This window comes from Salmo trutta, chromosome 3 (assembly GCF_901001165.1).
Source record: "Salmo trutta chromosome 3, fSalTru1.1, whole genome shotgun sequence".
NCBI classification, from domain to species: Eukaryota; Metazoa; Chordata; class Actinopteri; order Salmoniformes; family Salmonidae; genus Salmo; species Salmo trutta.
The window spans coordinates 73,216,931-73,280,390 of NC_042959.1; the positions used below are offsets into that span (position 1 = coordinate 73,216,931).

General features: G+C 44.0%; 4 protein-coding genes across 8 annotated transcripts; 3 read left to right on the forward strand and 1 right to left on the reverse strand.

The window, feature by feature from the left end:
• Positions 1-754: 754 nt before the first annotated feature.
• LOC115188694 (coiled-coil domain-containing protein 106-like) lies at positions 755-14,166 on the forward strand. Of its 2 annotated transcripts, none has more exons than XM_029747428.1 (9): positions 755-1,197; positions 1,449-1,528; positions 1,652-1,750; positions 1,940-2,170; positions 2,994-3,050; positions 3,210-3,458; positions 9,139-9,309; positions 11,773-12,076; positions 12,919-14,166. In XM_029747428.1, the coding sequence occupies exons 2-9, from the start codon at positions 1,459-1,461 to the stop codon at positions 12,974-12,976; spliced, it is 1,239 nt and encodes a 412-aa protein (XP_029603288.1). In that variant the 5' UTR covers positions 755-1,197; positions 1,449-1,458; the 3' UTR covers positions 12,977-14,166. The 2 variants fall into 2 exon arrangements, with proteins under 2 accessions (XP_029603288.1, XP_029603282.1); XM_029747422.1 differs by having other exon boundaries at positions 755-883.
• A 290-nt stretch (positions 14,167-14,456) lies between these two features.
• Positions 14,457-24,955, forward strand: LOC115188668 (splicing factor U2AF 65 kDa subunit). 4 transcript variants are annotated; one of them, XM_029747388.1, is made up of 13 exons: positions 14,458-15,046; positions 15,463-15,525; positions 15,706-15,847; positions 16,496-16,534; positions 17,058-17,167; positions 17,351-17,502; positions 18,154-18,270; positions 20,729-20,867; positions 21,075-21,154; positions 21,486-21,626; positions 22,122-22,208; positions 22,483-22,734; positions 22,844-23,171. In XM_029747388.1, exons 1-13 carry the CDS (start codon positions 14,998-15,000, stop codon positions 22,976-22,978), a joined length of 1,506 nt encoding a protein of 501 aa, XP_029603248.1. In that variant the 5' UTR covers positions 14,458-14,997; the 3' UTR covers positions 22,979-23,171. The 4 variants fall into 4 exon arrangements, with proteins under 4 accessions (XP_029603253.1, XP_029603269.1, XP_029603248.1 ...); XM_029747393.1 differs by lacking the exon at positions 16,496-16,534 and having other exon boundaries at positions 14,457-15,046; positions 22,844-24,955; XM_029747399.1 differs by lacking the exon at positions 15,463-15,525 and having other exon boundaries at positions 14,459-15,046.
• A 5,182-nt stretch (positions 24,956-30,137) lies between these two features.
• On the forward strand, positions 30,138-47,076 carry LOC115188709 (voltage-dependent calcium channel gamma-6 subunit-like). The gene is made up of 5 exons (XM_029747439.1): positions 30,138-30,234; positions 35,704-36,442; positions 43,346-43,420; positions 43,736-43,873; positions 46,108-47,076. Exons 2-5 carry the CDS (start codon positions 36,067-36,069, stop codon positions 46,329-46,331), a joined length of 813 nt encoding a protein of 270 aa, XP_029603299.1. The 5' UTR covers positions 30,138-30,234; positions 35,704-36,066; the 3' UTR covers positions 46,332-47,076.
• A 1,087-nt stretch (positions 47,077-48,163) lies between these two features.
• Positions 48,164-54,221, reverse strand: LOC115188716 (voltage-dependent calcium channel gamma-8 subunit). The gene is made up of 4 exons (XM_029747453.1): positions 54,090-54,221; positions 53,157-53,240; positions 51,317-51,457; positions 48,164-50,924 (listed from the first exon to the last, which is right to left on the reverse strand). Exons 3-4 carry the CDS (start codon positions 51,453-51,455, stop codon positions 50,110-50,112), a joined length of 954 nt encoding a protein of 317 aa, XP_029603313.1. The 5' UTR covers positions 51,456-51,457; positions 53,157-53,240; positions 54,090-54,221; the 3' UTR covers positions 48,164-50,109.
• Between the last annotated feature and the right edge of the window lie 9,239 nt (positions 54,222-63,460).

Below are 63,460 nucleotides of genomic sequence, written 5' to 3' on the forward strand. Positions count from 1 at the left end.
ATCTGAGACCAGCCAATCAGAATGAGTTTTTCCCCACATCAGCTGTCCGGGTGGCTGGTCTCACATGATCCTGCAGGTGACGAAGCCAGATGTGGAGTTCCTGGGCTGGCGTGGTTACATGTGTTCTGCGGTTGTGAGGCAAATTGGGCGTACTGCCAAATTCTCTAAATACGAAGTTGGAGATGGCTTATGGTAGAGAAATGACAATTAAATTCTCTGGCAACAGCTCTGGTGGACATTCCTGCAGTCAGCATGCCAATTGCACGCTTGCTCAAAACTTGAAACATCTGTTGCATTGTGTTATGTGACAAAACTGCACATTTTAGAGTGGCCTGCACCTGTGTAATGATCATGCTGTTTAATCAGCTTCTTGATATGCCACACCTGTCAGATGGATGGATAATCTTGGCAAAGGAGAAATGTTCACTAACATGGATGTAAACAAATTTGTCCACAAAATTTGAGAGAAATAAGATTTTCGTGCTTATGGAACATTAGCTGGAATATTTTATTTCAGCTCATGAAACAACACTTTATACGTTATATTTTTGTTCAGTATATAATTTGTGTTCTTATTTAATAATTAACAATTAATACAATACACAAGAACTTTCCATTGATAAAGATATGGATTTACAGTGCGAAAGCTGGGTTGACACCGACAACTGGGACGGGATCCTGACTGTACAGCAGCGCCTTTTCGTTACAAACTACATTTCGGTAAATTATAGACTCTCCCTTAGGTAACCGGAAATGACGGCAACGGACGTAAACAAGATTTGTAAAATTAACGCTATATTGTTATTGTTCTAGCTAGGTACGAAAGTGGACAGAATGAACGGGATTTACATATGAAATACATTGTTATAACGACTGAATAACGGTTCGTATATCATTGATTTGTGGAGAACTCCACCAGAAAATAGTTTGTGCGTAAAAGAAGCTGCTAGCTTGATACTAGTAAAATAGATAGCTGCTGATTATCTAGCTAGCCTGTGTAAGATTAGCAGAGTCCTTAAGGCAATTTGATATGTAGCTAGCTAACGTGTCCATTTTTTTTATTATAACGCTACATCTTGCAAACTAGCATATGTCAGCAACGAACATCATGTATAATGTGCTAATATAACTTGCTAGTACGCTCGCAAGTGTAACGTTAGACAAAGAGGAATAAAGCGATCTGTGAGAAATAAGTAGGTAAGTTATTCTGCATCTCAGCTGAGAACTGTCATACAGTAACTACTAGTAATTACATTTCTAGTGGCATAATTGCATCCACAAATGCTTAGTTAGCAAGCTGAAGGCAACACTTCGAAGTTATTACTAAACTGACTGCATACTGTTACATTTGCAACGAAACATCGTCAGTGGGAGTTGTTATCCATCATTGGATGTTGTGTGCCAAATGTAATAAATTAATAAACCTGTATTGTTTCTGTACAATGAAGGGTGCACGAGATGCAGGAGGGAAATATTAATGACGCTTTGCCTACCTCCAAGAGCCACACAGGCTCCCACCCCATGCAGAGTAAGATTATGAAACCTTCTAAAATCTGCATCATTGATATAGCTGTGTATTTACCTCTTCATGACAAAGTGATAACAGTTATTTATCCATAATAATGCCTACTGTATATTTCTCCCTCTGTAGCTCCGAAGAACGAGGATGCCTATGAAATCTCCATTCCCTTTGAGGAGAACAACTTTGAGCAGCAAGGCTTCTTCAACCAGAATGAGCAGAGTTTTGACGGTTCATATCAAAGCTTTTATTTCCTACTAGATCAGAACCCATACCATAGATTAATGTAGTTGAATGACCATCTGGAAGGACAGTCCAGTGAGTCCACTCACCTGGTTTCTCCGGTGTGAATCGGTTAGTGATTAAGATTTATCCTAATATTGATTCCCTGACCCTTAACTTCCTGTGTGTGTTTCTCAGAGTCGCCCCCTCCCTCGGGCGCCCCCCCACCAGGCAGCTCGTACCTGCTGATCACCAACCTGCGGACGCAGCTGCAGATCTCCCTGGAGAAGAACTCGTGGCTGCACAAACGCATAGAGGACCTGGAGGAGGAGAGGGACTTCCTGCGTTGCCAGCTGGACCGCTTCATCTTCTCTACCAAGACCCAAGGCCATCAGAACCAGGGCCCCAGCGAGAGCCAGTACAGCAACGGTGAGCGAGGGGCATGGAGAGGGTTTGGGAAGCAGGATGGACGCTGGGGGGACACAACCATGATGGAGAAAGATGTATTGTGATTAGAGAAGTTCTACCATGCTAACCACACCACCCACGTTGTGTGCACGAGTGTTGCTCAATAAATGTACACATGTCATTCAATAATTTCATCCCAACTGCTTGTGCGCTTCAACCAGCGCCTGCGTAGCCAGAACTTGGTTCTATTTTAGACGCTTGATGTGCTGCAAGACGCGCCTCTCCCATCTTCTCTTCTTGGTTTTTTGGAGCATATACCCATGTGGGTGATTGAAAGATGGAGGTCCACACTCCAATCTATTTGGTAGTGGTAATGTACCTTAAATATGGTTGCCAACCGCCATATAAAACTCCACAGAAGAAGAACAATGAACAAGGAGAAAAACTAACTAGGTTTCCCCTTTTTATCTGTGGATTAATTGTCGGAGTAGAGAACACACAATTTTGTATTACTCAACCTGGGTAAAAATTCTTAAAAGGACCATATGCATTTCAGGTAAAATAACAACCCAATGTTTATTTTCCAGGACAAATTAGCTAGCAACAGCAAGCTAGCTAAATGTCCATGAAAATTTCATGTGTGTTTCGACCTGTCCCCAAATTAATATAGTCAATCCACAGTTGGTTTTGGTATTTTAACCTGCATGTCGTGAACGTGTCTGGTGGGGATAGACAAAATCAGCATGCAGACGCACGCGTGGAGCTGGTTTGGTCAGCATGTAAGAGAACATACTTTTTACAGGCATAGATTTATTCTCGGGAACCGTTGTTTTTCCTCCTGCAGGCTATGACTCTAGACGTTTTGAATGGAAGCCGAGGAGAGAGGGGGAACGGCCAGCTGGTAAGGACTGCTTTATGACCTCACTAGTCCCTTGTTGTTCATGATGTATCTAGATCCAGAGCATATTCTATACATTCTCATCACCTCTCACCACTACTGGCCTCAGTTCACTGATCACCCTCATTGATCTTCTCCTGTTCCGTTCGTTAACCCTTTCAGAGCAGAAGTCCGAGCCACAGCGTTTCACATCTCGTCAGATATTCCAGCGAAGACCCTCCCCCACTGCCATGGCCCCACCCAAAAACCACACTTCCAGCACGATAGCCAATCAGATGGCCGCGATGAGCTCCATGTTCAGCTCCGGGGCCTCCCAGACCCTCTTGCAGGGGCACAGCAGTGGCAGTGGCAGTAGCAGCGCTAACAGAGCCACCATGAGTGACATGAATGCACACGGGAGCATAGGGCCAGGTAAGGGGATCCAGACTAGAGGTTGACATGGGAACAGGACTCTTGCACGTGCCAAGGAATTCCGGCAGAGGCCTCCCGAGTAGTGCAGTGGTCTAAGGCCCTGCATCGCAATGCTAGCTGTGCCACTAGAGATTCTGGGTTTGAGTCCAGGCTCTGTCGCAGCCGGCCACGACCGGGAGACCCATGGTTCGGCGCACAATTGGCCCAGCATCGTCCGGGTTAGGGGAGGGTTTGGCCGGCAGGGATGTCCTTGTCCCATCGCGCACTAGTGACTCCTGTGGCGGGCGGTGCGCAGTACACGCTGACACGGTCGCCAGGTGTTTCCTCCGACACATTGGTGCGGCTGGCTTCTGGGTTATGTGGGCATTGTGCCAAGAATCAGTGCGGCTTGGTTGGGTTGTGTTTCGGTGAACGCAGAGCTCTCGGCCTTCGCCTCTCCCGAGTCTGTACGGGAGTTGCAGCGATGAGACAAGACTGTAACTACCAATTGCATACCACGAAATTGGGGAGAAAAGGGAGTAAAAAAAAAATAAACGGAATTGGAGGGAAGTTCCAGGGTCAAATTCAGGACAGGACTGGACAGGATCGACAGTCCACAGGAACGGTCGCAGTACAGGAATAGTTATACAAATATTTTTTGGGGGGAGGGTTAGGCTTACTCTCGCTCCTTGCTCCAGTTTTAGCCAGTCCCTACTTTACCTCAGATGCCAACGTACATCAGTGAGTGATGAAGCCTTCAAGAGAGGAATTGCAATATCTTGTTGCAGCCAATGCCCCATTACTAACATTAGAACCATTAAAAGGAATGAGCGATGTTTTAGCTAAATGTGATGGAGTTGTCTTTGACAACGAAGGAACCGAGTACACAGAACCAACCGGAGAGCGGGACAAGCGGCATGAAGCGGCATAGCTGCTCCACCAACAATATTACCGGCCAATTGTTTGCATATTTAACTAAACCCGTGCCATCTGAAGTAAAGAGTAGGATGGCCAGAGGGTGGCAGATACGGCCTCCGGCCATTTAATCTGGTTGAGGGCCAAAATCGGGATATGGGGTTGCTATCAGCTGTGTGTGAACTGCAGGCAACTGTCTCATGAGCGCTGAGCAGCAGCCAAACAAACCAGTTGCTATGGCTAACATATACAGTGAGGGAAAAAAGTATTTGATCCCCTGCTGATTTTGTACGTTTGCCCACTGACAAAGAAATGATCAGTCTATAATTTTAATGGTAGGTTTATTTGAACAGTGAGAGACAGAATAACAACAAAAAAATCCAGAAAAACGCATGTCAAAAATGTTATAAATTGATTTGCATTTTAATGTAAGTCGCTCTGGATAAGAGCGTCTGCTAAATGACTAAAATGTAAAATGTAAAAATGTAATGAGGGAAATAAGTATTTGACCCCCTCTCAATCAGAAAGATTTCTGGATTTCTGACACTCTTAAAGGGAGTGCTCCTAATCTGAGTTTGTTACCTGTATAAAAGACACATGTCCACAGAAGCAATCAATCAATCAGATTCCAAACTCTCCACCATGGCCAAGACCAAAGAGCTCTCCAAGGATGTCAGGGACAAGATTGTAGATCTACACAAGGCTGGAATGGGCTACAAGACCATCGCCAAGCAGCTTGGTGAGAAGGTGACAACAGTTTGTGCAATTATTCGCAAATGGAAGAAACACAAAAGAACTGTCAATCTCCCTCGGCCTGGGGCTCCATGCAAGATCTCACCTCGTGGAGTTGCAATGATCATGAGAACGGTGAGGAATCAGCCCAGAACTACACGGGAGGATCTTGTTAATGATCTCAAGGCAGCTGGGACCATAGTCACCAACAAAACAATTGGTAACACACTACACCGTGAAGGACTGAAATCCTGCAGCGCCCGCAAGGTCCCCCTGCTCAAGAAAGCACATATACATGCCCGTCTGAAGTTTGCCAATGAACATCTGAATGATTCAGAGGACAACTGGGTGAAAGTGTTGTGGTCAGATGAGACCAAAATGGAGCTCTTTGGCGTCAACTCAACTCGCCGTGTTTGGAGGAGGAGGAATGCTGCCTATGACCCCAAGGACACCATCCCCACCATCAAACATGGAGGTGGAAACATTATGCTTTGGGGGTGTTTTTCTGCTAAGGGGACAGGACAACTTCACCGCATCAAAGGGACGATGGACGGGGCCATGTACCGTCAAATCTTGGGTGAGAACCTCCTTCCCTCAGCCAGGGCATTGAAAATGGGTCGTGGATGGGTATTCCAGCATGATAATGACCCAAAACACACGGCCAAGGCAACAAAGGAGTGGCTCAAGGAGATACACATTAAGGTCCTGGAGTGGCCTAACCAGTCTCCAGACCTTAATCCCATACAAAATCTGTGGAGGGAGCTGAAGGTTCGAGTTGCCAAACGTCAGCCTCGAAACCTTAATGACTTGGAGAAGATCTGCAAAGAGGAGTGGGACAAAATCCCTCCTGAGATGTGTGCAAACCTGGTGGCCAACTACAAGAAACGTCTGTCCTCTGTGATTGCCAACAAGGGTTTTGCCACCAAGTACTAAGTCATGTTTTGCAGAGGGGTCAAATACTTATTTCCCTCATTAAAATGCAAATCATTTTATAACATTTTTGACATGCGTTTTTCTGGATTTTTTGTTGTTGTTATTTTGTCTCTCACTGTTCAAATAAACCTACCATTAAAATGATAGACTGATCATTTCTTTGTCAGTGGGAAAACGTACAAAATCAGCAGGGGATCAAATACTTTTTTCCCTCACTGTATACAGTCATTGATGATGGCTACTCACACGCAGAGTGGGGGACAGAGATGAGCAGCTAATGGAGGAAGTTATTTCTCATTTCTGTGCGTAAAAATGTGGGATTTTTATCTGGATGGGACAGGAAAGTACCCGGGGTTATAGAACTATTTTGGGATCAGGACCAGTGATGTACAGTACTTAAGTAAAAATACTTTAAAGTACTACTTAAGTATTTTTGGGGGGTATCTCTACTTACCTGTACTATTTATATTTTTGACAATTTTTAATTTACTACATTCCTAAAGAAAATAATGTACTTTTTACTCCATTCATTTTCCCCGACACTCAAAAGTACTCCTTACATTTTGAATGCTTAGCAGGACAGAAAATGGTCCAATTCACACACTTATCAAGAAAACATCCCTGCTCATCCCTACTGCCTCTGATATTGTGGACTCACTAAGCACAAATGCTTTGTTTGTAAATGTTGTGTTAGAGTGTGCCCCTGGCTGTCCGTAAAATTAAAATAAAAAACAAGACAATTGTGCATGCTGGTTTGCTTAATATAAGGAATTTGAAATTATTCATACTTTTACTTTTGATACTTATGTATATTTGAGCAATTCCATTTACTTTTGATACTTAAGTAGATTTCAAACCAAATACTTTTAGACTTTTACTCAAGTAGGATTTTACTGGGTGACTTTCACTTTTACTGTCATTTTCTAATAAGGTATCTTTAATTTTACACAAGTATGACAATTGGGTACTTTTCACACCACTAATCAGGACAGTACAGGGGGGAAAATGGACAGTACCAGATGGGACAGGAAAAGTGAAAGACCTCTAGTCTAGCACCTCTAGTCTAGCACCTCTAGTCTAGCACCTATAGTCTAACACCTCTAGTCTATCACCTCTAGTCTATCACCTCTAGTCTAGCACCTCTAGTCTAGCACCTCTAGTCTAGCACCTCTAGTCTAGCACCTCTAGTCTAGCACCTATAGTCTAACACCTCTAGTCTAGCACCTCTAGTCTAGCACCTCTAGTCTATCAACTCTAGTCTAGCACCTCTAGTCTATCACCTCTAGTCTATCACCTCTAGTCTAGCACCTCTAGTCTAGCACCTCTATCACCTCTAGTCTATCACCTCTAGTCTAGCACCTCTAGTCTATCACCTCTAGTCTATCACCTCTAGTCTATCACCTCTAGTCTAGCACCTCTAGTCTATCACCTCTAGTCTAGCACCTCTAGTCTATCACCTCTAGTCTAGCACCTCTAGTCTAGCACCTCTAGTCTAGCACCTCTAGTCTATCACCTCTAGTCTAGCACCTCTAGTCTAGCACCTCTAGTCTATCACCTCTAGTCTATCACCTCTAGTCTAGCACCTCTATCACCTCTAGTCTAGCACCTCTATCACCTCTAGTCTAGCACCTCTATCACCTCTAGTCTAGCACCTCTATCACCTCTAGTCTAGCACCTCTAGTCTAACACCTCTAGTCTAACACCTCTAGTCTATCACCTCTAGTCTATCACCTCCTGTCTAGCACCTCTAGTCTAGCACCTCTAGTCTAGCACCTCTAGTCTAGCACCTCTATCACCTCTAGTCTAGCACCTCTAGTCTAGCACCTCTAGTCTAGCAACTCTATCACCTCTAGTCTAGCACCTCTAGTCTAGCAACTCTATCAGCTCTAGTCTAGCACCTCTAGTCTAGCAACTCTATCAGCTCTAGTCTAGCACCTCTAGTCTAGCACCTATAGTCTAGCACCTCTAGTCTAGCACCTCTAGTCTAGCACCTCTAGTCTATAACCTCTAGTCTAGCACCTCTAGTCTATCACCTCTAGTCTAGCACCTCTATCACCTCTAGTCTATCACCTCTAGTCTAGCACCTCTAGTCTATCACCTCTAGTCTAGCACCTCTAGTCTAGCACCTCTAGTCTATCACCTCTAGTCTATCACCTCTAGTCTAGCACCTCTATCACCTCTAGTCTAGCACCTCTATCACCTCTAGTCTAGCACCTCTAGTCTAACACCTCTAGTCTAACACCTCTAGTCTATCACCTCTAGTCTATCACCTCCTGTCTAGCACCTCTAGTCTAGCACCTCTAGTCTAGCACCTCTAGTCTAGCACCTCTATCACCTCTAGTCTAGCACCTCTAGTCTAGCAACTCTATCAGCTCTAGTCTAGCACCTCTAGTCTAGCAACTCTATCAGCTCTAGTCTAGCACCTCTAGTCTAGCACCTATAGTCTAACACCTCTAGTCTAGCACCTCTAGTCTAGCACCTCTAGTCTAGCACCTCTAGTCTAGCACCTCTAGTCTATCACCTCTAGTCTAGCACCTCTAGTCTATCACCTCTAGTCTATCACCTCTAGTCTAGCACCTCTAGTCTAGCACCTCTAGTCTATCACCTCTAGTCTAGCATCTCTAGTCTAGCACCTCTAGTCTAGCACCTCTATCACCTCTAGTCTATCACCTCTAGTCTAGCACCTCTAGTCTAGCACCTCTAGTCTAGCACCTCTAGTCTAGCACCTCTAGTCTATCACCTCTAGTCTAGCACCTCTATCACCTCTAGTCTAGCACCTCTATCACCTCTAGTCTAGCACCTCTATCACCTCTAGTCTAGCACCTCTAGTCTAACACCTCTAGTCTAACACCTCTAGTCTATCACCTCTAGTCTATCACCTCTAGTCTATCACCTCCTGTCTAGCACCTCTAGTCTAGCACCTCTAGTCTAGCACCTCTAGTCTAGCACCTCTATCACCTCTAGTCTAGCACCTCTAGTCTAGCACCTCTAGTCTAGCAACTCTATCAGCTCTAGTCTAGCACCTCTAGTCTAGCAACTCTATCAGCTCTAGTCTAGCACCTCTAGTCTAGCACCTCTAGTCTAAAGTTGTTTTTTTATCAGGTCTTGTTTGTCTGTTCAGATTCCCTGTCCCTCCTGGGGGAGGCCGAGGAGTTCCTGGAGCAGGATGGCTACATGAACGAGGAGGAAATGATTTCAGGAGAGGACGTGATGTCAGAGGGCATGAGCAGCGGTGGGCACCCTGGGATGAAGAGGAGGCGGGTCTTCCAAATCACCAGGGAGAGGCAGAGAGGTGAGGGACAATGGTAGCCATGTTACTCATTTCATGTTCCACCAAAGATTCTGAGATTTCCATCCCCAACTACAACATTTTCCATCAAGATAGAACTGCCAAAGGGGGAGGAGTTGCAATCTACTGCAGAGTTCTGTCATACTTTCCAGGTCTATGCCCAAACAGTACAAGCTTCTAATTTTAAAAATGAATCTCTCCAGAAATAAGTCTCTTACTGTTATAGACCCCACTCAGCTCCCAGCTGTGCCCTGGACACCATATGTGAATTGATTGCCCCACATCTATCTTCAAAGTTTGTTCTGTTAGGTGACCTAAACTGGGATATGCTTAACACCCCGGCCGTCCTACAATCTAAGCTAGATGCCTTCAATCTCACACAAGGGAACCACCAGGTACAACCCTGAATCCGTAAACATGGGCACCCTCATAGATATTATCCTGACCAACAAGCCTCCCAGCTTCTCCTTCATCCAAATCCAGATAGCAGATGTTCTGAAAGAGCTGCAAAACCTGGACCTGTACAAATCAGCTGGGCTAGACAAGCTGGACCCACTCTTTGTAAAATTATCTGCCACCATTGTTGCAACCCCTATTACTAGTCTGTTCAACCTCTCTTTCGTATCGTCCGAGATTCCTAAAGATTGGAAAGCTGCCGTGGTCATCCCTCTCTTCAAAGGGGAAGACACTCTTGACCCAAACTGTTACAGACCTATATCCATCCTGCCCTGCCTTTCCAAAGTCTTCATAAGCCAAGTTAACAAACAGATCACTGACCATTTCAAATCCCACCGTACCTTCTCCACTGTGCAATCCGGTTTCCGAGCTGGTCACAGGTGCACCTCAGCCACGCTCAAGGTACTAAACGATATCATAACCGCCATCGATAAAAGACGGTACTGTGCAGCCGTCTTCATCAACCTGGCCAAGGCTTTCGACTTTGTCAATCACCATATTCTTATCGGCAGACTCAACAGCCTTGGTTTCTCAAATGACTGCCTCACCTGGTTCACCAACTACTTCTCTGATAGAGTTCAGTGTGTCAAATCGGAGGGTCTGTTGTCCGGACCTCTGGCAGTCTCTATGGAGGTACCACAGGGTTCAATTCTCGGGCCGACCCTTTTCTCTGTATATATCAATGATGTTGCTCTTGCTGCGGGTGATTCCTTGATCCACCTCTAGGCAGACGACACCATTCTGTATACATCTGGCCCTTCTTTGGACACAAACCTCCAAATGAGCTTCAATGCCATACAACACTCCTTCCATGGCCTCCAACTGCTCTTAAACACTAGTAAAACTAAATGTATACTCTTCAACCAATCGCTGCCCACCCGCCCGCCCACTATCATCACTACTCTGGACGGTTCTGTGGACAACTACAAATACCTAGGTGTCTGGCTAGACTGTAAACTCTCCTTCCAGACTCATATTAAGCATCTCCAATCCAAAATTAAATCTAGAATCGGCTTCCTATTTCGCAACAAAGCCTCCTTCACTCACGCTGCCAAACATACCCTCGTAAAACTGACTATCCTACCGATCTTCGACTTCGGCGATGTCATTTACAAAATAGCCTCCAACACTCTACTCAGTGAACTGGATGCAGTCTATCACAGTGCCTTCCGTTTTGTCACCAAAGCCCCATATACCACCCACCACTGCGACCTGTATGCTCTCGTTGGCTGGCCCTCGCTACTTATTCGTCTCCAGACCCACTGGCTCCAGGTCATCTATAAGTCTTTTCTAGGTAAAGCTCCGCCTTATCTCAGCTCACTGGTCACCATAACAACACCCACCCATGGTACGCGCTACAGCAGGTATATCTCACTGGTCATCCTCAAAGCCAACACCTCCTTTGGTCGCCTTTCCTTCCAGTTTTCTGCTGCCAATGACTGGAACGATTTGCAAAAATCGCTGAAGTTGGAGACTTATATCTCCCTCACTAACTTTAAGCATCAGCTATCTGAGCAGCTCACCGATCGCTGCAGCTGTACACAGCCCATCTGTAAATAGCCCATCCAACAACCTACCTCATCCCCATATTGTTTTTATTAACTTTTTTTTGCTCTTTTGCACACTAGTATTTCTACTTGCCCATCATCATCTGCACATCTATCACTCCAGTGTTAATTTGCTAAATTGTAATTACTTCGCTACTATGGCCTATTTATTGCCTTACCTCCTTACTCCATTTGCACACACTGTATATAGATTTTTCTATTGTTATTGACTGTACTTTTGTTTATCCCATGTGTAACTGTGTTGTTGTTTTTTTGTCTCACTGCTTTGCTTTATCTTAGCCAGGTCGCAGTTGTAAATGAGAACTTGTTCTCAACTGGCCACCTGGTTAAATAAAGGTGAAATAAAAAAACAATAGATAAAAAAATGCTTTGGAAATGCTTCTTTCCTTCCTTGAAGTAGGCCTAATCAATCCCCACCTCCCTCCATCTCCTCCCCCTCTAGTCAAAGACGCTGCAGGGGTTCTGTTTCGCTACAAGAAGATCCTGCTGACCTACCAGCGGCTGAAGAACATGTCTAAGGCCTTCCAGATCCACGGCGTAGACCGCAACACGGTGGCCTCCACCACGCCCATCGCTGAGATGCTGCTGGTGGCCCCGGAGAAGGTGGCGGAGGTGGGCGAGTTTGACCCGTCCAAGGAGAAGCTGCTGGATTACGCACGGCGCTGCTACGTCGCCCTGGACGAGGAGACGCTCAGCAGGGTGCAGGCCCTGAAGAAGAACAACCTGCTACTACCCATCTCCTACAGGTTCAGACACTGAAGGGGGGAGGGACGCTGGGGCCAAGGGGATGAGGGGAATCTAGGGGCCAAGGGGATGGGGGGGTGCTCTGGGGGAGGAGGGCTTCATTTTGTCATGGAGAAGAGCAGGGTGGGAATTCTGGAGAAGGTTGTCACTCAACCATCTCCCTAAGATTCAGACATTTATGGAAAGTTAAGATTTGTGTATGGGAGCGCTGGATATGTAGGGGAGGTTGTTGCCCATCCCGTACAGAGTTTGTTTTCTATTCTTAACTATTTGTTCAGAATCCTTTTAAAGCAGAGGTCATGAACTATGGCATTCCTTATTTCTGACCAGAGTACTATTGAACTTTGTAGTACTGTATTTCAGTGCAATTTTGACACGTAGGGCCCCATTTTGCCAATGCCAAGAAGTGGTGCTATTGTCTGAAGAGGCCGTGCTTCTCCCAATTACTTACAGTAGCAGCATGAAGGTACAGTGATCAAATCATAGATTTGTAGCATTCCAAACTGGCTCTTTATTTTCATTATACTTGAAATAAGTGCCATGCTGACTATTTGAGGTAATACGGTCTTTTTTGACGATCATCTATTTTGAGCTGTCAGCATTTCACCTTTTAGTGTCTTCATGTAAAAGTGGTGTCATATTCTGCACACTCACAAAAGCAATGCCAGTACTATAAATACATCTTTATTTACAGATAAATGTTTGTTGTTTGGATAACATTCCCTCCTCTTTTTCCTAGCACTTCAAAAACAAGTGTATTATTTGTGCACTTAAATGATGACTTTATTTAGATATAAAAAAAGCCCACACCTAGTGATTTTGGATCTGTCTCTCATTTCTCCAGGTTGAAAGGAGGAGAGGATTCTCTTAAAGAGAAGGAAACTCACGCGACCACAAACTGAACAAAGCAAAGAGTAGTTGCACACTCTATTGCTCAGATTCAATCCTTTAGTAGAATCATTCCAGTGTTCTGTCAGAAAGCTTCCAGGTTCTGAAACAAAGGAAGTTAGCTAGCTGACTGACCACTGGTGTTGTGTCTGCACCAGAACAACAGAATAAGCAGATACTCTTTGCTTTGGAAGGAGGATGGGGACAGTTTTGGGAAAAGTGCTACTGTGAGGCTAAGCTGTTGTACCACAAATACATCACTTTTTTTGTTGCACCAGAATATTTTCTGTCACTGTAAAGTGCCGCTGTAGCATACAGTTGTGAGATGTGTAATTTGACTGAAGTGTGGTGTAGTGTAACATCACGTACCCTTTGTACTGTGCTACGAAGATTTGTTTTTTACTATAATAGTAGTATGATTCACTGTGCTATTTCACCATCAGTTGAGATTTGTGCTTTCTTTTTTCAGTCCTCTACTGCAATACTTTGTTTGCTTGAGAATAATTTATCGCAATTAGATTGCATACTATTACGCTTCTCTTTTTTTATGTTCCAATAAGCTCAGTGATTTCCACAAAAGGGACAAAATACAAATGTTGATTTTTATTTGAACATGTCTATGTAAATCAATATCAATCACCAGTTCCCCATTACAATTGCATGTGAAATGAACTCTTGTTGGTCAGTTGTTTAGACAGAGCTGTTGTTGAACTTAATAATGATGTTAAAAAACAATAGCAGTAGTATTGGCGATGGTGTAATATAGTGGTATATTGTGTGTTTATTATACTGGTACAAGGAATTGCTGAGACCCCAGGTTGTCTGAGTGTGTGAAAGGGTACCTCTCACTTTAAACTTCATGTCTTACTTATTCACAACACAAACACACCCACTGACAGGTATCAGTGTGTACAACTGCTGAAATTATGTTATGTTACAACACCTTTTATACGGGTCAGAGATGTCATTTTGACTTTAATAAGGAACCAATAATTTACTGAACGGTGCAGTACAACCTGTATCATTTAAGATACCGGTATCTGTGTGTGCAGCATTTAAAAAATGTTTAATATTGTATTTCTCTTCAAGAATAATGAGGAGTAGCCTGTATTCAAAAACTGAAAATGTTTGGTTGATTATACAAATTGTATGGACTGTAAAAACAGAAATGCCATTAAAGCATTTTGATTTCTTAAAAAAATCATGATTTGACTTGTGTTTCTCTATGAGTGTGTAAATAGGGAGATGCTAGGAAAAACAAACGCTGCTCCCCTGGGTCAAACGCCTTTCTGTTGTAATCACAGATCTGAGAGGTTGTTTCTGAAATCAATAAAGGGATATCTAGCTTTCATGTATCCAATGCATACTATAATGTCCAATGTTAGAAAATACCATGCATTTTGTAAGAACTTCCTGTTTGGTGCTAGGGCAAAGAGAATATACTGTATTTACATGTTTTGTAGGTTGAATTACAGGCCCAAAGGGGGCGCTAAAAGTAAAATGTGTATATCAACTTCCGGTGTCAAGGGGGGTCTGGGAGACGAAACGCAAAAAGCGGGCATACCGAACATATCCCGTATTTTCTCCTTGTATACATTTAATTGAAAAACATATATTGGGACGATGCCAAACACCGTTGCAACATCAACAGGACGAACAGCATAACATTGGATGTGCAATTGTACCAGCATATCCTTATTCACTCGACTTGCTAGTTAGCATTAGCTCGCTACCACGACTCCTTCAAGAACAGGCCCCAGCCTGGACTTTGCTTTATCTAACTAGCACATGATAACACGTTTTCTTCGTCAATGTTATTTTCAGTTCTTAGTGTAAACTAGAACCACATCTTTAACTCACCTGGAGTTGTTTATTTTGATATTTCTAAACCGTTGCATTAGTGGTGTGTATTTAGCTAGCGTTTTACCAAGTGTGTTGTGCACTTTTTTTCGCAAGCTAGCGACCGCTCAGCATTCCCGTCCATTTTACAGTCACAACTAACTACCTAGCTAGGACTAGCAAATAAGAAACGGCCATGTCGGATTTCGACGAATTCGAGAGACAACTGTCTGAAAACAAACAAGGTAAGCTAGCTAGTTAATCACTTATATTTTATAACCAGTTTCTAAACTAGCTAGTTAGCAATCGCTTATCATCACAACACAAGATCGCGAGCTGGATAACTAGCTGGTAGTAACGTTGTCTGCTAGAGTCCACACTGTCGCAGCTGTCGTCCCAGGCACATTCGTGTGGCTATAACTAGCAAACCCATTGTTTAAAAGTAACGATATTTCTGTCACTAATCGGCCCTGTTTTGAGCCAGCTGACGTTTTCCAGTTCTGAATGTGTTGAAGTTGCCAGTGCCAATATTAATCCATGAAAAGTTAACATCTCTTGGCCATACAGTAGCTATATCATATGACAGTAAACACGTAACGGTGTCAATCCTCTTGCCCCCTGTACCATCTTCTCTCCTCCCCATCTCTATGGTCCTCTGTAGCTCAGTTGGTAGAGCATGGCGCTTGCAACGCCAGGATAGTGCGCTCGATTCCCGGGAACACCCGTACGTAAAATGTATGCACGCATGACTGTAAGTCGCTTTGGATAAAAGCGTCTGTTTTAATGGCATAGCTATATTATTTTAACTCAACCGTTTTCTCTCCTCCCCCTCTGTTTTCTTTCCTCCCATCCTCTCTCTTTCTATTGCTTCACCGTTCCTTCCCTTTTCTTTCCCTTCCTCCAGCGGAGAAGGACAAGGAGAACCGCCACCACCGTCGCTCCCCCTCTCGCAGCCGCAGCAGAGAGAGGAAGAGGAGGAGCAGAGACAAGGACAGACGCAGCAGGGATCGCCGTGGAGACAGCAAGGAGCGCAGACCGAGACGCAGGTAACTACAGCATTGTCATACTGCACACTCTCAGGTGTGTAAGAGACCTAGTTACGTGCAGGTACTGGTTAGAGTGGGGCTGTCAGCACACCTGATGAGTGAACAGTATCAGGACACTTGAAAATAAGCAACCCAGGCAACACTGACTGTACCTCGTAAAAAGTTTGCATCTGAAATAGAAAGCTCTCAAGCATATTGATACACAGCATTATTCCTCTGTATGAGGTAGCCTACCTATTGTCCTGACAGTGAGATGCAACTTTGTGGCGGAAGACCCACATCTAACAGTGTTCACACACATTGAACATTCAACACCTGGTCCCTGAAGTTGTTTTAGGATGCATTTGTTTTAGTGGAAAGAGCCATAGCGTACACTTACTAGACCTCAGTGTTCTGTAGAAGATTCCAAATCGGTCCCTATCCCTAGGCCCTACTAGTAGATCTGAAAGGAGTGGATGTGGTGAGCGCTCCAGCAGAAGACCATATTGCTTATGCCTATCCAATCCTTTAGGATCTATGTGAAGTTCATACAAACAGTGGCTTGGGGCTAATTTCGAATTGCACTCTAGTTCCACTTCCTGCAGTGGAACTACCTGTGACCAGGGTTGGAGTGAAATGAAATGTGAACTCCTTCCAATGTCATTTCAGCTCACCATCCCAACAACAACCCCAAGAGATTGCTGTAAGGTAATACAGCAAACTAACACAGAGCTTGTTTCTGCATTATTACAATATCACTCCAGTCACTCTAGCAAGTGATCTTTCCTCTGATTGTGTACTATCCACTAATGTTTACGACAGCGTATTATATCCTGTGTATACCATTGTGTGGGAAGGTTTCGGTAAGGGGTTTCTATGGAGAGAGAAAAATGAAACTGTAGGGTCAACTCTGTAATAATGGGTTAGATTTGTAGGCCTCTGTGACATCATCCACTGTAAATGTCATTTAAAAGTAGTATGTCATTTGAAATCACTTGTATTTGTAAAAGGTATAATACTGTAAAACATGAATTCAGAAGTGTAAACCTGGTGTTTGTCATAGATGGGTTAAAGAGAAGCTGTAGGTTTCTCTAAAGGTCTGTATAAGGCTTGACTCAGAGGACATCACAAGTAATGACTTCTATTTGTCATTTTACTTCATCTGTTTCTCCCTGCACTCCTCTGTTGGTTTTTCTGTCCTCACCTCTCCTGTCCTATTTCTCTCCATCAGTCGTTCCCCGCACCGTGAAACGAAGAAGAAGAACAAAGTGAAGAAGTACTGGGACGTCCCTCCTCCTGGCTTTGAACACATCAGTGTGATGCAGTACAAAGCCATGCAGGGTAAGAGAGGAGGCCTCACTTCATCATCCTCTTCCTCTCTCCCTTGTTCTCTCTCCTATTTTCATCTACTCTATTCAACTCTTTGACCCTCGTTTGGCCTCATATTTAACTGAGGTCTTACTAATACTATCTTGTTCTGGAAGCTGTATGAATGTTGTTTTAAATGTGTGACTTCTCCTCAAGCTGCGGGTCAGATCCCAGCCACGGCCCTGCTGCCCACCATGACCCCAGACGGCCTGGCCGTGACCCCCACTCCTGTCCCTGTGGTGGGAAGCCAGATGACCAGACAGGCCCGTCGGCTTTATGTGGGGAACATCCCCTTCGGCATCACAGAGGTCAGTTAGCTCCTGGATGGATGTAGGGACAGAGATCAGAGAGATGTAGTAGGTAAAAGTTGATACATGTTAACAGGATTCTACAGTGCCGCCATTTTACTCGTGTATGTGCCTGAATATGTAGCTGTGCGACCTGGAATTTTTATTTAGGAGGACCATTGTGCCTAGAGAAATTAAGTATTCTAGCTTTTATTTCCTCAAATCTTTTTCATTGTGTTTTTAAATGTCTTTGTTTGTGCCTACATTTTTCACGTGATCCTTGTACGGGGCCATCTGATTCTGTCAGGTTAAGGCTAGGAGGCCGGGGTCATCTGATTCTGTCAGGTTAACATTTACATTTTAGTCATTTAGCAGACGCTCTTATCCAGAGCGACTTACAGTAGTGAATGCATACATTTCATTTTAATTTTTTGTACTGGCCCCCCGTGGGAATCGAACCCACAACCCTGGCGTTGCACACACCATGCTGGCGTTGCAAACACCGTGCTCTACTAACTGAGCCACAGGGAAGGCTGTGGGGGGCCGGGGCCATCTGATTCTGTCAACTAGTATTTCAAGCTCAGGGGATCAGAGTGCATAATAAATACTGTTGTTGTTGGGGTGAGTCTTTTCCAGAGTATTGCCTCAATGTCTCTCCCTCTCCCTGTGTAGGAGTCCATGATGGATTTCTTCAATGCTCAGATGCGTCTGGGCGGTCTCACTCAGGCTCCAGGAAACCCCGTCCTCGCTGTTCAGATCAACCAGGACAAGAACTTTGCCTTCCTCGAGGTGGGTCTCAACACCCACTTGACAATACTCAATACTGGAGAAGAAATGTGACCTTCCTCAATAGTCAAAACAGACTTCTCAAATCAAATCCAACTTTATTTGTCACATGCGCCGAATATAACAAGTGTGGACTTTACCGTGAAATTCTTACTTACAAGCCCTTAACCAACAGTGCAGTTCAAGAAGAAGAAAATATTTACCAAGTAGGCTAAAATAAAAGTTCTAATATAAAGTAACACAATAAGAAGAATAATAACGAGGCTATATACAGGGGGCACCGATACCGAGTCAGTGTGCAGGGGTACAGGCTAGTTGAGGTAATCTGTACATGCAGGTGGGGGCGAAGTGACTGTGCATAGGTAACAAACACAGCGAGTAGCAGCCGTGTACAAGGGGGGGGTCAATGTAAATTGTCCGGTGGTGAATTTTATTAATTGTTCAGCAGTCTTATGGCTTGGGGGTAGAAGCTGTTAAGGAGCCTTTTGGTCCCAGACTTGGCGCTCCGGTAACGCTTGCCGTGCGGTAGCAGAGAAAACAGTCTATAACTGGAGTCTGACAATTTTATGGGCTTTCCTCTGACACCGCCTATTATATAGGTCCTGGGTGGCAGGAACCTTGGTCCCAGCGATGTACTGGGCTGTTCGCACTACCCTCTGTAGCACCTTATGGTCAGATGCCGAGCAGTTGCCATACCAGGCTGTGATGCAACCAGTCAGGATGCTCTTGATGGTGCAGCTGTAAAACCTTTAGAGAATCTGGGGGCCCATGCCAAATCTTTTTAGTCTCCTGAGGGGGGAAAAGGTTTTGTCGTGCCCTCTTGATGACTGTCTTGGTATGTTTGGACCATGATAGTTTGTTGGTGATGTGGACACCAAGGAACTTGAAACTCTCGACCCGCTCCACTACAGCCCCGTTGATGTTAATGGGGGCCTGTTCGGCCCTTTTATCTGAGCTTTATGAAATAATCTGACAGGTGAAAGTTAACCTCTATGGGCTAGGTGGGACGTGACCGTCCCACTCTATTCAACAGCCAGTGGAACAGCGTGGCGTGAAATACAAAAACCTCAAATGCAATCATTTCAATTTTTCAAACATATGACTATTTTACACCATTTTAAAGATAAGACTCTCGCTAATCTAACCACATTGTCTGATTTCAAAAAGGCTTTACAGCGAAAGCAAAACATTAGATTATGTTAGGAGAGTACATAGCCAAAAATAATCGCACAGCCATTTTCCAAGCAAGCATATATGTCACAAAAACCCAAAACACAGCTAAATGAAGCACTAACCTTTGATGATCTTCATCAGATGACACTCCTAGGACATTATGTTATACAATAGATGCATGTTTTGTTCAATCAAGTTCATATTTATATCAAAAAACAGCTTTTTACATTGGCGTGTGATCAGAAAATGTATTCCCACCGAAAACTTCCGGTGAATTTACTAAATTACTCACACGTTGACAAAATGCATAACAATTATTTTAATAATTATAGATACAGAACTCCTTTATGCAATCGCTATGTCAGATTTTAAAATAGCTTTTCGGCGAAAGCACAATATTTTGCAATATTCTGAGTACATAGCTCAGCCATCACAGTGAGCTATTCAGACACCCGCCAAGTTCGAGCACACTAAACTCAGAATTAGTATTAGAAAAATTGTATTACCTTTGCTGATCTTCGTTAAAATGCACTCCCAGGACTGCTACTTCCACAGGAAATGTTGTTTTTGTTCCAAATAATCCATAGTTATGTCCAAATACCTCTGTTTTGTTTGTGCGTTCAGGTCACTATCCAAAGGGTAACGGGCAAGCGCATTTTGAGACAAAAAAATTCAAAATGTTCCATTACCGTACTTAGAAGCATGTCAAACGCTGTTTAAAATACATTTTTTATGGTATTTTTCTCGTAAAATGGCGATAATATTCCAACCGGACAATAGTGTATTCATTCAAAGAGGAAAATAAAAAACAGCGCCGTCGCGTGAATGCGCATATCCAATCTCTTTGTCACCAGGCAGACCACTGAGAAACTGGGCTACTATACTCTGCCCAGAGACAGGAGACGCCTCAATCCGCTTTCTGAAGGCTTTAGAGAACCAATGGAAGCCTTAGAAAGTGCTACGTAACCCCACAGATACTGTAGTTTCGATAGAGAATCAAAAGAACTACAAATTCTCAGACAGGCCACTTCCTGCTTGGAATTTTCTCAGGTTTTTGCCTGCCATATGAGTTCTGTTATACTCACAGACACCATTCAAACAGTTTTAGAAACTTCAGTGTTTTCTTTCCAAATCTACTAATAATATGCATATTCTAATTTCTGGGCAAGAGTAATAACCAGTTTAAATCGGGTACGTTTTTTATCCGGCCGGGAAAATACTGCCCCCTAGCCCAGACAGGTTAACCCTCTACCTTTGTAAAACCTGGTCTGTGTTTGTTGTCCCATAGTTCCGCTCAGTGGATGAGACAACCCAGGCCATGGCGTTCGATGGCATCATCTTCCAGGGACAGAGTCTGAAGATCCGCCGTCCCCATGACTACCAGCCTCTGCCCGGCATGAGCGAGAACCCCAGCGTCTACGTGCCTGGTCTGTCCGCCTGTCTGTCTCTGTCTGTCGGTTTACTGTCCAAACGTCTCTGGCTGCTTCACTCTCCATTTAGTCCATCTTTAAACCTTTCTTAGTCTGGCCTACTTAAACTATTTACCCGTCTCTATAGGATCAGACTGGATGTAGGCTGTTAATATCAACGTTTGGTTGACTTTAAATAACTTTTCTCCTTCTCTGTCTGTGTAGGCGTGGTGTCCACAGTGGTGCCTGACTCGGCCCACAAGCTGTTCATCGGGGGCCTGCCCAACTACCTGAATGATGACCAGGTCAGTGAGCTAACCTTAACCAGCTTAGCCTTCTAACCAGGTCACCTGGAGCCACATACTGGGGTGGGGTGTGCTGGCTGCTCACCTCCCGTGACGTCTGTCTGGCCCAGTGAAAACCTGTTTCCTCACATGCCTAGTCAATGCTGGACGCGGTTAGCAGTGTACTGGAGTAACACTGTTGATGGAAGCCAGACAGCTTGAAAGACCTCCAATAGTCTGAGATGTTAAGTGTCCAACAATGTCTCCTCGTCTGACTGTTCTCCCCTGTCCCTCCCATCTTTTCCCCTCTGATCTCTATGGTAATCTCACCCCTTCTCTCTGTGTTCTCCAGGTGAAGGAGCTCCTGACATCGTTTGGGCCTCTCAAGGCCTTTAACTTGGTCAAGGATAGTGCCACAGGTTTGTCTAAGGGTTATGCGTTCTGTGAGTATGTAGATGTCAACCTGAACGACCAGATCACCATGGAGAATCAGGTAGCTAACCAACCCCTTCACTTTACTTCTTCACACACCATGTCATGGGTTTGGATTTGATCCAGTTTTTTATTTTTCACATTTTTGCAGTATCTCTTCACATTTTTAATTACTTGCATATCAATAAAAATGTGAATGAATGTTAAAGGGGAACTATATTGCTCTTGAGATATTATTAATAAAATGTATGTGTTTCATATATAATACTTCAGCCCCCACAGCAAGAGATGTAACTCTTGACAAAATGATTTAATATGGTTACACTCCCAATAATTCAGGGTAATCTGTTATGATTGAACTGAATTGCAGTAAGAATTTAATAAAACCTTATAAATGACCATCTTTAGAAAGGTAAAAATTCTAAATTCAGCCTTTGATTGGCTTCTTGAAAGGGAGAATTTTAATATATAGTGTAGAAGTGCATAGACCCTGGGGATTGTCCCTGCTGATGATTGACAGCTGTATTAACCACTTGGAGATGCCCTGTCCCCACAGGCCATAGCAGGACTCAATGGCATGCAGCTGGGAGATAAAAAGCTTCTGGTGCAGAGAGCCAGCGTGGGATCCAAGAACGCCACTCTGGTGAGACTGAGATCTGGGCAGGCTGGGAATAGAGTGCTACTGTAGAGAGGGAAGTAGAAGGTAGAGGGGAAACGCTTGGTCCAGGAAGCCTTCAGGACATCTGAGAAAGATACACTTGTGCAGAGGATCTTAGATAGAGCAGAGAGAGGCGAGGGGGAGCATATGTTGTGCCCTTGGGGCGGCCTGTGCTGTGTCTGTTTTACTTTTCCAATCCCTCACGGCATGTTCTGTATCCACCAACACTCCTTCTCCAACCCTCCTCTCTCCCCTCCAGACAAGTATAAACCAGACCCCGGTGACGCTGCAGGTGCCGGGCCTGATGAACAGCTCAATGACCCAGATGGCCGGCCTGCCCACTGAGGTGCTGTGTCTGATGAATATGGTGGCTGTGGAGGAGCTGGTGGATGAAGAGGAATACGAGGAGATCGTGGAGGATGTGAGGGACGAGTGCAGCAAGTACGGCCAGGTCAAGAGCATCGAGATCCCCAGACCTGTGGATGGGCTGGAGGTCCCTGGCACTGGCAAGGTGAGAGAGAGAGGCTTCTGTCTGTCTTCAGCTTCATGGCTTTGCCTTTTTGAATGATCTCCATTGAACCTCCTTACATTTCCTCTCTCTATCCCCCTCTGTCCTATAGATCTTTGTGGAGTTCATGTCAGTGTTTGACTCCCAGAAGGCCATGCAGGGTCTGACGGGCAGGAAGTTTGCCAACCGGGTGGTGGTGACCAAATACTGCGACCCTGATGCCTACCACCGCCGAGACTTCTGGTAGAGGATGGCGACAGACGAGGATAGTGAGGGGGGGTGGATTGCCATATTTCAAATCGACCCCTAACCCCCCACCACCTAGGCACTTGTTTTGACCTGAAAAGGTGTGAGCGACATAATGTTTCACCTAGTCCATCAGAAGGCCAGGTGAAGTACCCAGGGGTAGGGGCTGGGGATCCATTTGGTATTGGGCAAAAGAGAAGGGAGAGATGAAGGGTTTGTATTCTGATGAAAACCAAGAGGGTCATGGGAGGGAGGGAGGGGTGGGGGGGATTGAAAGATTTTTGTGAATTGTGTGTAGTAACAGGTCAGGGGTAAATGATTTTTATACTTTGAGAAAGAGATGGGTCATTCTGGTGGGGGGGGGGGGGGTCTTGCCACACCTTATGGTTTGTATTTAAATGGAGGGAGCCTGTTTTAAGTACTTTAGGAATGTGTGGAGAGGGAAGTGGACTGGTCTACTCTATAAGAGTGGTGGATAGATGGATGGACAGGAGTATTCATCATTTCATATGGGGAGGGGGAGAGGGAGGTGGTGACAGTTTTTATTTGACTCACCAATGTAGATAACATGATCAGATTATTGTTGTGGGAAGGAAAGCTGGAAAGTTATTGACAGGATCAGATGGAAAGCTATTGATAGGATGGAAAGCTATTGACAGATTTTCCTTTCTTCTCAGATTTAGACCTTTACATTTCCTCTCTTCTTTTCTTCCATGTACATCAGACTAAGCCCCTCCCTCACCCTGTGTGTGTAGCGAGAGGGGGAGAGGCTGTAACCATACATAACCAACTCCAATGTCATATTCGACTAATTTATCTGAATGTCAGCTGTTGTGGTGTATACTGTCATACCTTGCATTGTCACCAGGGCCAGAGTTTGAGTACCATACATTTGTATTACTGCCTGTGTCTCTTTGAAGGTTTTGTTTCTTTTTAGATTGAAACCTTTCATCTAGTGTGAATTTATCCATCGCCATTTTTAGCAGGCAAAATAATTCTGTCCCTACACCCTTACCCATAAGAGAGGCTGGGAGAGGGGAAAGGCAGGCTTTTGAAGTTCTGAATTGTTATTTTTGAGTTGTGAGTGGTAAATATTGGATTGGTGTTGAGTAGGGCTTGATCTGGTTCTGATTAAAAGCCTTAATGTTATTTTCATGTCACATTCGAGAGTAAAATATGTGGAGGACTCATTCATGTCTGCTTAGCAAGTTTGTCAATACATGGAGTCATTTCATGCTTTGGTCTTTTCAGGTAATGATTTGAGATTGTTGTCAATATTCAAGTTACTATTGTATTGCTTTGTCTGGAATGAGTTTCTTTTGTTTTGCTTCCTGTTTCAAACCTACCTAGAATAGAATATTGGACCGCTCATACAGAAATCTCTCTTTGTCCCAGGTAGTGTTTGTGTAACTTCTCACCGCAGCAGACAAAATAAAGGTATAAAGACTAATACCAATGTTTCCTGTTCTACTGCCCACAAATAAAATGCACTATTTACTTTGACCAAGTTATCAGGCTTTTAGTAACCATAAAAGTCAGGTGGTATTGTGTGATTGTATACCTCTTCTGTTAAATAATGGGTTTGTTGTCACAGAGGGTGAGATGGAGATAAAAAAATAATCTCTTTAATAACTGAAGGGGAGTGCAGTCTTTTGGACAGGTTCTATTGGAATGTTCAACAAAATGTTCATACTCATCAAAAGGTTCTTCCTTCAACTGTATATATGGTCTCACTTCTTCCTCATCTCCCTCAACCTTTTGTCATTACGACTTCAAGGACCACTGGTTACACTATGGGGTTGAGGGAGTTCCCATGATGCTTTGTGTTCAGACCTAGAGTTGGGCAGTACCAATGAAATGTGACTTCCTCCCTTTCTAAAATTTACTTTTTAAATGTTACCATGTCGTTTTAATTTAATCTTTTTTGGGGGAAGATGTGAATTAATGGAATAAAAAATGGCTAAAACCACATGTAGTTTATAATAGAAGTGTGGATCTTTTATTTAACCTTTATTTAACTAGGCAAGTCAGTTAAGAACAAATTCTTATTTACAATGACGGCCTACCCCTAACGACGCTGGGCCAATTGTGAGGCGCCATATGGGACTCCCAATCATGGCTGGTTGTGATACAGCCTAGAATTGAACCAGGGTTTGTAGTGCCTTTAGACCACTGTGCCACTCGGGAGGCCACAGTTTCTCGTTTTCAGAAGTTGCTGTAACAGGATTTCTGTTGCTCTCTGGATATCACACACTGAAAAGCAGGAGTTGACTAACAGTGCAAATAGACTTGGCTTGTATTTTTACATTTGACTCATTTAGCAAATGCTCTTAGCCAAGACTTCCAGTAGTGAGCGCATACATTTTCATACTGGTCCCCCATGGCAAAACCCACAACCCTGGCATTGTAAGCGCCATGCTCTACCAACAGCCACACGGGACTGATTTTGACTGTTTCTCCATTGAAATGTCAAGGTGACAGGTTCAGAACCACAGTACACATAAACTTGAGCTGACTGGTCAGCAGTATTCATGGGTAGAGGCTTGCCTAAGTGGCATGAAAACAGGTTGACACTGCAGCCTTCAGTACTCCCTCTATATCCACCTGGGGCTTATTCAGGAGGGAACAGCTACAGAAGTGTATAGTGCAGCACAGACATGACACTGGCATGGGAATAATGAACCGTGTCTAAACATCCCATGTCTGTCTGTGCCGTTGCACTCCACTGAGGAAGGCCAGCAATATGGTGCAATCCCTCCAGACCAGGCAGGTAGATGTTGCCAGAAAGCACAGAATCTAAGATCAGTTTGCCCACCCTAATCCCAAGAGGGAAAACAAGACTGTCCTTAGATCAGTGTAAAGGAACAACTTCATCCTACTCTAATGGGAATCACTATAGAGACTCAGGGAAGATCTCAATTGCATACTCATCGCGGCCTCTCTCCTTGTCTCCTCCTCAAAACCCATTGGATGAGAAAGACAGAGGACCTGCCCCTCTGACCTTCTCCTCCAATGGGTTTTGAGAAGGAGACAAGGCGAGAGGATGCGAGGAGTATGCAATTGAGATCTTTCCCCTGTAGCCCACCATAGGAGCCCAGCCCAGGTAGGTCTGATGCTGCAGTAGTATATCCATGTACTGCTGCCCTCTAGTGGGAAGTCTACACCACTGGCGCTGGTCATTGTCATTCTACACCACGCCTCCCCACTGATCTTCATTCAGAAAGATGGAACGCTGCAGTAGCAGAGGGAGAGAGCAACTCTAATCACTACGTCAAGGGATGGAGGCTGTGTGCATGTGTGTGCCTGTGCATGTGTGTGCCTGTGTGTGTGAAAGCAGAGCACAATTTGTAAATGCATAGGTTTAAGGTTCAGATTTCTCTTGTCATGACATCACAGAGCAGTAGATCAAACAAACATTTAGTGTTTTTACTCTTCTATGCAGTCCTTAGTTCAACTATAGAATATCTTATAGATGACCATGCAGTGTGTGTGCGTTTCGTTGTGCGGCCGCGCTCGCGTGCGTTTTGGTGTACGTGCTCGCATGAGTGTGTATGCGTGTGCGTGAGTGTGTGTGGAGTGATGTGTATATGAGAGTCTGAGGATGTTCACATCAGCACACCGTGTATTATAAAAGACCTGAGATTACCACTGTCTTCCTATCAGACCATATGAGGGAGGAGAGGTAAAGCCATACAGCCAGGACAGAGGCACAGTGCCAGAGTCCACTCTACAGCAACTAGAAAAAAGTTACGAAATAAAGCACACAAGTACAATTGTATTTTGACAGGAAAGCTAATTTGCATAGGCAAGATGAAATACTGTAGGCCACCTTTTATGATTGATACCACATTAATTCAATGCATTTCTATGTCAAATCTGTCAGCCCCCCCCCCTTCCCCCATGCCTTGCGTGTTTCTGGACCCTTGCCCACCCACCCTGGGTGCTAGGAAAATGAATCCAGTTGAATGGATGTTTGGCTCTTCATCAAGCCGATATGCCCACCATATTGTCCACTTTCTGATAAGAATCATCACCTACAGAACAAGCGTGTTGTTATGCTGCAATCCCAGGAAGTGGTGAGGAACTGAGATGACTGGTGACTGGGGGGAGGGGTATTCCTGTCAGCCCCGTACCTCATTCGCCAAGTTCCCTGTGACTCTCTCTCTCCCTCTCTATGTTTATCTCTCTCTCTCTATGTTTATCTCTCTCTCTCTATGTTTATATCTCTCTCCCTCTATGCTTATATCTCTCTCTCTCTATGTTTATATCTCTCTCTCTCTATGTTTATATATCTCTCTCTCTATGTTTATATCTCTCTCTCTCTATGTTTATATCTCTCTCTCTCTATGTTTATATCTCTCTCCCTCTCTATGTTTATATATCTCTCTCTCTACGTCTCTCTCTCTCTATGTTTACATCTCTTTCTCTACATCTCTCTCTCTCTCTCTCTCTATGTTTACATCTCTTTTTCTACGTCTCTCTATGTTTACATATATTTCTCTACTTCTCTCTTTATGTTAACATCTCTCTCCTTTCTCTCCCGCTCTATGTTTATATCTCTTTCTCTATGTCTCTCTCTCTCTCTCTCTCTCTCTCTCTCTCTCTAGACAATGCTAGACCTCATGTGGCTGGAGTGTGTCAGCAGTTCCTGCAAGAGGAAGGCATTGATGCTATGGACTGGCCCGCCCGTTCCCCAGACCTGAATCCAATTGAGCACATCTGGGACATCATGTCTCGCTCCATCCACCAACGCCATGTTGCACCACAGACTGTCCAGGAGTCATCAGGAGCATGCCCAGGCGTTGTAGGGAGGTCATACAGGCACGTGGAGGCCACACACTACTGAGCCTCATTTTGACTTGTTTTAAGGACATTACATCAAAGTTGGATCAGCCTGTAGTGTGGTTTTCCACTTTAATTTTGAGTGTGACTCCAAATCCAGACCTCCATGGGTTGATAAATTGGATTTCCATTGATTATTTTTGTGTGATTTTGTTGTCAGCACATTCAACTATGTAAAGAAAAAAAAAGTATTTAATAAGATTATTTCATTCATTCAGATCTAGAATGTGTTGTTTTAGTGATCCCTTTATTTTTTTCTCTTTCTCTACATCTCTCTCTCTCTCTCTCTCTCTCTATGTTTATATCTCTTTCTCTACATCTCTCTCTCTCTCTCTATGTTTATATCTCTTTCTCTATGTCTCTCTCTCTCTCTCTCTCTCTCTCCCTCTATGTTTATATCTCTTTCTCTACGTCTCTCTCTCTCTCTCTCTCTGTTTACATCACTTTCTCTACGTCTCTCTCTCTCTTTCTCTACATCTCTCTCTCTCTCTCTATGTTTACATCTCTTTCTCTACGTCTCTCTCTCTATGTTTACATCTCTCTCTCTCCCTCTCTATGTTTATATCTCTTTCTCTACATCTCTCTCTCTCTATGTTTATATCTCTTTCTCTATGTCTCTCTCTCTCTCTCTCTCTCTCCCTCTATGTTTATATCTCTTTCTCTACATCTCTCTCTCTCTCTCTCTGTTTACATCTCTTTCTCTACGTCTCTCTCTCTCTTTCTCTACATCTCTCTCTCTCTCTCTCTATGTTTACATCTCTTTCTCTACGTCTCTCTCTCTATGTTTACATCTCTCTCTCTCCCTCTCTATGTTTATATCTCTTTCTCTACGTCTCTCTCTCTCTCTCTCTCTCTCTCTCTCTCTCTCTCTCTCTCTCTCTGTGCCATGTGTCATGTGTAACCCAAACTGTGAGCAGTACAGCAGAGCAGGAGCTGGATCATGTGGAGAGCTTCCATGAGACCAGGCTGTACCTCTCTCTACACTCTGCTTCCTTAAAGGGAGGTTCTGTACTGTAGACCACTGACTGGGCTTCTGATTGTGCTTTAGAATAGTGATTACAGTTCTAATTTTCTTTAGATCGTTGAATGGGGTTCCACTCTGCTTTAGAACAATGACTATGGTTCTGCTGCTCTACAGGAAAGCAAAGTGTATGAAATGTAGTTGTAACTTGACTGCTCTTGTCATCTCTTTCTCCATCACACTCTCTTTTTCTTTCCACCTCTTCTTTCCAGTGTGTTTCTGTCTGTCATTCTCAGTTGCAGTTTCTCTCTCTCTCTTTCTCTCTCTTCCTCTCCTCTCTCTCTTTCCTTCTCTCTTCCTCTCGTCTCTCTCTCTTCCTCTCTCTACATCTCCTCTCTTTCTCTCTCTCTCTCTCTCTCTCTCTCTCTCTCTCTGATTTACAGTGTGTTATGGATTGCTGTGAAGTGCTGCCCTGGCCTCCACTCATATAAACAGTACAGAGGCCCCTCCTTTGCCACCACCTAATGTCATTAACAGCTGGCTTTCTTAAATAGACACACACACACACACACACACACACACACACACACACACACACACACACACACAATGTTTTTACCCACACAAATGTCGCCTGTCGTCATGGCGGAAGACAAAACCATAAAGATTTCAAACAAATGTAGTGTTGAGTTTGAACATGCACCCAGATACACACAAACACACATTCTGAGGGGCAGAGGCCAGTAGACACAGTTAATCAACTACAGAACCAACCTACCCAGCACTCCCTCTCCTCTTACTCTCTCTTTCCATATCCTTTACTTACCCCACCCCCTTAACACACACTGACTATCTCTCTCTTCTGCCTCTCTCTCTCTTTAGCCCCATTTATACCTGCTTTTAACAACATGCATACTCTGTCCTGATCTTGTCCACATTCTGATTGTGCCCACATTTTTAGACAGGTGTAGACAATTAAAATACGCATTGCGATCTGATTGTGATCAGATCTTTCTGACCACCCCCGGAGGTAGTCAAGCATGCATTGTGTCTGGATGTCTTGTGTGTACAGTAGACAGATTCGGACAGAGAAACAATTGAAATCATCATTTCCCCACCTTCTAAAATCATTGACAGGTGGCACCATTAAATCATGACATCAATATGTGTGTCTTAAAATAAATAAATACATGTAATTTTAAAAGAATAACACTCAGTTAATTTGCGTACAGGGAGGGACCAGGAAATCTGGAAATGTGGGCACAATCAGAATGTAAACAATCAGGAGAAAGGACCTATGATAGCACCAGGTATAAACGTGTCTCTCTCTCTCTCTTCCTCTCTCTCTCTCTAACCCCCCTCTCCCCCTCTCTCTCTCCAACCCTCCCAACTTTCTCCCCTCTATTAAGTTCCAAGCTTCTTTCAATCTGAAGTGAATAACATATTCCAAACAGGTCAGACTTACTTTTCTCCTTGTTGTTATTGGAGCTGTGCTTTAGATCGTGCTTATAGCTGCATGTTGTGCTGGTTGCACTAGAGGTGGTTAAGTAGGAGAGAGTGTTGCTGATTTTCACAGATGTCTCTTTTCCTAACATGTGTGAGCAGTTAGAGCCTGCCGTTTTAGTTCTACTGCTCAACGAGTAATGGACAGATTCTTTTGAAATGAAACATTTCTGCAGTCGATCTTAGTTTTGACGGATATGTACACACGATTAGGTTTGATCTGATTTGTGGAACAGTTTGCTGTGTTATTTTAACTATTTTGACCGTGATTAGGAAATCATGGACATTGCACAGCAAAAAGTGACATCTAAGCAACTTAAATATGTTATCCAGAGTGATAATTCACTTCAAATTAGTGTTTCTTGTCTTACTGAGCTAAAATATCTAACGTCATTGGCAGATATTTGGCTTCTTTTAACCTAAAAAAGGCTAAATACAAGTAATCTATCTTATTTGAATATATTTTTTCAAGATATTTAATCGTCTTATTAAAATAAGCAAAATGATCTGGCAATGACGTTACATAATTTAGTTAAGAACATAAAAAAAAAGTGAATTATCACTCAATATAACATTTCTAGACTTGCTTAGATTTCACTTTTTGCAGTGCGTGATGTAATGGGATATCCATCCATGTGCAGTGCGTGATGTAATGGGATATTCATCCATGTGCAGTGTGTGTAATTCTACAGCTCCTAATTCAACTGTCAGCAGCTGCTCTTGTTATTTTCCATTAGGTTCAGCGCTATGCCTTATGCTATAGATATAAGCTATAGGTTACTTAATGTGCAAGAGAAGTTTCGGTCTAGCCATTGGATATACATATCTCTGATAGTGTATGCCATGAAATAGTCTTTATTTTGGTTCTGTGGGACATTCCATAGGGAGCGCATGATGCTCTTTGACAGACAGAAAGTAATCCCTTCCACTGTGGTTGCCAGCTCTGTCAGAAGGACGTCCCAGTGCAACATTTTAAAAAGGGCAGACAGTTGTCAGCCGTTTGACTTTGGCTTGGAGCAAAAGACTGATAGCAGAGTACACACCTCATGGATTACTACACAGCAGTGGAGGCTGGTGGGAGGAGATATAGACTGATAGCAGAGTACACACCTCATGGATTACTACACAGAAGTGGAGGCTGGTGGGAGGAGATATAGACTGATAGCAGAGTACACACCTCATGGATTACTACACAGCAGTGGGGGCTGGTGGGAGGAGATATAGACTGATAGCAGAGTACACACCTCATGGATTACTACACAGCAGTGGAGGCCGGTGGGAGGAGCTATAGACTGATAGCAGAGTACACACCTCATGGATTACTACACAGCAGTGGAGGCCGGTGGGAGGAGATATAGACTGATAGCAGAGTACACACCTCATGGATTACTACACAGCAGTGGAGGCTGGTGGGAGGAGATATAGACTGATAGCAGAGTACACACCTCATGGATTACTACACAGCAGTGGAGGCTGGTGGGAGGAGATATAGACTGATAGCAGAGTACACACCTCATGGATTACTACACAGCAGTGGGGGCTGGTGGGAGGAGATATAGACTGATAGCAGAGTACACACCTCATGGATTACTACACAGCAGTGGAGGCTGGTGGGAGGAGATATAGACTGATAGCAGAGTACACACCTCATGGATTAATACACAGCAGTGGAGGCTGGTGGGAGGAGCTATAGACTGATAGCAGAGTACACACCTCATGGATTACTACACAGCAGTGGGGGCTGGTGGGAGGAGATATAGACTGATAGCAGAGTACACACCTCATGGATTACTACACAGCAGTGGAGGCTGGTGGGAGGAGCTATAGACTGATAGCAGAGTACACACCTCATGGATTACTACACAGCAGTGGGGGCTGGTGGGAGGAGATATAGACTGATAGCAGAGTACACACCTCATGGATTACTACACAGCAGTGGAGGCTGGTGGGAGGAGCTATAGACTGATAGCAGAGTACACACCTCATGGATTACTACACAGCAGTGGAGGCTGGTGGGAGGAGCTATAGACTGATAGCAGAGTACACACCTCATGGATTACTACACAGCAGTGAAGGCTGGTGGGAGGAGCTATAGAGGGACGGGCTCATTGTAATGGCTGGAATGGAATTCATGGAACGGTATCAAATATATGGAAATCACGCTTGACTCCGGTCCTTTTATTCCATTCCAGCCATCCTATAGCTCCTCCCACCAGCCTCCACTGCCACACAGCCTTTCACCACTCCTTCCCCACATTTCTATCACATTTAGATGGTCACTCAATGGACACTTCCATCCAAAGCAACTCCCAAACTCCCACGTTTAAACTGAACTGCTGTCTCCTATCCTATCCCCTTGCCCCAACGCAACTTTTGTCCCTAACCACTCAGGCACTTGTGTAGCTGTTAGTGGATTGTATGTATAAGCAAAATATACCAACTTACCCTCCTATAGGCTAGGAGGACTTTTCATCAGTTTTACTTATGTGCCTAAAGAGTAGGGTCAATGGGTTGATTAAGGAATGCAGTTTGATAGTAGAGAACCTACTTAGGATCAAGTATTTCTCTTTTCACCTGCTGTCTGACTGGCTGTGCCCCAACCTGGGACCTGTCCCTGGGACTCACTCCACCGCCCTGTCCCCTGATGTGGGACCTGTCCCTGGGACTCACTCCACCGCCCTGTCCCCTGATGTGGGACCTGTCCCTGGGACTCACTCCACCGCCCTGTCCCCTGATGTGGGACCTGTCCCTGGGACTCACTCCACCGCCCTGTCCCCTGATGTGGGACCTATCCCTGGGACTCACTCCACCGCCCTGTCCCCTGATGTGGGACCTATTCCTGGGACACTCATCTGTCCACCACCACTGTCAACGCTTGGCGTTAATTGCCACCCAGGGCCATTATCACCACACACACACACACACACACACACACACACACACACACACACACACACACACACACACCTTGATGTCCTGTCACTCACTCTGTTTAATCTTAACCACTAAGCTCCTCTCCCTCATCTCCTCCCAGATGTGTTTGGAACAACAGAAACTACACAGAGAGCCAGGACACGCACACACGCACAAAACATTCATGGTATCTGCGGGTGTACAGTTGAAGTCGGAAGTTTGCATACAACTTAGCCAAATACATTTAAACTCAGTTTTTCACAATTCCTGACATTTATTCCTTTGTTTCATCAGACCAGAGGACATTTCTCCAAAAAGTACGATCTTTGTCCCCATGTGCAATTGCAAACCGTAGTCTGGCTTTTTTATGGTGGTTTTGGAGCAGTGGCTTCTTCCTTGCTGAGCGGCCTGTCGATATAGGACTTGTTTTAGATTCCGTCTCTCACAGTTGAAGTGTACCTATGATAAAAATTACAGACCTCTACATGCTTTGTAAGTAGGAAAACCTGCAAAATCGGCAGTGTATCAAATACTTGTTCTCCCCACTGTAGATACTTTTGTACCTGTTTCCTCCAGCATCTTCACAATGTCCTTTGCTGTTGTTCTGGGATTGATTTGCACTTTTCTCACCAAAGTACGTTCATCTCTAGGAGACAGAACGCGTCTCCTTCCTGAGCAGTATAACGGCTGCGTGGTCCCATGGTGTTTATACTTGCGTACTATTGTTTGTACAGATGAACATGGTACCTTCAGGCGTTTGGAAATTGCTCCCAAAGATGAACCAGACTTGTGGAGGTCTACAATTCTTTTTCTGAGGTCTTGACTGATTTCTTTTGATTTTCCCATAATGTCAAGCAAAGAGGCAGTGAGCTTGAAGGTAGGCCTTGAAATACATCCACAGGTACACCTCCAATTGACTGAAATGATGTCAATTAACCTATCAGAAGCTTCTGAAGCTATGACATAATTTTCTGGAATTTTCCAAGCTGTTTAAAGTCACAGTCAACTTAGTGTATGTAAACTTCTGACCCACTGGAATTGTGATACAGTGAATTATAAGTGAAATAATCTGTCTGTAAACAATTGTTGGAAAAATTACTTGTGTCATGCAGAAAGTAGATGTCCTAACCGACTTGCCAGAACTATAGTTTGTTAACAAGAAATGTGTGGTGGTTGAAAAACGAGTTTTAATGACTCCAACCTAAGTGTATGTAAACTTCCCACTTCAACTGCACATGATACATATACACTGAGTGTACAAAACATTAAGAACACCTGCTCTTTCCATGACATAGACTGACTAGGTGAAAGATGATCCCTTATTGATGCCACTTGTTAAATCCACTTTAATCAGTGTAGATGAAGGGAAGGAGACAGGTTAAATAAGGATTTTTAAGCCTTGAGACAATTGAGAAATGGATTGTGTATATGCACCTTTGAACGGGGGATGGTAGTAGGTGCCAGGTGTACCGGTCTGTCTCAAGAACTGCAACTCTGCGGGATATTTCACACTCAACAGTTTCCCATTTGTCTCAAGAATGGTCCACCACCCAATGGACATCCAGCCAACCTGACACAACTGTGGGAAGCATTGGAGTCAACATGGGCCAGCATCCCTGTGGAATGCATTCGACACCTTGTAGAGTCCATTCCCCGGCGAATTGAGGCTGTTCAGAGGGCAAAAGGAAGGTGTTCCTAATGTTTTGTACACTCAGTGTAACAGAATATTACTTTCAGAGGGGGTACTAATAGCAACCTGCGAGGAGGATCTGTAGGGACTGACCCAGGGATATCTGGCTGGGATATTGGTAGGCGTGTGGGGGAAAACAATAGCCTTTCCTTATGGCTGGCTGGTCCAGAGCAAACACAGTTCCTAATAGAGGATTTGACACTCACCTTGACCCTGACAGCAGTCTGCTCTAATAGCTTGTATCTGGCTCATACTCTCTCTGGTGCATAGGACAGCAACAACACATGTCCAATCCAGGCAGTTCTTTAATAATAAGAAATTATTTGGTGGGTGCATGTATTTGTACTATTTCACACATGTATGAATTGGAAATGTGTGTTTTTACATATCCCAACTCCCCCTGAGACACCTTCAGAGAGTGGGGTCACAGCCAGCCATTGTTAAGGCACATTAACAGGGGAGTTGGGATATTGTCTTGCTCAAAGGCACATTAACATCATTTTTTTCACCTTGTCACTGCAGGGATCCAAACTAGCGACCTTTACGGTTACTGTCCCAACACTCTAAGCACTAGGCTACCTGCTGTATCTGGCTTGGACTCTGCTGCATAGGGCAGCAACAAAGGATCTCTATTCCTGGCAGACTGGCAGTTTTATCCACAGAGATCTCAGTGTAGGCCCAGTCAAGTGTTTTTTCCCACCTGAACTTGACCCCCCTTTTTAGAGAATCATCATCTTTCTTGTTATGAATGGGGACAAAGAGGGTGTTGTCGTTGTTAACCGTTTTTTTTTCTTCTTCTTTCCTTGTTTTTATTCAGGAGGTGTTCCAGTAAAATTAGACGCCATCCTTCCTCGTCACCCTGTCCTCTTCTCCTCCATCTTTCTCTCCATCACTCCCTTTCTCCCATCTTTTCTACTCCCATACTGAACCGTCCATCTCTCTCTCCCCTTTCCTCCTCCCGTTCTCTCCGTTCTCCATTCTTCATCCCCACATCCACCTCTGAACTGCTGTTATCTGTGCCTCTACCTTCCTCCTGTCTTCAACCTTCTTTTCTTCTTTTTGGGGTTCACTTCCCTTCAATTATTTCCCTGCTTCTCTCTCTTCACCCTCTTTCCCCTCCTCTTCCCTCTTTCCCTTCCTCTCTCCATCCGGCCTCTCTCGGCCTCTGGTAGAGGTCACCATGTGGGCCAACTACATTGTCCAGCCAGAGGAGGATGGCCGTATGGGGGCGGTAGGAGCTGGGGCCCATGGGGGCCTGGCCGGCCTGGCAGGGGTCAAGGGAGTTGGGCGTGCTACAAGGCGGACCCCTAGGATGAGTGACAGCCAGGAGGGGAAGATCAAGCTGGCGTTCTTTGTGGCCATTGTGGGTGTGACCCTGACAGTGCTGGGGGTGGGGACAGAGTTCTGGGTGGAGCTGGCCACGCCCAAGACCTGGAGTAACAACCAGACGTGTCAGACAGCCCACTACGGCCTGTGGAAGGGGTGTACCCGCACCCTGTGGGTGGACGACATCGACCCCGAGAGAGAGAGCTGCGGCCCCGCAGACCTGCCCGGAGGTGAGGAACCTGTCTGTCTGTTGCATTAGGGCAAGCCATGAGTTGATTTTGGTGAAAGGCTTGGTAATATTCTTAGGGTCTCATTTTGATGACAACACTGTAAAAATGGGTTTTGACTAGAGGGAGTAAAGCTACGACCGGAAGGGATTTTTTCGTAACAGGTTAGGAGAATTTGCGCAGCAGGTTAGGATCAATAATGTGGCAGGTTAGGAGACTTAGGTTACGTTTAGGAAAAGGGTTAAGGTTAGCTAAAATGCTCTCCTAACCTGCTACGAAAAACCTCTTCCTGTCGTAGTTGGACTCCCTCAAATCAGAACCACAGAAATGGAGTTAAAGATGTAGTCAACTGGGGCACTGATTTCATGACCAAACCCTGTTTGCACTGCAGTGCTGTGTGTGTTAGTTAGGGCTTCCTCCCCTTCCTCTGCAATGATCTGTAAACATAGGATAGGTGGAAGCAGTGTGTTGGATGTCTCCCAGGAATTTGCATTAATGCAGCATCAGTATGTGGGTGTGTGTATGCATGTATACATTGTATGTATGTGTGTGCATGCACTTGTGTGTGTGTGTGTGTGCTTATGCAAACGTGTGTGAATAGGAGGCGTGTATGCCAGCTTTGCTGCGTGTGTATCTGGGTCATCCTACAGATAATGTGCAAATTGAGTCCTTAAAGGAATACTGCTTTGAAATGGAGCCAGTCTGAATTTGACAAATCTGAATGTGGCTACTGGTCTGTCTGTTAGTTATCTAGCTATAGGCATCAGATTTTTATAATCGTTGGTGAGTCAGAAAAGGATGTTTCCAGTATCCTTGTAAACATCCAACCTTTCAGTGTGTTTATATAAGACAGACGCTTCCCTTTTACTGCATGATGGAGCTTCTCCATTTGGAATATTTCAATGGATTATTATTATTATTATTTCATTTCAATTTGTTGTAATTTTAGAATTGAATGATCCGTCAGAATTATATTTTGATTGCAGGAATTCCTCATTATATTAAACATTTAATTTTTACATTTCAGGAAAAGAAAGCTATTTAATTATGATTTTCAGCCACTTCCTCCATCCTGTACTGTTACGTTCCCCCATGTAAGTCTCTTATCTGTGGAATGACCCGTTTCTGTCTGTAGGGATCGTCCAGTGGTGGATGAATGCAGGTATTAAAGCACTTGTCCCACAGAGGGGGCCAGACAGGGCCTACGGTAGGATGAGGTAGCCATCTCCTGTATTCGTGCTTTATCTGCCAGAATAGTCTGATATTCAGCCAGGCTAGCAGTGGTTGGCTTTGATACACTAGCAATGATGTTTGTATTGTTTTGAATAGGAGGTATATATATTTTACATTGTATAAATATAAAATATATGTATTTCATTTTGCAGTCTTGATTTAGCTTGTTTTATTAGGATGGATGAGTCCTATGAATGTTCATATCTATTACAATGTACACGCTATATCCATCTGGTGCATTGTTTATCATCCTCCGGTATTTTAGAGGGCTGATTCACCTTGGATGTCTAGTCAATAAACATCTATGTCTGACTCACCTTGTGTGTCTTGTCTAGCAGATAAACATCTGTGTTTACGATGACGGTCTGTGTGTTGGAGTAGAGTCCGTATCTATTCTGACACTTCCTCGTCTCCTTGCGTCAAAACACTATTGGCCCAGAGCGCCTGACAGACAGGCTCTGCTGTGTGTGTGTGGACTTCTCACGTTTGGAGAAAAACAACTGTTTCTCCGTCTGTGCTTCTCTATTTCACATTCATGTTTACATGCCCCTGGCGCCTGTCCCTGGGAAACAACATCACAGTCATTCTCTGTCACTGTCTGTCAGTGCCAGACCAACTAATACATCATACATCACTCACTGCTACTGTACGTTACCATAACCTCTGACTAACTGACTCAGCCACTCAGAGGTAGACAGGTGGACAGGTAGACAGGTGGAGAGCTTGAGAGGTAGATCTCACTATAAATCTGTGGTCATAATATACAGGTTTCCTGTAATGCACCAGTGTTGCAGACAGAATAGCATTAAGGTTGATAGGAGAGTCTGCTGTATGTGTTTGTACTTGTGTGTTTAGTTTGGTTTTACTATACTTGTGGTGACCAGAAGTCAAACCAGGAAAAACGTTATTTTAGGCTAAGGTTTAGGGTTAGGTTTAGGGTTAGGTTTAGGGTTAGGTTTAGGGTTAGGGGTTGAGGACGAGATAATATATATAAAGACAGAGAGAGAGAGGAAGAGCAGCAGAGGACGGGATAATATATACTGCTCAAAAAAATAAAGGGAACACTTAAACAACACATCCTAGATCTGAATGAAAGAAATAATCTTATTAAATACTTTTTTCTTTACATAGTTGAATGTGCTGACAACAAAATCACACAAAAATAATCAATGGAAATCCAATTTATCAACCCATGGAGGTCTGGATTTGGAGTCACACTCAAAATTAAAGTGGAAAACCACACTACAGGCTGATCCAACTTTGATGCAATGTCCTTAAAACAAGTTAAAATGAGGCTCAGTAGTGTGTGTGGCCTCCACGTGCCTGTATGACCTCCCTAAAATGCCTGGGCATGCTCCTGATGAGGTGGCGGATGGTCTCCTGAGGGATCTCCTCCCAGACCTGGACTAAAGCATCCGCCAACTCCTGGACAGTCTGTGGTGCAACGTGGCGTTAGTGGATGGAGCGAGACATGACGTCCCAGATGTGCTCAATTGGATTCAGGTCTGGGGAACGGGCGGGCCAGTCCATAGCATCAATGCCTTCCTCTTGCAGGAACTGCTGACACACTCCTGCCACATGAGGTCTTGCATTGTCTTGCATTAGGAGGAACCCAGGGCCAACCGCACCAGCATATGGTCTCACAAGGGGTCTGAGGATCTCACCTCAGTACCTAATGGCAGTCAGGCTACCTCTGGCGAGCACATGGAGGGCTGTGCGGCCCCCCAAAGAAATGCCACCCCACACCATGACTGACCCACCGCCAAACCGGTCATGCTGGAGGATGTTGCAGGCAGCAGAACGTTCTCCACGGCGTCTCCAGACTCTGTCACGTCTGTCACGTGCTCATTGTGAACCTGCTTTCATCTGTGAAGAGCACAGGGCACCAGTGGCGAATTTGCCAATCTTGGTGTTCTCTGGCAAATGCCAAACGTCCTGCACGGTGTTGGGCTGTCAGCACAACCCCCACCTGTGGACGTCGGGCCCTCATACCACCCTCATGGAGTCTGTTTCTGACCGTTTGAGCAGACACATGCACATTTGTGGCCTGCTGGAGGTCATTTTGCAGGGCTCTGGCAGTGCTTCTCTTGCTCCTCCTGGCACAAAGGCGGAGGTAGCGGTCCTGCTGCTGGGTTGTTGCCCTCCTACGGCCTCCTCCACGTCTCCTGATGTGCTGGCCTGTCTCCTGGTAGCGCCTCCATGCTCTGGACACTACGCTGACAGACCCAGCAAACCTTCTTGCCACTGGTCGCATTGATGTGCCATCCTGGATGAGCTGCACTACCTGAGCCACTTGTGTGGGTTGTAGACTCCGTCTCATGCTACCACTAGAGTGAAAGCACCGCCAGCATTCAAAAGTGACCAAAACATCAGCCAGGAAGCATAGGAACTGAGAAGTGGTCTGTGGTCCCCACCTGCAGAACCACTCCTTTATTGGGGGTGTCTTGCTAATTGCCTATAATTTCCACCTGTTGTCTATTCCATTTGCACAACAGCATGTGAAATTTATTGTCAATCAGTGTTGCTTCCTAAGTGGACAGTTTGATTTCACAGAAGTGTGATTGACTTGGAGTTACATTGTGTTGTTTAAGTGTTCCCTTTATTTTTTTGAGCAGTGTATATAAAGACAGAGAGAGAGAGGAAGAGCAGCAGAGGACGAGAGAATATATATAAAGACAGAGAGAGAGAGAGGAAGAGCAGCAGAGGATGAGAGAATATATATAAAGACAGAGAGAGAGAGAGGAAGAGCAGCAGAGGATGAGAGAATATATATAAATACAGAGTGAGAGAGAGGAAGAGCAGCAGAGGATGAGAGAATATATATAAAGACAGAGAGAGAGAGAGGAAGAGCAGCAGAGGATGAGAGAATATATATAAATACAGAGTGAGAGAGAGGAAGAGCAGCAGAGGATGAGAGAATATATATAAATACAGAGTGAGAGAGAGGAAGAGCAGCAGAGGATGAGAGAATATATATAAATACAGAGTGAGAGAGAGGAAGAGCAGCAGAGGATGAGAGAATATATATAAATACAGAGTGAGAGAGAGGAAGAGCAGCAGAGGACGAGAGAATATATATAAATACAGAGTGAGAGAGGAAGAGCAGCAGAGGACGAGAGAATATATATAAATACAGAGAGAGAGAGAGGAAGAGCAGCAGAGGACGAGAGAATATATATAAATACAGAGAGAGAGAGAGGAAGAGCAGCAGAGGATGAGAGAATATATATAAAGACAGAGAGAGAGAGGAAGAGCAGCAGAGGATGAGAGAATATATATAAAGACAGAGAGAGAGAGAGGAAGAGCAGCAGAGGATGAGAGAATATATATAAATACAGAGAGAGAGAGAGGAAGAGCAGCAGAGGACGAGAGAATATATATAAATACAGAGTGAGAGAGAGGAAGAGCAGCAGAGGATGAGAGAATATATATAAATACAGAGAGAGAGAGGAAGAGCAGCAGAGGATGAGAGAATATATATAAATACAGAGAGAGAGAGAGGAAGAGCAGCAGAGGATGAGAGAATATATATAAATACAGAGTGAGAGAGAGGAAGAGCAGCAGAGGATGAGAGAATATGTATAAAGACAGAGAGAGAGAGAGGAAGAGCAGCAGAGGATGAGAGAATATATATAAATACAGAGAGAGAGAGGAAGAGCAGCAGAGGATGAGAGAATATATATAAAGACAGAGAGAGAGAGAGGAAGAGCAGCAGAGGACGAGAGAATATATATAAATACAGAGTGAGAGAGGAAGAGCAGCAGAGGATGAGATAATATATATACATACAGAGAGAGAGAGAGGAAGAGCAGCAGAGGATGAGAGAATATATATAAATACAGAGAGAGAGAGAGGAAGAGCAGCAGAGGATGAGAGAATATATATAAATACAGAGAGAGAGAGGAAGAGCAGCAGAGGATGAGAGAATATATATAAAGACAGAGAGAGAGAGGAAGAGCAGCAGAGGACGAGAGAATATATATAAATACAGAGAGAGAGAGAGGAAGAGCAGCAGAGGATGAGAGAATATATATAAATACAGAGAGAGAGAGGAAGAGCAGCAGAGGACGAGAGAATATATATAAATACAGAGAGAGAGAGGAAGAGCAGCAGAGGACGAGAGAATATATATAAATACAGAGAGAGAGAGGAAGAGCAGCAGAGGATGAGAGAATATATATAAAGACAGAGAGAGAGAGAGGAAGAGCAGCAGAGGACGAGAGAATATATATAAATACAGAGTGAGAGAGAGGAAGAGCAGCAGAGGATGAGAGAATATATATAAATACAGAGAGAGAGAGGAAGAGCAGCAGAGGACGAGAGAATATATATAAATACAGAGTGAGAGAGGAAGAGCAGCAGAGGATGAGATAATATATATAAATACAGAGAGAGAGAGAGGAAGAGCAGCAGAGGATGAGAGAATATATATAAATACAGAGAGAGAGAGAGGAAGAGCAGCAGAGGACGAGAGAATATATATAAATACAGAGTGAGAGAGAGGAAGAGCAGCAGAGGACGAGAGAATATATATAAATACAGAGTGAGAGAGAGGAAGAGCAGCAGAGGATGAGAGAATATATATAAATACAGAGTGAGAGAGAGGAAGAGCAGCAGAGGATGAGAGAATATATATAAATACAGAGAGAGAGAGGAAGAGCAGCAGAGGACGAGAGAATATATATAAAGACAGAGAGAGAGAGAGGAAGAGCAGCAGAGGATGAGAGAATATATATAAATACAGAGAGAGAGAGGAAGAGCAGCAGAGGATGAGAGAATATATATAAAGACAGAGAGAGAGAGAGGAAGAGCAGCAGAGGACGAGAGAATATATATAAATACAGAGAGAGAGAGGAAGAGCAGCAGAGGATGAGAGAATATATATAAAGACAGAGAGAGAGAGAGGAAGAGCAGCAGAGGACGAGAGAATATATATAAATACAGAGAGAGAGAGAGGAAGAGCAGCAGAGGACGAGAGAATATATATAAATACAGAGAGAGAAGAAGTGTCTATCTAATGCAGTATTAACCAAGCCCCTGTGATCCTCTCTCTTTTCCTTCTTTCATCTTGTTCACCTCCCTCTCCATCTGTCTCCCTCTTTCTCTTTGTTCTCACCCCTCCCTCCATCTGCCCACTCTATCACTCCCTATCTCTCCTTCCCCCTCTTTCTCATGCTATCTGCGCTCTCTCGCTCTCTCCTTCTCTTCTCTTCCTCCCTACAAATGTCTTGCTTTCTCTCCTTCCCCTCCACCTGCCCACTCTTTCTATCTTTCCTTCTCCCTCTCTTCCATCCCCCCTCTCTCTCTTGTCTCTCATGGCACCATATGTGCTGTGGATATGCTGTGGATGTGCTGTGGATGTGCTGTGGATATGCTGTGGATGTGCTGTGGATGTGCTGTGGATGTGCTGTGGATGTGCTGTGGATATGCTGTGGATGTGCTGTGGATGTGCTGTGGATGTGCTGTGGATGTGCTGTGGATATGCTGTGGATGTGCTGTGGATGTGCTGTGGATGTGGGACTGTGTAGAGCAGTGAGCAGTGTTTTTCATGGTGCTCCTGCTACACAGCAGATAAAATAGGTCTTCATGCCTAGGAGGACAGAGGGGATGGATGCACAGGGACCAGCAATATACTGTGTGTGTGTGATGTTCCCTCTCTGTTTCTCTTCTCAGAATCTAACTGCACTTACTTTAAATTCTTCACCAATGGAGACAACGCTGTCATATTTAAGAAGACGACCCACAAGAGTAAGTCAGCATCTTAAGTCTCGCCTCCGCCTCCTCCTCCTCCTTCTCTTCCTCTCACCCTCTCTTTCTCTACCTCTACCCCTCTCTCTCTTTCTCACAGTGCTGTATTTATCCCCTGTGATGTCATTCTCAGATGCACAATACTCACTGAGGTGTAACTCTGCCCTCCCTCATTCTCCCCTGTCTACCTCTCCAACACCTCTTCACACTTTCTCTAACCACTTCTCCCTCTATTCACTTCCTCTCCATCCCTCTCTCCTCCTCCTCTCATTCTGTCTCCGCCCCTCTCTCTTCCTCCTCCCCTCTCTCTCCCAGACCTGAACATAGCGGCTGCTATCCTAGCAATGATAGCTCTGTCTATGATGGTGATGGGGGCTATCTGTATCACCATGTCCCTCAGTAAAGGAGTGCCCTTCTTCCTCAAGCCCGCCTCCTTCTGCTTCACCCTATCAGGTAAGGGGAAGTAGACTACAAAGAGAGCAGCCACTATTCTGGGTGTAGACTTAGACCTCCTTGTAGGGAAATAAACAATAAAAAATGTACAGTAAACATTACACTCGCAAAAGTTCCAACAGAATAAAGACATTTCAAATGTCATATTATGTCTATATACAGTCGTGGCCAAATGTTTTGAGAATGACACAAATATTAATTTTCACAAAGTCTGCTGCCTCAGTGTCTTTAGATATTATTGTCAGATGTTACTATGGAATACTGAAGTATAATTACAAGCATTTCTTAAGTGTCAAAGGCTTTTATTGACAATTACATGAAGTTGATGCAAAGAGTCAATATTTGCAGTGTTGACCCTTCTTTTTCAAGACCTCTGCAATCCGCCCTGGCATGCTGTCAATTAACTTCTGGGCCACATCCTGACTGATGGCAGCCCATTCTTGCATAATCAATGCTTGGAGTTTGTCAGAATTTGTTGGTTTTTGTTTGTCCACCCGCCTCTTGAGGTTTGACCACAAGTTCTCAATGGGATTAAGGTCTGGGGAGTTTCCTGGCCATGGACCCAAAATATCGATGTTTTGTTCCCCGAGCCACTTAGTTATCACTTTTGCCTTATGGCAAGGTGCTCCATCATGCTGGAAAATGCATTGTTTGTCCCCAATTGTTCCTGGATGGTTGGGAGAAGTTGCTCTCGGAGGATGTGTTGGTACCATTCTTTATTCATGGCTGTGTTCTTAGGCAAAATTGTGAGTGAGCCCACTCCCTTGGCTGAGAAGCAACCCCACACATGAATGGTCTCATGATGCTTTACTGTTGGCATGACACAGGACAAATGGTAGCGCTCACCTTGTCTTCTCTGGACAAGCTTTTTTCCAGGTGCCCCAAACAATCAGAAAGGGGATTCATCAGAGAAAATGACTTTACCCCAGTCCTCAGCAGTCCAATCCCTGTACCTTTCGCAGAATATCAGTCTGAGAATCACTGACATGATGTCAACTGGTCCTTTTGTGGCAGGGCTGAAATGCAGTGGAAATGTTTTTTGGGGATTCAGTTCATTTGCATGGCAAAGAGGGACTTTGCAATTAATTGCAATTCATCTGATCACTCTTCATAACATTCTGGAGTATATGCAAATTGCCATCAAATTGCCAGCAGTAGACTTTGTGAAAATGTATATTTGTGTCATTCTCAAAACTTTTGGCCACGACTGTACAGTATTGTAATTATGTGAAAAGTACAACATGGAAAATGAATACACATAAATATAAGTTGTATTTACAATAGTGTTTGTTCTTCACTGGTTGCCCTTTTCTTGTGGCAACAGTTCACAAATCTTGCTGCTGTGATTGCTCACTGTGGTATTTCACGCAATAGATATGTGAGTTGGATTTGGATTTGTTTTTCAAATTCTTTGTGGGTCTGTGTAATCTGAGGGAAACATGTGTCTCTAAAATTGTCATACATTTGGCAGGTCAGGAAGTGCAGCTTAGTTTCCACCTCATTTTGTAGGCAGTGTGCACATAGTCTGTCTTCTCTTCAGAGCTAGGTCTGCCTACGGCGCCCTTTCTCAATTGCAAGGCTATGCTCACTGAGTCTGTACATAGTCAAAGATTTCCTTAATTTTGGGTCAGTCACAGTGGTCAGGTATTCTGCCACTGTGTACTCTCTGTTTTGTGCCAAATAGCATTCAAGTTAGCTCAGTTTTTTTGTAAATTCTTTCCAATGTGTCAAGTAATTATCTTTTTGTTTTCTCATGATTTGGTTGGGGACAGAAGCACCAGATCATCAGCAAACAGTAGACATTTGACTTCAGATTCTAGTAGGGTGAGGCCGGGTGCTGCAGACTCTTCTCGTCAATTCGTTGATGTATATGTTGAAGAGGGTCGGGCTTAAGCTGCATCCCTGTCTCACCCCCCAGCCCTGTGGAAAGAAATGTGTTTTTTGCCAATTTTAACTGCACATTTGTTGTTTGTGTACATGGATTTTATCATGTTGTATGTTTTTCCGTCAACACCACTTTCCATGAACTTGTATAGCTCTCTCTCTCTCTCTCTCACTCTCTCTCCCCTCACACCTCCTCTCCGTCTCACCATCCTACTCCCTCTCCCCCGTCTCCCTCCACATCCATTCCCCCTCCCTCCCTCCCTCCCTCCCTCCCTCCCTCCCTCCCTCCCTCCCTCCCTCCCTCCCTCCCTCCCTCCCTCCCTCCCTCCCTCCCTCCCTCCCTCCCTCAGGTCTACTGGTCCTGCTGTCTATACTGGTGTTTCACCAGTCAGTGCTGGCCCTGTTGTCATCTGACCACTCCATACCGCTCCACCACGAGCTCTCCTGGTCCGTGGCCTGTGTGGGCTTCGCTGGGGCCATCCTCATCGTGGGGGGGATCCTTTTCCTGATCCTCTCCCTCCCCTACAGCCCATGGGAGAAATGTCTGCCTCAACGCAACAGCAGCACTACCTAGCACATGGGAGGCCCAAAAGAGGCCCAAAAGCTGTGGGAGAAAATGTAGTTTAATATCAGGATCGCAATCAAACTCCAGTCCTCGAGGGATGCACTGTCTGCTGGCTTTAGTTGTCAGGTATAAATCAGACACTGATTAGAACAACTACAACCAGTAGACACTGATGCCAACCAGGAGTTGAGTTGGTAACATGTAGGTTACTACCGTTGCTAAGGGAGGAGATACTTTATTGTTTCCAGGAAGTGGCACAGCCATCCCTGCTACATGAAACGCCTTGCAGGTTATCACTATTAATCTATTATGAATGATTATGACGTCTTACACTTAATACCTAGAAATAATATATTATCTATTTATTATCTACACCTTGTCCACATGAATGAATGGTGTTTTTACATAAGAATGTGTGAATGACTCAATGTATGTATGGAAGATAAAGATGTATATTTGACAGTGTATTGTATAGACTCACTTTACAAGCACAGCTCTGTATATAAAATATATGTGTTTATATTTTATTTATACCTGCACACTGTAGCCTTTTGTTCAAGCTTGGAGGGTGTATTTAGTTTTTAGCTTATTCAAACCCTTTTTTCATCACGTGTTTTATTTGTCATAATAAAGCCCACCTTGTCTTTCTCTACCTACATGTTTGTTTGGGGAAATGCACATTGTGCCTAAATGGTCCTATGATCATAAGTATGTCTCACTGGGTTTGCTTTTGAAATAAATAGATTTGACATAAGAAACGCTCTCCTACTTTGTCTTGTCTACGAGTCCTTTTCTCCCTTCTAACTTAAATGCAACCCATTTTTTAACCCTTACCAACAGATGTACCAACCCTGACCAAATCTCTCTCTCCCTCTCTCTCTCTCTCTCTCTAAAATTAGTACATTTCTCATCCCAGTTGCACTGCAGCGGTTGAGAAACCTTATCCATGAATGTGAACTATGTACCTCACCCCCACCCTACCCTCACTCTTACCCCCACGTGCACCTGCACCCCCACCTCTCCCAACCCCACTTTCTCTCCTGTCTCTAGGGGAGCACCTCTTCCCAAGCCCCCCACCTCTGTTGCCCTCACCCCATTGGCCCAGAGGTGGTGTACTAGGTCAGAAGGGTCCTAGAACCTCCTTCCATGTCGGTTCCATTTCTTTTGGAGACCCTCTACCCTAATTGTCCAAGGGGGGTACAGAGACCACCAACACACACACACTCAAGCCCTCCAGTGAGCAGAAACTGAAACCAGTGCTGACACATTACACGGTGTTCAGAAAGTATATATAGCTGTTTAATGGTTCTGCACAGCCTCTTTGACTAGAGCAATAGAAGCAGTGCTGGCTTGTACCAGGTGTACACCTCAGAGTGTGATATTTTTTAGATTTTGGCCGACAAATGTAGTATCACCACCTCTTTCCAGGCTGGATCACACCCGGCCGTGATTGGGAGTCCCATAGGGCGGCGCACAATTGGCCCAGTGTCGTCCGGGTTTGGCTGGTGTAGGCTGCCATTGTAAATAAGAATTTGTTCTTAACTGACTTGCCTAGTTAAATAAATGTTAAATAAATAATAATAATAATAAAAATTCCTGGTTAAATAAAGTAAATAAATAAAATATTGTGGTCATATTCATTAACAGGATAGTGCAAATAAATATTTTCATACCTTAGGTCTAAAGTTGTGTCAAGTCTCTCTCTCTCTGTCTGTCATTCCCACCAACTCTCACTTTTCTATTTTTTCTCTCTCTGTCATTCCCTCCATCTCTCTCTCTCTCCATCCCTTGATCATCTCATACTCTCATTCCTTTAAAGAAAAAAATCATCAGTCTGTAAATCGGTCTGTTATTGTTTTTTTTATAAACTTCGTGCAATACAGTGTTTGAGTTTATCACACATTTAGATAAACCATAATCATTTTGTCTAGATATATCTATTCTCAACTACATAGTATTCATATTGCCCACATAAATGCTATCTGTGTGCAGTTTTGTCACATTATTATTTTTTCTCTCAAATGAAATAAAATGAAGAAACTAAAATCAAAAAGAATGGTGGTTTCATTTCCTTTCCCCAGTCTGTACTGTAGCGGGGTGTCCAATAGTGTCCATCCCAGTTCTGCCATCACTCCAGACAATAAATGAGGTGCAAGAGAGTGTTTACACATGTATACATTCTCATCAACATAAACAGAAGGGGTCAAAGTTCAAGGTTCAAGGGTCACGTGGGAAGCACAGTGAGAGTTTTTTCTTTGGGGGTGGGGTTTGGATGTTCGTCTCCATAGTGATTCTGTCATGGGTCATGTGACAGAGGAGAAGACATGCCCAAAACGGGCAGGGCAGGGTGGGGCCAAGCTAGGGTGGGGCGGGGCAGGGCAGGGTGGGGAGAGGCATCGCACCCCATGAGAACTGGGGGGTAGCCTGTACCCATACAGAGGATCAAAAACACATCACCCTCCCCTCCCCTTCCCAAAATACACACCCTGTTTTCATACCAGAGGTCCTAAAGAAAGTATCTATAGAATTTGCAAATATAGGTATGCGTTAATTACAATGTACATGTTTCATTTCAAAAGTTTTCTCTATAGTGTATTTTAACCCCCCACCTCCGTCCCCACATTTATTTAATTGACATTTTTCATTGTCAATTTCAGTTTAATAATGGATGGATAGCATCTGTTGTGTCTGTTCTAGAGAATAATTTTGGGTCTCTCGCTTGTAGAAAATAATGAATAAATGTTTCTCTTCTTCTCTCCAGGTGACAAGCTTCACCTGTTTTCTCTGTACAAATATATCAGTTTCTCTTCTTCTCTCTTCAAGACAGAGGTTTCTGTTAATGCCCAGAAAACAAACATGTTCAACATGACTACAGCTACGACTACTGCTAACATTGATTGGAATGGAACTCAGACTAACATAGGCCCATAGAAAACAGACTCAGAATAACACTGAAGTTGCTCAGTTGCCTCAGTCACTCACTTATTGTAGCCTTCAGTTACAATATTGGAAGACAATGTACAGTATTCACACAACTTAACTGTGTGTTAGAACCAAGGGGTAGAAAATCAAAATAGATAAATTAACTGAACTCCACCAAAGAACAAGTTGTAATAATAGTAATAATAATACATGATATATTATTATTATTAGATAATAATTAAATCATATAAATCATAATACACACTCATCTTCTCATACGTTGTATACACTCATGCTTGACACCAATGACACAGTTACACAGCCCACTGATCATACCAGCGTGTCTGTGTTTAAGAAATTCACAGTAAACGTCGTCAGGATCCAAAATCAGAGTGAAAATGATACAAATCATATCATCATTCTAAAACGATAGCATTGTGAACAGAGCTAGCTCGTAATAACGCTAATAATAATCACAACAACAATTGACGTCAAATATGATCTTGTTAAATCAGCGTTAGTATTGCACTAAAGAAAGTGGATTGTTTAAAATAGTAGCCCAAGATTAATCGCGTTGGAACATTAACAAAATAAATCATTTCTAGTGCGTTAAAATAGTAAAATAGTTTTGTTGTTAAAGTTCATTATTGTTGTAATTATCACGTTCTGTTATTACTTGTTTTCTTTTGTTTCTCAGTGAGATACTGTAGACTAATAACAGTGAAAAAGATTTTCTCTCTCTCTCCTCTCCATTCCTTTATCTCAATACCCTTTAATACTTCTTCATCCCAATCCCCCTCTCTATATATCTCTCTCTCTTCCTTCCCTGTGTACCCTCCCTCCCTCTCTCCCCCTCCCCTCCTCTCTACACGGGTGTTGTCTTCCTGTTGAGCGTATTGGAGTTGCTCTCTCTATCTCCCTTTAGCCTGTCCAGTGTTCCCATCCCTCGTTCTCTCTCCACCGTGGACGAGGAGAAGGGTGGGGGCCCCGAGCCCACCGAGTTGCCCATGGGTGCGTTGGAGTTGGAGGAATTCTGGGATAGCGAGGGGTTGTGGGACTTCAGAGAGGGCAGCGTGCCGCTCATCATCACACCCCCTCCTCCCCCTCCTCCCCCGTCCTTGGGGAAGCAGTTGTGGAGCTGGTAGAGGGTGGCGCGGTCCACGGTGCCGTACATGGGGGGCAGGCCAGCCAGCTTGGGGTCGCGGGACAGAGTGTAGAGGGAGATGTCACCCCCCGCCAGGGTGGTGTGGGAGCGAGAGTGAGGGTTGGGCAGCGTGGCCACAGACATGGGCCCCTGGGAGAGCATGGCCGAGGGGGGCAGGCCAAAGTTCTTCCCCCCGCCTCCCCCCACCGGCGAGGGGTCTCGGGAGCGTGAGGGGTCAGTAGAGCGGGATGAGGAGCGGGAGCGACGGCGGAAGCGGTAGCTGGGTAGGCGGAGCATGGCGTGCGTGGTCCCCTTGAAGATGTCAGTGCGCGAGCGGCAGCGAAGCTCCTTGTTCTTTTCGATGTAGATGTTGACGGCCAGAACGCCCACCATCTCAGCCATGATGAAGGACAGGCCTCCGAAGTAGAAGGACCAGCCGTAGCTGTACTGCCACTTCTTGTCTTCGTCCTTCTTAGGGGAGATGTCTCCCAGCGCTGCAGAGATGTACACGATCACACCGATGATGTTGCTCAGACCTGGGGGAGACAGGGGACAAATGAGGATATACAAACACACACACACACACGCACACACACGCACGCACACGCACGCACGCACGCACACACACACACACACACACACATAGATGAGGATAAATATACACAGATTCACACACACCCGCACACACACACACACAGATGAGGATATATACACACACACAAACACACATACACGCACACTCTCTCTCTCTCTCTCTGTCATGTTATCCAGAGCAGGAGAGCAGGAGGAAAGACATGACTTTACATCAAAAGAACATAAACACATGTATACATACTAAGAGACTTAGACAGACACATAAAGACACAGAAATAATCACAGACACACACACAGACACACAGACAGGTCTGACAGGAGTTAGTTAGTGCACCTGCAGCCACAAAGAGAATGCCTGCTCCCAGGACGATGTTCCTCTTGTGCTTATAGAAGCGACTGAGACCGATACACACCCCTCCCATCAACAGCAGGATAGCACTGAGGATAGGGAAGATGTTGGAAGCCCTGACCATACCTACAGAGAGAGAGGGACAGGAGAGAGACGGGACAGTGACGGGGAGAGCGAGGGGAAGTGAGAGAGAACAAGTGAGAGAGAAGAAGAGAGAAAGCGGAAGTGGGTGATAAAGAGAGAGGGAGGGGAAGCGAGAGAGAACAAGTGAGAGAGAAGTAGAGAGAAGAAGAGAGAGAGAGAATAAGAGAGAGAGGAAGTTGGTGATAAAGAGAGAGGGAGGGGAAGTGAGAGAGAACAAGTGAGAGAGAAGTAGAGAGAAGAAGAGAGAATAAGAGAGAGGAAGTTGGTGATAAAAAGAGAGGGAGGGGAAGTGAGAGAGAACAAGTGAGAGAGAAGAAGAGAGAGAGAGAATAAGAGAGAGAGGAAGTTGGTGATAAAGAGAGAGGGAGGGGAAGTGAGAGAGAACAAGTGAGAGAGAAGTAGAGAGAAGAAGAGAGAGAGAATAAGAGAGAGAGGAAGTTGGTGATAAAAAGAGAGGGAGGGGAAAGAGAAAAGGTCAAAGTAGCAGATAGAATCAGAGGGAGAGGATGAGAAATAAACAGCTGTATTCTGCTGTGAGCAAATGAATTACCATGTGGCCAAGCTAGTGAGTGTTTAATTGTATCAGCTCTTTCCCAAGAGGCATCAACTCTGATACCCCCCAGGACAGACACACACACACACTTCACCACTCCTTTCCCATCTAGGACATAGGCCAGAGGACAGAAATGCCAAAGTAAATGCCAGCCAAATGCCGAGGCTACATAGTAAACAGTACACAGTCTTCTCCTGCTGCATTGTGGGGCGGACACACATAGTGCGGCACGGAACACCCACACAGGTGTGGCCTGGAGGAACACCCGTGAACTAGGGCAGCACATTATCCCTCGACTTCATACAAACACTAACATGTTTTATTCAAACACAGCTTATTTTCTCCCGGTCTTCAGGAGTGAGATCTAACTACTCTATGTGGTCTAAGGCTTCTGTAAAAAGTGGTTTACAGTTGTGGATGAGTTAGGCTGTGTATCAGTTATGGGGAACTCCCGTCCTGGGGGTGGCAACAGTGTGTGCAGGGTTGTGTTCCAGCCCTGCCCAACACACCTGTTCAAATGTTTTTCTTTTTAGACCACAAAAAATTGTCAAAGACTCCAGCCACTCAAGTCATAGACTGTTTTCTTGCTACCGCACGGCAAGCGGTACCGCAGCGCCAAGTCTATGTCCAAAAGGCTCCTTATCAGCTTCTAACCCCAAGCCATCAGACTGCTGAACAATTAATCAAATGGCCACCGGACTATTACATTGACCCCCCCCCCATTTGTTTTGTACACTGCTGCTACTTGCTGTTTATTATCTATGCATAGTCACTTCACTCCTACCTCCATGTACAAAATCACCTCTAACCTGTACCCCCGCACACTGACTCGGTACCGGTACCCCCGGTATATAGCCTCGTTATTGTTAAGTTATTGTGTTACTTTAGTTTATTATTTACTTTAGTTTATTTAGTAAATATTTTCTTAACTCTTTTTTTTTTATAAACCAACAGCATTGTTGGTTTATAAGGGCTTGTAAGTAAGCATTTCAATGTAAGGTCTACTACACCTGTTGTATTTGGCGCATGTGACTAATAAAATTTGATTTCATTTGAATCAGGTATATTAGAGCTGGGCTGGAACAAAAGCCTGCACCTCCACTTCAGGTTCATCAGATGTTGACTTACGTAGAACATACTCAGGCCCATCATGGTCAAAGTCAGCATCCTCAGGGAAGTGGTTGATCTGAGAGCACACTCCCCTCTTCACCCCTGAGAGAGAGAGAGAGAGAGAGAGAGAGAGAGAGAGGGAGAGAGAGAGAGAGAGAGAGAGAGAGAGAGAGAGAGAGAGAGAGAGAGAGAGAGAGAGAGAGGGAGAGAGAGAGAGGGAGGTGTGGGGTGGCGGGGTTAGAACAGAATACACACACTCTCTATCTCACACACACACACATACACACACACGTGCACACGTGCACACACTTTATACATCAGCACATGCATCAGCTCCACTCCACAGAGATTCATCAGAAAAAGAAACAGCAGTTTATATTAGCATATAAAAAGAGAGCAAGAGAGAAAGAGGAAGAGAAAAAGGCATGAGAGAGAGAAACTGCAGACTGGTTGTGCCTCAGGTTCTGTCCTGTCATTGTTCACCCTTCCCAGGTAGGTCTGAGGACAGAACAGTACGCATCCCCAACACAAAACATCCACACTCTCTGCCCTTAGGAACTGATTCTAGATCAGATGTCCTTGCCCCAGCCCTCACCATAACCATTAGGAAAACAAAACTACCAAAATTGGTCCTGGGTCTGTCGTTAAGGTCATGCAGTATCTCATTAATATCACACTCACATACATACATTATTTGTCATCAGGTGCTGGGTAGAAAAACACTAATTTAATGTAGAAAGGGTACCAGCGTATATGTATATATAGTTCTAATAAGAAGGTTTTATTTAGAGTGAACCACAGCTACCAATATTCACTTAAAAATGGTCATTTCACTGTGGTCCTTTCTGAATAAGAGCATGCAGTAACTGAATGAACACACTAACTCACCCCCCACACACACCCCAACACAGAGAGCCATCCATACAGGCAGACAGGCAGACAGATAGCTACCCGCTGGGGTCTTGTGGCTCTACTGCAGACAGACAGATGGACGGACGGACGCACGGTGATGACAGCACACGACTGGTGCTGGCTGATGGATGGATTGTGAGAGAGTTGGAGTGATGGAATGATGAGACACAGACGGAGGAGGGAGAGAAGGACAGATGTGGGGTGAGCTTGTCTCTTTCTCATTGTTCTTTTATTTCCATGGTTGTCGTCTGTAAAGAAAGAGATGGGGGCACAGAGGAGGGTGTCAGCTAAACCCCCTGACAGACGCCATTTTGGCTCTAAACCAGGAAGTAGTTCCCCATTGGTACAGATCTAGGATCAGTTAACCCTCTCTCCCAATGTTAACCATAACCATTAGGTGGGAAAACCAGTGTCTAGGGAGCAACTACTCTACAGCTGTACTGGCTACTCCTGAAACAGAGAAACAGCTGGCTAGAGCCAAAATGACCTGAGTTTCACTCACTTCTATTCACTTACCTGGTAACTCTGCAAGAAACATACTGGAGGGTGAAACTGACCTACATGGGCAGTAGAGGCTGCTCTAAGTAATGCCCCAAAGATCAGTGTTCTCTATTTGAACCATCACCACAACAGCATTCAATCTAAAGCATCAACACTCATATCACTGCTGTTGATTGGTGGCTTGTCTGATGCCATGCACATTAAACTCTTGCTCTCCATTGGTTTCAGTTGAATATTGAATATTTGCAGCCCACAATGTGAGGTTAGGGGCCTTTGACTAAAAGCTAAGGGAGAGACTGTACTGACCTACTAGTATTTTGCCTAGTTAAATCAAGGTACAAATAAAATCAAAATACAAATCTGGAATCCTCTCAAACTGCCGTATCAGAGAATACCCCATTCTTCAGCCCCTAACACAGCAATGTGTGACACCCACCCGCAGGCTTAAATCTTTTAGAGCCAATATGTCCTCTGTTTCCATTGCACCTACACTTCACTGCATCACTGCACAGCTTCTGAGCATCCATCTTGACTCAATACTCTACGGACATCAAGGATACTTGACCTCTAAGCCATACCAAAGCAATGAAGGCTCCACTGCACCGCATAAAGAAAGAGAGGAGAGAAAGAGAGGAGAGAGAGAGAGAGAGGGGGAAAGAGAAAGAAAGAGAGCGAGAGAGAACCAGAGAGAGAAAGAGAGAGAGAGGGGAGAGCAGAGAGAACGTAAAGGGAGAGATAGCAGACAGAGGCAGAGGGAGTATGAGAGAGAGGGGCAGAGAGAGAGAGGCAGAGACGACAGAGGGAGAGAGTGGGAAGAGAGAGAGCAGAGAGAGAGAGGGAGGGAGAGAGTAAAGAGAGAGAGAGTAAAGAGAGAGAGCAGAGAAAGGGAGAGAGGGAGAGAGAGCATGAGAGCGAGCGAGAGAGAAAGAGAGAGAGAGAGAGAGAGAGAGAGAGAGAGAGAGAGGAGCACTGCAGCATTGCTGTAAGGGCTGGGGCTTATCTCTAATTGGCTGCTTTGTTATCAGGAAGCTTAGAGATGAGGACAAATGAGCTTTGCACAGTGACCAGGCCAAGGATGGGACTTACCCGACATGCCTTATAGAGGAGTAGTGACGGGACTACAAACATACGGCAGCTAGCTAACACCATTCATTCAGCTTCAACTACTGTCCTATTCTGTTCTATTCTGTCCTATCCAGCCCTGTCCTGTCTTCCCCCTTCTAAAGCCTGTATGTCAGAGCAGCAGTTTAATGTATTATAAATTAGCTGCTTGTGCCGCAGTGAAGATGGCGTGATGGCTACTGTCATTTTCAGAGATCCCGTCTGCTAAATCGCTGGACTAGTGCAGGGTTGGGCAACAGGGTCTGCAGTGAGTTTGTAGGGCCAGCTGTAATATACCTGATTCAGCTTATCAAAGGCTCGATGGATCTAGTTGAATCAGGTTTCCAACACATGGTTGGTGAGCACAGTGCTAGTGGGTGATGCGTGTAAGGTAGGTTATAAATTAAAGACAGTGATGGAAGGAATGGGGTGAGATGAGAGGGGTTCTTTTCAGGTGATTTCAACTTCCTGATCTGCTGACACCATGGAACATGAGGAATACAACCACTGTATACTGTACATCTAGACCATCAGCTCCTGTTACCTACTTCACCACTGGAGTCATCCTTAGTTCAGGGATGAAGTGGTATCCTTATGACATTCATTTGAAGGGTAGAAATTACAATCTCCACAAACATCCAGTATTGATAGATGAAGTGGCTGTACTGTACTAGCTCTCTGCACAGATACAGTTCAGACAGTATCACATCAACAGTGAAGAGGCAGCCCACAATGTGAGGTTAGGGATGCTGGCCTTCCAGGCAGAGTTCATCTGTCCAGTATCTGTGTTATTTTTCCCATCTTAATCTTTTCTTTTTATTAGCCAGTCTGAGATATGGCTTTTTCTTTCCAACTCTGCCTAGAAGGCCAGCATCCCGGAGTCGCCTCTTCACTGTTGATGTTGAGACTGGTGTTTTGCAGGTACTATTTAATGAAGCTGCTAGTTGAAGACGTGTGAGGCGTCTGTTTCTCAAACTAGACACTCTAATGTATTTGTCCTCTTGCTCAGTTGTGCACCAGGGCCTCCCACTCCTCTTTCTATTCTGGTTAGAGCCAGTTTGTGCTGTTCTGTGAAGGGAGTAATACACAGCATTGTACGAGATCTTCAGTTTCTTTGACATTTCTCGCATGGAATAGCCTTTTTTTCTCAGAACAAGAATAGACTGACGAATTTCAGAAGAAAGGTCTTTGTTTCTGGCCATTTTGAGCCTGTAATCGAAACCCACAAATGATGATGCTCCAGATACTGAACTAGACTAAAGAAGGCCAGTTTTATTGCTTCTTTAATCAGAACAACAGTCTTCAGCTGTGCTAACATAATTGCAAAAGGGTTTTCTAATGATCAATTAGCCTTTTAAAATGATAAACTTGGATTAGCTAACACAATGTGCCATTGGAACACAGGAGTGATGGTTGCTGATAATGGGCCTATGTAGCTATTCGAGGCGAGATTTATTTTGATAACTGGGTCACTGTATGGACAACCAATTACTATCTTAAACATATACGCCCCTAACACAGATACTCCTGTTTTCATGTCAAAATGATAACCCTGTTCAATGAGCATTGTGTTTCCTTTGGCGTGGTGGCCAGAGATTTTAATTGTACCCTCAACCCAACCCTAGACAAATCATCTCAAATCCCCACCACAAGTCCTAGATCTGCAAAGATGTTGAACTTTCTTACTAAAGAGATGGGACTGATAGATATCTGGAGAGAGACTAATAGCTCATCTATGGACTATACATACTACTCTAATGTCCATAACACCTACTCCCGTATAGATTATCCCAAAGAGTTTCCCAAAGAGTTTCATAAATTCAGCCACGTGTACAATCGGACCCATAGCACTTTCAGATCACGCCTTTGTCCACCTCCGCTTTGACCTCTGCAAAAACATCCCGAGGTCAAAGAGCTGGAAATTCAACACCTCCATGTTATCAAACGAAGCGTTCCATACATTGGTAACTACATGGATAGACAACTACACACAAGACAACAAAGATTCTCCTGTTTCTCCGGCCACAATGTGCGACGCTGCTAAAGCCCCACTGAGAGGTCATCTAATTGCAGATGCGTCCTCTAAGAAAAAAGCAATGGAAGCACACAGGCTAGATCTTGAGAGGGAGCTGGAACGCTGTGAAAAAGTACATAAACAATCCCCAGACAGCACCTCCTGGAGTCAACTTAAAGCAGCCAAAGCCAAACTGAATTTGGACTATACTCGGGAGATAAAAAAAAGTTTTCTTTACTAAACGGAAATACCATGAGTATAGCAATAGGCCTAGTAGATTGCTTGCTTACCAATTAAAAAAAGAGCAGTCAGAGCGTACAATCATAGCTATCCGAACAGTAGAGGATGAGGTCACATATGACCCAAAAAAGATACATTTAACTTTTCATGATTTTTACTGCAAACTATATACCTCTGAGAGAAAACACACGGAGGCAGAACTCCATTCCTTCCTAGAGGGATTCTCGCTACCTAAATTATCAGAGACCGACCAAGAAGATCTCAACTCCCCCTTCACTCCTGAGGAGGTCCTGGAGGCAATTACCTCCATGCCACCTAATAAGTCCCCAGGCCCAGATGGATTCCCCAGAGAGTTCTATAAAGCTTTTTGGCCCCAGCTTAGCCCTATTTTCATGCCAATGCTGGAGGATTTTTGCAAAAACTGAGTTCTCCCAGACTCAATGCACACAGCTCGCATTACAGTGTTGCTCAAAAAAGACAAGGACCCTCTATCCTGCTCATCCTTCCCGCCCATAAGCTTGTTGGATTTCGACTACAAAATAATTACCAAATTGCTCACCAAAAGACTAAACACTCTTCTTCCCAAAATAATAAAAGCGGACCAAACTGGATTTATTAGAGACAGATACTCTTCTGATAACATTCGCCGTCTTTTTGATATTATTGATCAAGTAAACGCACAGAAGACCCCTGTCCTGCTGGCTTCACTGGATGCTGAGAAGGCGTTCGACAGGATGGAGTAGAAAAGTTCAATATGGGCCCAAACTTTATTAAATGGATCAAATCTCTATACTCTCATCCAAATGCCATGGTGACTACAAACGGACTGAACTCTGACAGATTCCCTTTGGGATGGGGCACAAGACGAGGGTGCTCGCTGTCCCCCCTGCTCTACTTGTTGGGGGCGGAGCCTCTGGCAGAGTTGATAAGGAGCAATCCAAGTATTATGGGTGTTTCTGCAGGCGGCCTGCAGCACAAGATTTCGCTCTACGTGGATGATGTCTTGCTCTACATATCCAACCCTGAGAAATCCCTCCTTCCCATTTTAGACACAATTGCTCAGTATGGCAAGTTTTCAGGTTATAAGATACATTTTAACAAATCCACTGTCTGCCCTCTCAATATTACACTCACCAGCTCTATGAAGACACTATGTCCATTCCAATGGAAGACACAGGGTTTTCAATACCTTGGGATCTTCATAACACCAGATCTGAATAGCCTTTTCAAGGAAAATGATCTTCCACTCCTGGATCGAATCAAGAACGATCTCCAAACCTGCATCTCCCTCCCAATTAGCTTAGTAGGAAGAATTAATGTCATCCGTATGAACATCCTCCCTAGACTGAACTATTTATTTCAGATGCTCCCATGCTATCTCCCAGTTTCCTTTTTCAAAACAACTAACCAAAGCATCACCAAATTTATATGGAGCAATAAAAAACCTAGGATCAAGTTCTCCACTCTATCGAAACCTGAATCTAAGGGTGGTCTTGCCCTTCCCTCCCTTCAATTGTACTACTGGTCTGCACAAATCCACAACATGCTAACATGGATCACAAACAGACAAGAGTCAACGTGGATTCAGATAGAAGCCCAATCCTGTGGTTCATTGCCCCTAAACTCAATTATATTCATTAATAACTTTAGTGAAATGGGCAACATAGCCAAAACCTTTGTGATTTACAGCACCCTACTAGCGTGGAGGGACTGTAAGAAATACCTGGGCATTTCCTCCCAAGTATGTTCTCACTCACCTATAGTAGGCAACCCAGACTTGCCAAAAGCCCTGAGGGATGCCAACTTTAATCTTTGGCATACTCTAGGAATCAGGACCTTTTCAGACCTATTTAATCAGAAAACCACTACACTGAAATCCTTTCAAGAGCTCTGCAGTGAATTCAATGTGTCAAGATCCTATTTTTTTTAAATCTTCAAATTAGACATGTCATTTCCTCATTTACTTCCAAGAGGAGGTTTAGAACTCAGTTGAATGAAGTTGAAACCCCTCTTGCTACAGCACAATCCATTAAAGGCAAAATCTCCTATATCTATAGACTCCTTTCTGAGAAAGGGGGCTCCTCCTTTACTCCTTTGAAAATAATCTGGGAAAGAGACCTTGGTCTGACTATCAGTGATGAGTTATGGGCGGAGGTTTGCGACAGGGTATACTGCTCCTCTACTAATGTAAAAATGAAAGACTCTAATTACAAATTTTTGTACAAATTTTATTACACTCCTTTGAGACTCCATAGAATGAAAACAGACATTTCTCCTAACTGTAAAAGATGTACCTCTGAAAGTGGAACCTATATGCATGTATTTTGGAGCTGTAGAGAGCTTGCCAGATTTTGGCAATCTATACATACTGCTGCACAGAAAATACTAGATGTACAGTTTGATATGACCCCGTGTCTCTATCTTCTTAATGCCCAGCAGGACTTTGTTCTTGATCCTGACAGAGAACATTTGCTGATGACTATTACATACTTTGCTAAGAAATGTATTCTTCTATTGTGGGCCTCTAATACCTCTCCTACATTTAAAATGTAGATTGACCAGATTGTTGACTTTCTCCCTCTTGAAAAGCTCACTTATGACCTCCGCAAGAGACAGCCCAAGTTTGATAGACTCTGGTCTCCACTACTTCAAATTGGACAGAGTGAATGGGGTGATTAGGGAAATGAGCAGATACATGTTGTGTAAGGTGCTGTAAAATCTAAAAACTATTTATTTGCTCGTCGTCTCAGCTAAGGCTGGAAATAGCTAATAAGAACCTTGATAGTGCTGCTGCAAGTTATATATATATATTTATTTTTTATTTTTTAATAATTATTCTTTGTGTGTATGTATGTGTGTATATATATATATATATATTAATTTGTATGTATTATTATTATAATTAAAAAATATATATTATTATTATTATATATATATATATATATATATATTTTTTTTTTTTAAGTATGTCACATCTGTGAATGTGGAATGTGTTTTGTTGGTTGATTGAAAAACAAGAAAACTTAATAAAACTTTAAATAGAAAAAAAATCTGCTGTTTCCAGCTACAATAGTCATTTACAACATTAAACCATGTCTACACTGTATTTCTGATCAATATGATGTTATTTTAATGGACAGAAAATGTGCTTTTCCTTCAAAAACAAGGACAGTTCTAAGTTACCCCAAACTTTGAAACGGTAGTATATATACTGTATTCTATACTATTCTACTGTATCTTAATCTACACTGCGTGCACAATTATTAGGCAAGTGAGTATTCTGATCTTATCATTGTTTCTATTCACATTTTCGAACTCCAAACCATATAAACTTGAATGCTTATTGGATTTAATCATTTTCAGGTGATATGTATTTGTGTAAGGAGGGAGGGTGTGGCGAAAGTGAATAACACCTTATATCAAGGTGTGCATAATTATTAGGCAGACTCATTACCTCAGGTAAAATGGGCCAAAAAATAAATTTAACTGACACTGAAAAGCCAAAAATGTAAAATGCCTTTCAGACGGATGCGACACTCTTTAAATAGCTAAACTATTGAGGTGTGACCACCGGACATTCAAACGTTTTGTTGCGAATAGTCAACTGGGGCGCTAAAAACGCATGGGGAAGAAAAGGTGCAAATTAACTGCAAAAGACTTGAGAAGAATTAAACGTCAAACTACCAGGAAGCCATTATCCTCCAGTGCCACCGTATTCCAGAACTGCAACCTACCTGAAGTGTTCAGAAGTACAAGGTGTCAAGTGCTCAGAGACATGGCCAAGGTCAAGAAGACTGAAACAAGACCACCACTGAATAAGATTCACAAGTTGAAGCGTCAAGATTGGGCAAAGAAATAACTGAAGACAGATTTTGATGGACCAAATGGATGGGCCCGTGGCTGGATCAGTAATGGACACAGGGCACCACTTTGAGTCAGGTGCCAGCAAGGTGAAGGAGGGGTACTGGTATGGGCTGCTATCATTGAGGATGAGGTAGTTGGACCTTTTCAGGTTGAAGATGGACTGAAACTCAACTCCCAAACCTACTGCCAGTTTCTGGAAGATTCTTTCGTCAAACAGTGGTACAGGAAGAAGTCCTCAGCATTCTAGAAGGCCATGATCTTTATGCAGGACAATGCTCCATCACATGCATCCAAGTACTCCACTGCTTGGCTAGCCAGCAAGGGTCTCAAAGATGCCTGAATAATGACCTGGCCCCCTTCCTCACCTGACTTAAATCCTATTGAGAACTTGTGGGCCCTTCTCAAACGTGAGATTTACAGTGATGGAAGACAATACACCTTTTTGAACAGCATTTGGGAGGCTGTGGTTGCTGCTTCAGCGAAAATTGATCGTGAACAGATCAAGAAACTGACAGACTCCATGGATGGAAGGCTCATGGCAGTTATTGAAAATAAGGGTGGCTATATTGGTCACTGAAAGGCCAAAAAGGTTATATAATTGGCATTTTGTGTTACTTATCTGTTACACTTACTCTAAAAATTGAGAATAAACAAGAGAGAAATTATTTTTGTAATTTAGTTGCCTAATAATTCTGCACACATATATTTCCCTGAGAAAGACAAAACTGTCACGTTTCGATGGCAGGAAAAGGGGTGAAGTCAAGCGCAGGAGACGGAGGTCCGTTGAACAAAACGTTTAATATCTATAAACAAAAATGCCGCAACAAGGCAGGGTGCAGAATCTCAATAAGGCAGGAGAACAGCTCCAAAATACAAAAATAGACGGGGCGCAGCCCGGCAACCCTAAATAGTACGCGGCGTAGTCTAATACATAAATAAATCCTGGCCACAACGTAAAACATAACAAGCAACAATCCCGCACAAATCCCCAAACCAAACAGACAAACTAAATACCCCCCCTAATTACAAACAAGGAACAGGTGCAGACAAAAAACAGACATAACTAACAGACACCGAAACATGGATCTGTGGCAGCTAGTAGGCCGGTGACGATGACCGCCGAGCACCGCCCGACCGGAGAGAGGCGCCACCTTCTGTGGACGTTGTGACAAAAAGTCACTTTTCCTTTGTTAAACATTCAGGTTTGAGGTTCAATAACATTTTGGATTGACTGAGAGCATTGTGTTTATTCAACAATAAAATGAATCCCGAGGAATACAATTTGCCTAATAATTGTGCATGCAGTGTATGCCACTCTGACATTGCTCGTCCATATATTTATATATTCTAAATTCCATTCCTTTACTTAGTGTGTATTGGGTATATGTTGTGAAATTATTAGATATTGCTTGTTAGATACTGCTGCATTGTCGGAACTAGAAGCACAAGCATTTCACTACACCCGCAATAAAATCTGATAAACACGTGTATGTGACCAATAACAATTGATTTGATGCTCTTTGGAAATCATTAAACAGAAACATCAGTCCACTGGGAAAGCCTAGGAAAGAGTTTCCTCTTCCAGCATTTCCACGTTCCAGATTTTCCAAGGAGCTCATAAACTCAGCATGTGCATTGCTTCACATTATAATGACCTTTACGGCAGCACTGCTGACTACATAATTCCACT

What these genes read in the sequence shown, in the direction of transcription:
- LOC115188694 (XM_029747428.1), top strand. Translation starts at nt 1,459, where the DNA reads ATGCAGGAGGGAAATATTAATGACGCTTTGCCTACCTCCAAGAGCCAC. An exon ending in CGAGAGCCAGTACAGCAACG is followed by an intron (nt 2,171 to 2,993) that starts GTGAGCGAGGGG and finishes TTCCTCCTGCAG; the next exon opens with GCTATGACTCTAGACGTTTT. An exon ending in AGAGGGGGAACGGCCAGCTG is followed by an intron (nt 3,051 to 3,209) that starts GTAAGGACTGCT and finishes TAACCCTTTCAG; the next exon opens with AGCAGAAGTCCGAGCCACAG.
- LOC115188668 (XM_029747388.1), top strand. Translation starts at nt 14,998, where the DNA reads ATGTCGGATTTCGACGAATTCGAGAGACAACTGTCTGAAAACAAACAA. An exon ending in CTCGATTCCCGGGAACACCC is followed by an intron (nt 15,526 to 15,705) that starts GTACGTAAAATG and finishes CCCTTCCTCCAG; the next exon opens with CGGAGAAGGACAAGGAGAAC. An exon ending in GAGCGCAGACCGAGACGCAG is followed by an intron (nt 15,848 to 16,495) that starts GTAACTACAGCA and finishes ATGTCATTTCAG; the next exon opens with CTCACCATCCCAACAACAAC.
- LOC115188709 (XM_029747439.1), top strand. Translation starts at nt 36,067, where the DNA reads ATGTGGGCCAACTACATTGTCCAGCCAGAGGAGGATGGCCGTATGGGG. An exon ending in CCCCGCAGACCTGCCCGGAG is followed by an intron (nt 36,443 to 43,345) that starts GTGAGGAACCTG and finishes TTCTCTTCTCAG; the next exon opens with AATCTAACTGCACTTACTTT. An exon ending in TAAGAAGACGACCCACAAGA is followed by an intron (nt 43,421 to 43,735) that starts GTAAGTCAGCAT and finishes TCTCTCTCCCAG; the next exon opens with ACCTGAACATAGCGGCTGCT.
- LOC115188716 (XM_029747453.1), bottom strand. Translation starts at nt 51,455, where the DNA reads ATGGTCAGGGCTTCCAACATCTTCCCTATCCTCAGTGCTATCCTGCTG. An exon ending in CATTCTCTTTGTGGCTGCAG is followed by an intron (nt 50,925 to 51,316) that starts GTGCACTAACTA and finishes TGTCTCCCCCAG; the next exon opens with GTCTGAGCAACATCATCGGT.